The sequence below is a fragment of the Hypanus sabinus genome, chromosome 22, assembly GCF_030144855.1.
Source record: "Hypanus sabinus isolate sHypSab1 chromosome 22, sHypSab1.hap1, whole genome shotgun sequence".
In the NCBI taxonomy this organism is placed as follows: domain Eukaryota; kingdom Metazoa; phylum Chordata; class Chondrichthyes; order Myliobatiformes; family Dasyatidae; genus Hypanus; species Hypanus sabinus.
This window is the reverse complement of record NC_082727.1, coordinates 34,944,214-35,016,302: the sequence shown is the minus strand read 5'-3', so window position 1 is coordinate 35,016,302 and position 72,089 is coordinate 34,944,214. Positions and strand designations below refer to the sequence as shown.

At 40.9% G+C, this 72,089-nt stretch overlaps 1 protein-coding gene across 3 annotated transcripts; it reads left to right on the top strand.

Annotated features, from left to right (window-relative positions):
• Positions 1-21,143: 21,143 nt before the first annotated feature.
• On the top strand, positions 21,144-71,745 carry atad1b (ATPase family AAA domain containing 1b). 3 transcript variants are annotated; one of them, XM_059947462.1, is made up of 10 exons: positions 21,144-21,269; positions 29,844-30,022; positions 32,736-32,834; positions 39,361-39,481; positions 48,247-48,447; positions 57,492-57,598; positions 58,412-58,501; positions 63,901-63,951; positions 65,379-65,515; positions 70,443-71,745. In XM_059947462.1, the coding sequence occupies exons 2-10, from the start codon at positions 29,849-29,851 to the stop codon at positions 70,558-70,560; spliced, it is 1,098 nt and encodes a 365-aa protein (XP_059803445.1). In that variant the 5' UTR covers positions 21,144-21,269; positions 29,844-29,848; the 3' UTR covers positions 70,561-71,745. The 3 variants fall into 3 exon arrangements, with proteins under 3 accessions (XP_059803445.1, XP_059803443.1, XP_059803444.1); XM_059947460.1 differs by having other exon boundaries at positions 21,207-21,344; XM_059947461.1 differs by lacking the exon at positions 21,144-21,269 and adding an exon at positions 21,321-21,457.
• The last annotated feature ends 344 nt before the right edge of the window (positions 71,746-72,089 follow it).

Below are 72,089 nucleotides of genomic sequence, written 5' to 3'. Positions count from 1 at the left end.
TTTATACAGCTGCAACTTGTATACTCAGTGCTAAAACCATGAAGCGGAATAGCTCATACACCTTCTTTACCATCCTAACCATTTGTGTTGCCACTTTCAAGAAGCTGTTCTTCAGAAACCGGCATTCCAAGATCCCTCTGTTACATCAGTGCTCGACTGTCCTGCTAGTAGATGAAGTATTTGTTCATAAATTCAGTTTTGGATTATTGCTGTGGTTGAGGAGAGTATATGATTGTCATATCATCCTGTAAAATGTTGAATCATCCACTGGATTACAAGATCTCAAAGCTTAACTAAGGCTGAAATGAGCTGCGTAATTGAACCATCCGAAAGTAGTTCTCAGGATTGTTGGATCCATTTTTTGAGATGGCTGGGCCAGAGGAGGTTTTCATTGCTAATGAGGAGACAGAGAAAGAACCTGGATACACAAGATGCTGAAATGTGGATCATATGAGACACTGGAGAAACTCAGCAGGTCAGGCAGCATCTGCAAGGGAAAATGGACAGTCGATGTTTTGAATTGCAACCCTTCATCTGGACTGAAAGGTAGAGGGGAGGTGGCCTGTATAGGAAGACAGAGGAAAGAGGTGGAAGCAAGAGCTGGCAGATGATAGAAAGATCCAGATGAGGAAATGATCAGTAGAAGAGGGAGAGAAGAGAGTGGAATTGTGCCAGAAGCTGGGAGGTGATCAGTAGAAGAGCTGAATTGATGAAATATGATGAGAGAGGAAGATGGAACATGAAGATTAAAATCACTGGCCTCTGGGAGATCCTGGTGGCCATGGTAGATAGAGTGAAGAAACAACCTGTTCTGATTGAAGGATAAATCAAACATTCTATCAGAGTGGAAATTTCAAGACACTTGAAGGAGTTTGGTAGAAGATATGACAACTTTGTTTAAAAATAAACATGTCTATTAGAGATTAAGGCTGAATTAACTTCGGGTGGGATGTGTAGAAGAAATTGGTATGGAAGAATTGCAGTAATGTATCATTTTTTTTCAGTGCTTGTGGAGTCATTTTCCATTGTTACCCAAGTCTGCTTGATCTTTGGAAGACATGATTTTTCTCATTTTGGGGCAGACATGTTGGTTCAGCAGAATTGCAATAAATAAAATTCAATCTTCCTCCAGTTGCTTAAAATATAACAAGATACTCAATAGGTAAGGCTTCATTTCCAGAGAGAGAAATTACACAGAGAATAGTCGGAGTATGTGAAGTTGTGCCAGGAGTTATCATGGAGTTAGATTTAGTTGTATCATTTTAAAGGGAGCTGGTAAAATAACAGGAAAGAATTTTGCAAGAGGATGCAGATGAGTGAGAATAGCTGCATTGCTTTTAGGTGGAGTCAATATGGACATAGTTCCAAGCAGCAATCATTCTACAAATCAAGTTTTTATGATGCCCAGTGATTAGAAATGTCCTGACGAAGGGTCTCGGTCCAAAACATAGACAGCACTTCTCCCTATAGATGCCTGGCCTGCTGCGTTCCACCAGCATTTTGTGTGTGTTATTAGAAATGTTAACTATGTTTCTATCTCCATGCATGTTTCTTGACCTGTGCATTTTTATTGCTAAAATGTATCCAAATCAGAGAAGAGAAAATAAGGCTTATCAATTGGAAATTTAGTCAAAGCCCAGAGCTGATACTGTAATATCAGCACCAATCATATGAAACAGAATAATTCATACACATTATGTAATTGCTGTATTTTGAATGATATTCTACTTGCTGTATTTACAATAAACTAGAAATAAACAAAAATGGATATTATTCAGATTCAGTGTATTGTCATTTAGAAACCACAAATGCAATGCAGTTAAAAAATGAGACAACGTTCCCCCAGAATGATACCACAAAAGCATATGACAAAACAGACTACACCAGAAAATCCACGTAACATTTGGCAATCCCCAATGCAGAGCCCAGAGAGGCTGCTGCGTATTAATATCGCACTACCGTCTAGCACGTTCCCCGGAAGGGAGCTCCAAATACACCAAACAAAAACAAGACCAAAAACTAAAGCTACAAGACCTGCACAAAACCACATAATTACAGCATATAGTTACAACAGTGCAAACAACAGCATAATTGATTTAAAAAAGACAGACTATGGGCACAGTAAAAATAGTCCAAGATGTTAAGGGACTGTATGTTCAAAAGAAATCACCACAGTTTCCACAAGTACCCAGGGACCCGACAGACTCGCCATCCCACGCCGGCGACAGAAAGGAGTGCCCCCACTATGGACTTCCATGGCGCCGCCCGACCCAGCCTCACATTCGCAGCACACAATGGAAGCTCCGTCGAAACCAGCCTCGCAGACGCAGCACCTGAAAGCGACCTGAGTCCGTCGAACCTCTGAGCCGACGACCATCCCCTCCGGCACAGCTTCTCCGAGCACCATCCTCTGCCGAGCGTATTAACACGACCCCGAGGACTGGGGGCCTGTTCTTCCCAGTAGAGTCTCGGACCTCCCAGCAGCAGCAGCAACGAAGAAGGTCTTCCTGGAATTTCCCCGTGCTTCCACGTCCGTTTCCAATCGATTATAATTGCACATGGCACCCACTTCACAAATAACAGATAATCAGTTCCAGAGGGGCTGCTGCAAGCTGCGTCGTGCCTTTATTGACTTATTTATTGTTATTATTTGTATTATTATTATAATAATGATAATAATAACAACTTTATTGACGGTTATAGCAATGGAGAAATTATTTAAATCTGTGAGATACATTTCATGCTGCTAAGGCATACTTATCAAAATTTCCACGTGATTGTATATTATGAACCTGTGGTTGAATGGAGGGAAGAATGCCTAAGCCTTATGCTTAAATTTAATGTTTATTTTTAATATGAGTGAGTTCGGAGGAATACAGAATTCAGCAACATTGCCTTTAATGATTCCGTAAATCCTGATTATTGATGTTAGATGCTTGCTTCCTCCCTAGACATCTCTCATTTGACTATCCTTTCAGATTGGGGTCATATAGAGCAGTTCTTAATGTCCCCTTTGTATTGGGTACATTATCACCAAAGATGGTGGAACGGGATCATAATCTATCATTTTATCTCATTAATTAATAACTTGAAATTTGCATGGAAATTATTAAACAAGATGTTGTGATCTATTTCAAGCTTGCAATAATTAAGAAATTTGCTAGTGACATTAATGAGACAGATTTATCCATGGTGGTTATTTAAGCGCCTTGTTAAAAATTGAGAAATTGGTCAAGTGGTTTCAGTTGTGTGCAGATAAAAGTCCATGGTTGAATCTGACTATCATCTGATGTCTCCCATCACTGAAAAAAAGAATTGTACATGTGTGTTATGATCTTATGATTGAACGATAAGCCATCATTTCCTGGACTGCGACCTGCTTCTTAGGTCTTTTCAGAGAAGTTTGATTGATCCCATTGATTTGTTCAATATGACAATGAATTTTAGAAGACTACCCTTCACATTTTGAATTGTCAAGGCTATCACTGACATCTCATTTCATAAATGGATGCTTCTGATACGCTTTATAGGTACTCAGGTATGGATCCAGGATGTTCTAGGTGTGAAGCAGACACCATCTCCTTGGCCCCCCTACACTCACCTCTGGAGTATCTGGACAGTAAAGATATCTATGTTATTGTTTATTGACTACAGCTCTGCCTTCAATACTATTACTTCAAATACTTCAAAACTAAGACTCAACATCTCACTTTGCAACAGAATCCTTGACTTCCTGACCAACAGACTACAGCAACACCTTTGTCATCATTATTCTCAAAAATGGCAACAGTACCTGCTGCATCCTAAACACCCTACTCTAATCCCTGATGAAGGGTCTCAGCCCGAAACATCGACTGTTTACGCTTTTCTATAGATGCTGCCTGGCCTGCTGAGTTCCAACAGCATTTTGTGTGTGTTACTCTGATTCTTAAACAGTTACGACTGCATAGCCAGATTCTACTATAACTCCGTTTGCAGATAATACCACTGTAGTAGACTGTATCTCAAATAATAATGAGTCAGAATGCAGTAAGAAGATAGAGAGCCTAGCATCATGGTGTCATGGCAACAAGTTTTACTGTCAGCAAAACAAAAAAGCTGGTCATTGACTTTGGGAAGGGACAGTGCACATGCTCAGCAATGGTGCTGAGTTTGGAAGGGTTGAGAGTTTTAAGTTCTTATCAGTGAACACCACCAACAACCTGTCTTAGGCCAATCACACTGATGCCAAGGCCAAGAAGACTCAGCAGGACCTCTATTTCTTCAGTAGGCTAAAGAAATTTGGCATGACCCCTTTTAACTTCATCAATGGACCACAGAAAATGTCCTCTCTGAATGCATCACCGCTTGGTATGGCAACTGAATTCTGCCCATGACCACAAGAAACTGGAGAGTTGTGTAACCAGCTCCACACAACACAACATCCCCTCCACGGACTCTGTCTACACTTCTCACTGCCTCAGTAAAACAGCCAGCATGATCAAATATGCCACCCACCCGAGACATTCTTTCTTCTCTTCCCTCCCAATGGGCAGAAGATATAAAAGCCTAAAAGCATGTACCGCCAACCTCAAATACAACTTCTATCCCATTGCTGTAATAATATTGAATGGTCCCCAGCTTGAAAAGATGAACTCTTGCTGTGACCTTGCACCTTACCAGCCATCTGCAGTGTACTTCTTGGTACTGTAACACTTTATTTTGAACTCTTTTATTGTTTTACCTTGTTTACTTCAATGCACTGATCTGTATCAATGGTATGAAAATTAAGTTTTTCACTGTACTTCAATGTATATGTCAATAATAAACCAATTTACCCATTAACAAGTCTTTTACAACTTTTTAATTCATCTCGATGTTTCTGTTCATTGAATTCTTGTTACTGCTGTTCAACTCAGCTGAAAATACATTCACAAATTCACATTTTACTTAAACTCTGCACTATATTATTGGCTGAATGGTTAATACTGGGATCCCAAATGGTTTGACACACATGCACCTAACTGCAATTAATCTTCTCACAGAATGTGGAAGAAACACCATCACATTTTGACACATTTTAATGTTATTGTTTCAAATGCACTCCATTGTGTTAAAATAGTCTTGAAACAAATATGAATACCTGTGAGAGAATGTATGAGAAACAAATACCATTTTTTATCTAAATAGAAAAAAACAGAGCATTTTACATACTGCATTAACAAATGTTTCAACTGTTTAAACAAAAGAGGCTAACATGTTTGTTTTGTAAATGTTTAAATCAAACTGCATTTCTCGATAGTCGTCAGAATCATGAAATCCACTGACACCACCAACTGAAAACTTTGTTGGTTTAGTTTTATTTTCTGCCTTTTATTCAAGAACCAGAAAAAGAACATGAAACAGACAAAAATGTTTTTGTACCTTCTGGCATAACATTAAATAGTGTTTTCAGCAGAACATGCCCACCTCCTGCTTTAACTTGCATGAAAGATCCTGGAGAATGTCAGTTACCAATTATCTGAAACTTCTGTCAATGTTTGGGAAGGAAAACTTCTGCAAAGATTCCGAGTGACTTGTTTATGCAAAATAAAAACAAATACTATGCAGCAAGGTCATAGTCACCTGTAAAGGAACGCACATTATGTTTTGTGTATATGTCTGTTCTCAACACAGAAAAAAGGACAGATATACAGGTCTGTTTCACAGTTGAGGAGGGAAGAAACAAAGGAGATAAAGGAATAAGATTTTCCAGTCAATTACAGGAGATTAATTTAGGATGTTTACAACATATATATTACCCAAAAGAGAAGGAACCAATTAAATGTTAAAAATTGAGATGAAAATCTATAATGGAAACAGTTGCATGCCAATAGCTTTGATGGTGAAGAACACCAGAAATACAAAAAGATGAGGAAGTAAATCTAAATTTAAATGTTAAAAGTAGGAAATGCAACATATTCCTATATAGAAGCACATGCTAACATTCTAGATTGATTTCCCCAGTGATCGGTAAATAAATGTAGATTTACTTCAGTATTATTTTAAAACATTAACCATATTTTGAGAGTTCTGTGTTATTTAAAAACATTTAAACCATAATTTATAGGTATGAACACCAGTTAAAGTAACTTGCTGCATTTGTTCCATTTGTTAATGTATTTATCTAAGGTGGGTTCAGTCGATAGCATTGCTCTCTTGTTTGAAATTTTCAGGATAAGATATCAACAAATAACGAAAGTGATTAAAATAAAGACCAACGAATGGATTCAAATTATCCTTATGAATTTGCCTTACAATGATTTGCAAGGTTAATGATACAGTAGAGAAGGCTAGGTTGGGAATATAGAAATTAAATTTAAATGAGATGTGGGCTAAAGCATGAGACCATATCCAAATCAGATGGAGTGAATATTGCTGGCTGTGGCTACAGACAGAAATTAGTGACAAACTCGCACTGGTCCTCTCCTCAAAGTCCAGGAGTTACAGAATGTTGGAGCCCATCACATCGGTCAATATACTCTATCCCTGATCTCAATGTGAAGCTTTTCTGGGGTTTCTCAGCACTGTGGTATGAACTGCCTTTCTTATCCCATGCCAGGACAAGCCCAGCAAAAGATTGGACATTCTATCTATTTCACTGAGGAATTCCTGGCCTGTGGCAGACATTTTTATTACATTTTTCAACTTTAATAGCTTTAAAATAATTCTAAATGTTAAAGCTATTCCAAAAACTATCCAAAACCCTAAGGTTTGAAATAATCCAAAGCTCTGAATGCCAATTAAGATGTTCTGGGCCTAATCACCATTGATTCTGGTGCAAAGGGCCAGGTGCAATAGGCACCATGCACTTGGCTTGGATGGGCAGAATAGTAACATGTCCTGATGCTTCAGGCTCCCACATCGCTTCAGTGGGTGAAATTTAAATTACTTAAGGAAAGTTGTTTTAAAATTGTGCACTTTTCTCCGTTTCTCTTCTGTTTCTAATTCATTGTTCATCATAATCAAGAAGAGGTATTGTTATTGTGCAAGGTTAGGTAGATAATGATGTGTTGTCCTTTCCTGTCTTTTAGTCTTGATTTTTTAAACTTGCTTTGATCATTGTTACATTAGATGTGAGTGTCTGTTATACATGCTTCAAATATCTTTAACATTATTGCAGAAATACGTTTAACAGAAGATGAACAATTAAATGAATGACAGGAATACTCTGCATTTTTTTCAACAATGAAAATCTTACCATTCTTACATAATTTTCAAGAATTGCAAAAAGCAGGGGACTGTGGCATATTGGAAGACCTGCTGAGACAGAAGCACAGTTGATCAACTGATTCAGAGTAGATGGAGTGGGCGGGGAGGAGAATTGAAATTACATGTCACAATCTCCATGTTAAAAAAACATGCTTATATTTTCCTTTGTATGTTATATTTTCTGTTGTACGTGTATATCGTGTTTTCTACTACTATAGTGGGAGCTATTAGAGAATAGGGATGATCGTTTTACCCTTTCTAAAACCCACTATCAGTTTTTTGTTCTTACTGATATTGGGTTGTTGCTGTGACACCACTCAACTAGCTGGTCTATCTTACTACCATATGTGCTTCGTCAACATCAGAGGTTCTGCCAACAATGGTTGTAACATCAGACTTATAGATGGCATTTGTACTATGCCTAGCCACACAGTCACGGGTGTAGAGAGAGTAGAGCAGTGGGTTAAGCACACATCCATGAGGCGCACCAGTGTTAACTGTCTGCAAGGTGGAATTGTTATTTCCAATCCACACAGATCCTACACCTCGGACTTCAACTACTGCACAGAGTCTTGCCATCTTCAGAAGTTTTCTGATGACTCTGCCATAGTTGGATGCATCAGTGAGGGAGATGAGGCAGAGTACAGGGCTACGGTGGGAAACTTTGTCACATGGTGTGAGCAGAATCATCTGCAGCTTAATGTGAAAAAGACTAAGGAGCTGGTGGTGGACCTGAGGAGGGCTAAGGCACCAGTAACTCCTGTTTCCATCCAAGGGGTTAGTGTGGACATGGTGGAGGATTACAAATATCTGGGGATACGAATTGATGATAAACTGGACTGGTCAAAGAACACTGAGGCTGTCTACAAGAAGGGTCAAAGCTGTCTCTACTTCCTGAGGAGAGTGAGATCCTTTAACATCTTCTGGACGATGCTGAGGATGTTCTACGAGTCTGTGGTGGCCAGTGCTATCATGTTTGCTGTTGTGTGCTGGGGCAGCAGGCTGAGGGTAGCAGACACCAACAGAATCAACAAACTCATTCGTAAGGCCAGTGATGTTGTGGGGGTAGAACTGGACTCTCTGATGGTGGTGTCTGAAAAGAGGATGCTGTCCAAGTTGTATGCCATCTTGGACAATGACTCCCATCCACTCCATAATGTACTGGTTAGGCACAGGAGTACATTCAGCCAGAGACTCATTCCACTGAGATGCAATACTGAGCGTCATAGGAAGTCATTCCTGCCTGTGGCCATCAAACTTTACAACTCCTCCCTCAGAGCGTCAGACACTCTGAGCTAATAGGCTGGTCCTGGACTTATTTCCACTTGGCATAATTAACTTACTATTTAATTATTATGGTTTTATTTTGCAATATTTCTACTCTATTCTTGGTCGGTGCGACTAACAAAACCCAATTTCCCTCGGGATCAGTAAAGAATGTCTGTCTATCTTTCTGTCTGTTGTGGTCTTCTGATGAGGAAGTCAAGGATTCAGCTGCAGAAGGAGTTACAGAGGCCCAGGTTCTGGAGATTTTTGATCAGAACTATTGGGATGATGATGTCAAACACTGAGCGGTAGTCAATAAACAGCATCCTGCCATTGGTATTTATATTGTCCTAGTGATTCAAGGGGCATAGAGAGCAAATGATAAAGTAGTGGTGGGTTGGGCTAGTGAATGGCCTTACTGCTTGGTAAAAGTAACTATTTTTCAGTCTGGTGGTCTTGGCATGGATGTTACATAGCTTCCTCCCTGATGGGAGTGGGACAAACAGTACATGAGCAGGGTGGGTGAGATCCTTCATGATATTACTGGCCCTTTTCCAGCCCCTTGCTGTATATGTGCCCTTGATGGTAGGAAAGCAAGTGCCAGAGATGCATTGGGCAGTCTTCACTACCCCTTGTAGGGCCCTCTTATCTGCTGCACTGTAGTTTCCACACTATGCAGCAAGTTAAGATGCTCTCTACTGCGCATCTGTAGGATGAAGTGAGAATAGATGTGCATAATCTAGCTCTCTTCAGCCTTCTCAGAAAGTAGAGGCATTAATAAGCTTTTCTGATTGTGTGGAATGTGGTGTGAATTCTCCTAAAGTGGAAAACTGTCTCTTTTGTCTTGCTGACATTGAGGAAGAAGTTCTCTGTAGGTCATCTCATCATAGTTGGTGATGAGCCCTACGATTGTCATGCTATCAGCAAATTTGACAATGTGATCACTCAGGTGTTTGACCATACAGTCATGTATGAGCAGTGTTTACAGCAATGGGGGCACAAGTGTTGAGGATGATGTGGCAGGAAGAGCATTTGTGCATCCTGACTATCTGAGGTCTGTTGGTTAGGAAGTCCAACACCCAGTTGCTCAGTGGTGTATTTAAAGTGAGGAGTGGGAGTTTGTTCACAAAGTCTGTGGGGCAATAGCATTGAATGCCAAACTAAAATCCCAAAACAGCATTCTGATTTAAATGTCCTTGCATTCCATAAACGTCCTTGCCATACAGTTGAATTAGTACATTAAACACAGATGTTTTGTTATTTTTAAAGTCAAGGACTCGAGTTGCTCCTCTTTTTACTTTAAAAATATCTATGACTTATTTTAATATATTAACAAGGTAAAACATCCTAATGCACATAACAGAATTTTAATCAATCAAAACTTATTCTGTCAGGTCTGCTAAAATTATTATTGCCGATGTTTGAATGAGCAAGGTGGGAATATTCATAGAGAGACCAAAGCTGGGAAAACATTTCTTCTTAGAGTGTCGTTGGGTTGAAGGAGGTTATAAAAATGGAAATGCATGAGATCATGAATGAATTCTTAATTTACAGGTACAGAAAATTTAAATAAATTGCAGAACTGGTGTGATGGAAAATATGATCTTTTCCTGTTTAATTTTATGATCTTCTAATTTCTATATTTCAATTATATCACCTTCAAGACTTCCAGAGAATATAACCCATTCATTCAAAATTTCAGAAAAATCCTGTCATGCCAAAATTCAATGAGGCAAGTCTTTACTGCAGCCTTTTTAGAGAAGGCACAGCAAGCACTTTGGAAATCAAATGCTAAATTGTATTGAAAGCAATTTAGAGGAAGGAAGTCTTGCAGCAACACAAGTTTTGGTGAAACCACACAGCTGTGTGCTCAACTTTTATTTCCAAATTTAAGGCTTTATTTCTCTTACAAGGCTGTAGCAAAGTACAAATTTTCAAAATGCAACAGTTATCTTTTGTGAAGGCTTTGAGGGAATGGACTGTGTTCTTTGAAAAGAACTCTTTAAAAACTCTTAAAAGAACTCTTAAAAAACTCTTAAAAGAACTCTTTAAATATATCGATCAGAGAATATAAAATTAAAGAGGAGCATGTCACCCAGCCCTGCCATTCAACAACTCATTGCCTTACTTACCTGTACCTCAGCTTCATTTCCCCATCTTCTTATTTCCTTAATATCCCAAAATCCGTTAATAGTTTGAATTAATTGAGTGACTATGCCTTCATAGCCTGGAGGGCATAAAATTTCAAACATTCCCCACCCAAGTGAAGAAATAGCTACTCCTCATTCTGAAACTGTGACCCCTGATTCTAGATTCCTTAGACAAAGGAAACATCTACCCTAGGCTCACTTTACTGAGCCCTGTAATTTTCAATGAGATCATCTTTAATCCTAAATTCTAAATGATATAGGCCCTGTCTATTTAATCTCTTCGTGTGATAATCCAACACCCCAGGAACAAAACCAGTGAAGGTTTGATGCATTTTCTCTAATGGCAGGAATACTCTGGGTAAGAAGATCAAAGCAGTGTATAATCTCTCAAGTATGGCCTCATCAACTTTATACAGTATACTGCAGTAAATTATCTTTATACCTGTACATAAATCACCTTATCATTAAGGCCAACATACCATTTACCTGCTTAATTGTTACTGTACTAATAGTGACTTGTGTAAAAAGACACTAAAGTCCCTTTGAACATCAACATTTCCCAATCTGTCAGTATTTAAAATAATATTCTGCTTATCTGTTTAATATAAACTGGTTGATCTCACATAGTTCCATCTACCATTTATGTTGTTTTATATCTCCATGATAAAGCTCCTTTACATTTTCATCTCTGCTCATAATCTCACCAAATTTTGTTTAATCAGGAAAGTCAGTAATATGAAAGGGATTAAGGAAATAGGTCTTGATTACTTTTTTCCCTGGTAGGAGAATAGCACTGTTACAATAAGGATCAATGCTACCTTGAAGAAGAACATCCCCATCTTCTTTTCAATGGGTATGTTGCAGCCTGTAGGACTCAATAGTGAATTCTGCAATTTTAGATAATTTATCCTTTCTTCTGTAGTGAGAAAGGGCCATTTTTGCCTGTCATCTTTTTATTACTATATCTCTTTTGTATAATCAATACAGATTATAACAGTTAGATAAACCTATTGTTTTCTAACCTATCCCATTATTTCATCCTATCAGACAAATTCCTTTTTTCCATCCATCACCCACCCCTTCTACATTATTTACACTAATTCATTTCGCTCTTTCTCAGCTCCACTGAGGGGTCTTGGACATGAAACTTTAACTGAGGAGATTTGGTGTGTCACCAGACTCTCACAAATTTCTACCAATATAGTGTGGAGAGCATTCTAACATTGCATTTCTGTCTGGTATGGAAAAAGCTCCAGGAAGTTGGAAACTCAGCCAGCTCCATCTTGGGCACTAGCTTCCCCAACGTCGAAGACACCAAAAGGCAATGCCTCAAAAAGATGGCATCCATCATTACGGACCTGTCACCCAGGCCATGCTCTTGTCTCATTGCTGCCATCAAGGAGGTGGTACAGGGACCTGAAGACACCCACTCAATGTTTCAGGAACAGCTTCTTTTCCTCTCCCGTCAGATTTCTGAATGAATAATGAACCATTCACACTACTTCACTTTTTTTTTGCTCTCTTTTTCCACTATTTTTAATTTCTATATATATTTCTCATTGTAATTAATGTTTTTATTATTATATATGCAATGTACTGCTGCCACAAAATACCAAATTTCTCTCCATATGCCAGTGATATGAAATGTGATTGTGTACTTTTTCCACAAATGTTCTCTGACTTAGACTTTTTAAAGCATATTTTCTGTTTTTATTTCAGATTTCTAGCATCTACATTTTTTTGTAATTTTCTCTCATGATCTTCTCATTGTGAACTTGAGAAAGTATTGGGAGGCATTTCCATGGGAAGGTTTTATGTGTGGTTCTATTGTGAACATAAAATGTGTGCAACACGTAAAATTGGAAATTTTTAACAGGCTAAAACATTTGCCTTGCAAAAAACAAACTTAGCCAAAATTACTAAACACTCTGGAGGAAAAACATTGTCTGAAATATTGAAATATGATTACAAAATTTTAAAACAATATATAAACCTAACACTTTAAATGCTTTAATTTAACAAATTATAGGATGTCTAAAGACGAAAGAGTCAAAATGTTAAAATGTGCACAGGTAAGGAGGTATCAACATATATGATATTTCAAAGCTAAAACTATACAGAGTTGATCTATGGTGCCTGTCTGTTGTCAGCAGAATGTATCAATAAAATATTATTACCTTCTGTGTTTGAAAAAGATAGGGACAGAATAATTTAGAATTCTTAGAAATCATTTTTTCAGCCATGGTGGAAGTTCTTTTTCTACATCTTTTTAAATCTATTTCTCATGACAAGAGTTTCTTACCTGTTTGGCAAAAATGCTGATCTACTGTAACTTCCCCTGCCAAGGATTTGGAATTGTTACATTTTATTTTCCTTCTGTATACCTCCTTAGAATTTTCATGACATTAAATTGCCCTACTTAAATTCTAGAAATAAATCTGTTGAAATCAGTGTATATGTAGAAATATGTTTAAGATTGTGAGAATTCAGATGCAAAAATCAATAATGCAAAGGCAATTGCAATATTTTGTTTATTCATTTTAGTGATGTTGACAACATAAGAAACAGCAGCAACAGTAGATCTGTCGACACCAGCACTCGATGAAATCATGGCCTCAAAACTATGGGGACAGGTTCACTAAATATTTCAGCACCTTATACTACGATGACTTTCACCTCCCTACGCCATGATGACTTTAGACGATTCAGACTCAGTGATGGAATATCTATTTACCAGATAGGATGATGCACAAAATCGGAAAGGAATCCGCAAATGGAAGCACACTTGCTGCCCATGTACTTGATGGGCAAGGTTGCAGATTTTTGAGGTAGTAATGGAATAACTAAAGTTTTTTTTTAAAAAATGCAGAACATTTTGTAGATAGTATACACAGGTGTGCTGATGGGAGGCAGGAAATTAATGTTTAAGGTACATGGGTCAATCAAGTGGTGCTTTGTCCCAGATAATGTTGGGTCACTTGAGTATTGTTAAAGCTTTACTCAAGAAGACAAGTGGAGAGTGTTCCATCATGCTGCTAATATGTGCTTTGATGGGTGGTTGATGGTGGAAAGGCTTTGCATTTGTCAGGAAATGAATCACTCTCCACAGAATCGAACTTGGGTGGCTAGACCATTCAAGCTTTTTGAAAAAGGTGACCAACCATCCCCAATCACACATAGTACCCCACAGCATATTAACAGTTCGGACCAGCTGATGATAACATAATTGGATTTTTAAGGGTGGTAATTAGATTCTCATTAGATCTGATCATTGCTTGTCATTTTGTGGTGTGACTGTTCCTTCACATTTACCAGCCCACGCCTGCAAGCAGGCATAGATCATAAACACAAGAGATTCTGCAGATGCAGCAAAGCTGGAGTAACACACACAAAATGCTAGAGGAGCTCAGCAGGTCAGGCAGGATCCTTGGAGAGGAATAAACGGTCGACGGTTCAAGCTGAGACCCTTTATCAGGAATTCATTTGCTGAAGGTTTGTGAATGGAAATGATCATCATGCAGTCAAATTGTAGATGTTCCAATCAGGTGGAAATGAAAAGATATTTGAAATGCATCAAGATGAAAGCTGACCACATGAAAAAAATTCTTACATTATTAGAATCCAGTGTTAGGTTTCCTTCAGGGACAACTTGAATATTACTGAAAATAAAGGTTAAAGATGCTTAGTTCTACACAGAGTTCATTTGGTCACATTCAAATGGTCTGCAAACTTTGCCTTCTAATTCAGGTTCCCTGGAAATCCAACAATATCACCCATTACACATCATTTCTCCAAAGAGTAGTTACAAGCTTTATAACTAATATCTGTATTTAAATGAGTATTTTGCAACAGACAGACTTATCTGATCGTAAACTCAGATCCTTTTCCTCTTTTGTACTTGTGCATGGATTGATCTTTCTGGATGATATGCAAATAAAAGTTTTTCACTGTATCGCAATACAGGTAACAATAACAAACCAATTACCAAATTACTTCTGACGATGTTAAAAGAATGATACAACTATAAATTGCTGCTTAATTTTATAGGAAAGCAAGGATAAGACCATATTAAGTTACTTCCTTTCTTGTGGTTTGGCAGTAAGTGAAATAAGTAGAAAGAGAAATATCAGATTGTTAAGAATTTGAGACCAGAAGATGTTTGGAAAGCAGAGCAGCTAATATATATTGAGAAGATAAATCATATTTTGCTAAGGCCCTACATTAAAACCAAATGCAGAGGTTCTGTTGCACTGATTATTTCACATACCTTTAAACTTTGTGGTTCCAAGTGGAAGATTGTTCATATTTTCAGAAAACCATTAACTTGGATAATTGTTCAACTGCTTTTAATTTGGAATGCAGCATTGAGTAGGAACCAAAGTGATAGTCAGTTTTATTTTCTTGAGTATTAGATTAATTGAAAATTTTTGTAGTTTAACTGTAAAAGTGCTCAGTTCACAAATCAACTTTTGTACATCTACTCCCAGATTCAGTAACAACCTAGATACTATACATTGAAAGCATTGTAAATTTTAAATATCTTGCTTTTCCAGAAGATTGTTAGTTTGACTCTAAAATACCACTCAATAAGCTAAGATCAACATTTTAATGTTGAACCACCCAGAAAACACTTTACACCTTCCGTGATTGCTTTCACCAATGCTGAAAACTAGAGACAATAGACAGTAGGTGCAGGAGTAGGCCATTCGGCCCTTCTAGCCAGCACTGCCATTCACTGTGATCATGGCTGATCATACACAATCAGTACCCCGTTCCTGCCCTCTCCCCATATCCCTTGACCCCACTATCTACAAGAGCTCTATCTAACTCTCTCTTGAATGCATCCAGAGACTTGGCCTCCACTGCCTTCTGGGGCACAGCATTCCACATATCCACCACTCTCTGGGTGAAAAAGTTTTTCTGCATCTCTGTTCTAAATGGCCTAACCCTTATTCTTAAACTGTGGCTTCTAGTTCTGGACTCACCTATCAGCGGGAACATGCTTCCTGCCTCCAGTGTGTCCAATCCCTTAATAATCTTATGTTTCAATCAGACCCCCTCTCTTCCTTCTAAATTCCAGTGTATACAAGCCCAGTCGCTCCAATCTGTCAACATATGACAGTCCCGCCATTCCGGGAATTAACCTTGTGAACCTGCGCTGCACTCCCTCAATAGCAAGAATGTCCTTCCTCAAATTTTGAGACCAAAACTGCACACAATACTCCAGGTGGGGTCTCACCAGGGCCTTGTACAGCTGCAGAAGGACCTCTTTACTCCTATTCTCAATTCCTCTTGTTATAAAAGCCAGCATGACATTAGCTTTCTTTACTGCCTGCTGTACCTGCATGCTTGCTTTCATTGACTGATGTACAAGAACACCTCGATCTCGTTGTACTTCCTCTTTTCCTAACTTGATCCCATTTACATAGTAATCTGCCTTCCCGTTCTTACCACCAAAGTGGATAACCTCACATTTATCCACATTAAACTGCATCTTCCACACATCTGCCCACTCACCCAACCTGTCCAAGTCACCCTGCATTCTCATAACATCCTCCTGACATTTCACACTGCCACCCAGCTTTGCGTCATCAGCAAATTTGCTATGTTACCTTTAATCCCTTCATCTAAATCATTAATGTATATTGTAAACAGCTGCGGTCCCAGCACCGAACCTTGCGGTACCCCACTGGTCGCAGCCTGCTATTCCGAAAGGGACCCTTTAATCGCTACTCTTTGTTTCCTGTCAGCCAACCAATTTTCAATCCATGTCAGTATTCTGCCCCCCATACCATGTGCTCTAATTTTGCCCACTCATCTCCTATGTGGGACTTTATCAAAAGCTTTCTGGAAGTCCAGAAAGTTATGTTTTCATTTTTTTGTGCAAGTTGTTTCAACTTTTGAAAAGATTCAAGGTGTTTTCTCTCTCAGCTCCACTTGGGAGATCCTTGCATAGTAATAATCCATTATTCCAAATATTCCATTAAACTTTTATTGGACATTATTCTCCCTCATTGAAGTTAGGTGGCAGCTACTATTGAATAGGAGGTACGGAAGCCCGAAGTCCCACACCACCGGGTTCAAGAACAGCAACTTACCTTTACTATTCAGTTCTCAAACAAACCAGCAAAACCTAAATTAGTACATTTCAGTGACACTATGGCACTTTGACCATATTGCAGAAAAATAGACTTTTTGTTCTAATTTTACTTTCATGTAAAAATTCTGTATAACTTATGCTTAATTTGTTCTTTTTGTGAATGCAGCTCACATGATGTATCTTCCTGTGATGTGGCTGCAGGTATGTTTTCCAGTGTATACATACCAAGATAGAGTGAAAAGCATTTCTTTGCATGCCTTTCACACCTTGCTATACTTGCATACAGTGAGGTAGTGAAAATCAAAACATAGTTGCTATAGCTACAGAAAAACTGCAGTGTAGCTAAAGTAGATTGGGAGATCAGGAGTTCATCCTTTAGTATAAGAGCGGTCCATTCATGAGTCTATAATATAGATGCTGTCCTTGAGTCAAGTAGTATGTGCCTTTGAGCTTTTGTATCGCCAACCTGACTGGAGAGGGGAAAACAGAGACTGGGAAAAGCTCTTGATTATACTCACTGCTTTCCTGAGGCAGCAGGAAGTGCGGTTAGGACCAGTGTTGCAACAAAAGGCATGTGCCAAAAAATAATTTCAAAGACCTTCCAAGAAGTGTCAGGGCCAAAGCAGAATGAGTCATTTTTTTCACAATTTAGTAACATGGTATAGTCATTCAGACAGACATACTTTATTGATCCCGAGGGAAATTGGGTTTTGTTACAGTTGCACCAACAATAGTGTAGAAATATAGCAATATAAAACCATAAATAATTAAATAATAATAAGCTAATTATGCCAAGTGGAAATAAGTCCAGGATCAGCCTATTGGCTCAGGGTGTCTGACACTCCGAGGGTGGAGTTGTAAAGTTTGATGGCCACAGGCAGGAATGATTTCCTATGATGCTCAGTGTTGCATCTCGGTGGAATGAGTCTCTGGCTGAAAGTACTCCTGTGCCTAACCAGTACATTATGGAGTGGATGGGAGGCATTGTCCAAGATGGCATACAAATTGGACAGCATCCTCTTTTCAGACACCACCGTCAGAGAGTCCAGTTCCACCCCCACAACATCACTGGCCTTATGAATTAGTTTGTTGATTATGTTGGTGTCTGCTACCCTCAGCCTGCTGCCCCAGCACACAACAGCAAACATGATAGCACTGGCCACCACAGACTCATAGAACATCCTCAGCATCGCTGGCAGATGTTAAAAGACCTCAGTCTCCTCAGGAAATAGAGACAGCTCTGACCCTTCTTGTAGACAGCCTCAGTGTTCTTTGACCAGTCCAGTTTATTGTCAATTCGTATCCCCAGATATTTGGAATCCTCCACCATGTCCACATTCAAGACTCAAGACTGTCATTCTTCAGAACACAAGTGTAAAGGAGAATGTTACTCAGGATTCAATACAACATAAAAACACACATAATAATTATAAAAAAGCACAAAAACAAATAAAATTAAACATAAATACATACAATCAGCTTATATACATTGACTGACGGTATGTACATGAAGTGATGTTAGGTACAGGTAAATCTGTACATAAGGAGACACTGACATGAAATGATAAAATAGTGTTTGGGGGGTGGGTTAGTGCATGGAGGTGTAGATCAGCCTTATTGCTCAGGGAAAGTAACCGTTTTTGAGGCTGGTGGTCCTGGCATGGATACTTCATAGCCTCCTCCCTGATGGAACTGGGACAATCAGTCCCTGAGTAGGGAGGGTGGGATCCTTCACGATTTTTTGGCATCTTTCTGCACATATGCCCTTGATAGTAGGTAGGTGGTGTCTGTGATACGTCGGGCAGTTTTGACCACCCTTTACACAGCCCTCTTGTCCGCCATAGCGCAGTTTCCGTACCACAGTGACACAGCACGTTAGGATGATCTCAACTACACATCTGTAGAAAATCATGGGTCCAGCTCGAATCAGCCTTTTCTGAAAGTAGAGGCATTGGTGAGCTTTCTTGACTGTGAGGTATGTGTTCTTGGATCGTGAGAGGTTGTGTGACATGTGCTCTCCCATGTGTTTGAAAATGCTTGCAATGCTGTGCTGCTTATGTGAAGAGGATGTGAGTGGTGTGAGTTTTCATGAAGTTGATAACCATCTCCTTTGTAGAGGTTACTGGCTTAGCAACTAGGGTTCTGACTGTTAGATTCAATCTCCCTATGGTAGCTGGGAAGTTTACACTCAAGTAATTAATTCTGGAGTAAACTAGCCTAAATATGAAGTTTCCAGATTGTTGTAAAAATCCAACATTAATATTCTTCTGGGATGAACTGTTATTCAGTCTCGCCTTTATGTGACTTCAAACCATCAGCATGGTTAACTTTATCTGCATCCTTTGTTTGGGGACTATTAGGGATGAAAAAAACCAAAGATGTTCACATCTCATAAATCAGTAACAGAAGAAATACAACACATAGTACTACATTCTCACAACCAGTTGTTGAAACAATGTCACACACAAAATACTGGTAGAACACAGCAGGCTAGGCAGCATCTATAGGGAGAAGCGATGTCCCTATAGATGCTGCCTAGCCTGCTGTGTTCTACCAGCATTTTGTATGTGATGTTGTTTGAATTTCCAGCATCTGCAGATTTCCTTGTGTTTGCTGTTGAAACAATGTCATACTTTAAACCATTTTAATAAAGGATTTTGGATATTTTAGGATACCCTTTAAATTAAAGAGGGTTCACGCACATTGAAAATTCCCTTACAAACATCTGCTACAGCCATTGACAGAGAAGTGTCTAAAATTTAGATTTTGCAGTCAACAATAAAATATCAATTCTCTCTGCTGACCTCAAAGTAGTGCTCTCAGACAAAAGGAGAATTCCATGTTTATGGAAATTTAGTAGCTGTCACATGTCATTACTACAGGATCGCAGGCATTATAACCAATATTGATGTCTCTCAAGTGAGTAAGCAGACTATGACATAAGATTTCCAAGGAGGAAATGAAGTACACCTTTATGTAAACACTTTAAATATTTTACAAATCAGAAATAATAAAACATACATGAGATGAAAAGAGCTAAAATATCAAACCTATCAAAACATTTAATTTAATTCAATTGAAATAGTTGTCAGAGGATTACCACTGATTACCACAATATTTATTTTTAGGGCCAGAGAATATAAAAGGGGCAATTATGTATGAGTTCATTATTTAAAGCTGGCTCACACTTCATACATCAAAGTTTAATAAGCACAGAGTGTTTTCCAGTGAGCAAAAATCACAACTAGCTTTTTTTGTACCATTATTGATTTTCATTGCTGCACTGCACAGAATTGAAAAAAAAAACAGCAGCGCGCACACACACACAAAGTGCGTGAGGAACTCAGCAAGCCGGGCAGCATCTGTGGAGGGGAATAAACAGTATTGCTCAAGAATTCTGTAGAATCTCTTCTGTTTTAAGAACTGAAAATCAAAGAGATTTGTGGAGGGATAGGGAGTCATTGACAGTAACTTCCACATTTCGATGTTTGCATGTCTGTATTTCAAAAACTGCTATCAGTTTCATTATGTAAAGACGGTAAAAAGTAGCCGTTTCAGTATAATTAGAATTGGACAATCAGCCAGTAAATTAATAACCTAGATCTTGGCAATACCTTTCACGATCACTAGGGGCTGGAAAATAAAAATCTTTAGGCATTAAAGCCATGGTATGTTTGTGGTGAAAAAAATCACACGTGTAAACATAACGTAAACGTAACGTTATGTAAAGTGAATGGAGGATTTATTTTGTGCATTTACAAGCTTTTTTTTTACATAAAGTACATTTTTGTACGATAAGTGTAAAACAACAGAATCTGCCGTCTGCCTTCCTGGTGTCAAAGTTTCGGATATTAGCCAATATTGAACACCTGCTAACCTGAACATAAAGAGAAAGAATATTCTTTTTGAAAATACTTACAAATGAATTGAATAGGTTTTATTTTCGAGAAATTATACATATTAAAAGGAAAAGATGATTCGTGCAATAATTATGCATTCTCTCCTTTACAGGGTCACTGTTCAGCTTCATACGTCACACAATTCCCTTCAAAATTGTTCTTCAATATTGACAGGATGAAATTCAACTGGTGATTTCTAAGTTTAGACCATAAATTCTACTTTTGTGAAGTCATGCTGAGCAATAAAAGTAAGATTTCAAAAGACTTTTACCAGAAATATTTGACTTTCCCCTTCCTGAACTTCTCTTAAGATCCCTTAAGAAAACCCAACAGGATTGTTCCATTGGTACATTTCTACCATTGCCACATCTCGGTTTGCACCATAGTCAACACTAATACCTGTATTTGTATGAATTTCATGTGCATTAATTTCCCTAAGAAAGTATTTCTATGGAGTAAAGAACGTTTGTTACACATACCTAGAAAGGGTAGAAACCAGAAGATCTTGACCTGCGAACAGACCGCGGAACCACGGAGACGCTCGGTGTTGCTCGGACGGCGTGTGGAGGCGGACACGGAAGCTGGTCGGACAGCCATGCGCATTGCCCCTCGCCGCAGGCCCCGGTGAGTGTCTCCAGCATTGTGTCCTCTGCCGGGCGGGTTGAGCGCCCTTGGCCGCCCAGCACACAGTCAGGTTGGGTGAGTACTTGTCCGAGTGAGCCGGCTGATATCGGCGTGGCCATTTCTTCCCAGTCGGACCGGACCGGGCGATTAGGCTGCAGGAAGTCCCAGCTTCAGCTGATTTAACCTTGGTGGGTGGAAAACAAGGCCGCCGAGTTTGAATTCGGTTTATATTATTTCTTGGTGCCACTGTATCCAAGCAGGGACGGGTCGCGGTTTGTCCAGAAGTATGTGAAACCCAGAAGGGCAGTTAGATGAAAATGACCCTGAAAGTTCATTCAAAACCTTTGATGCTTTTGAGTACTTGCGGTGACCCTCGCGCGTGCATTTTCAAGGGTTAACATTGTACTGAAAAAATGGTAATTGTTTCTCAAACATGACGCTCCTCGTTCAGCAGGTTTGTGTTACTGCATTTTCCCGGTGACGTAATATCTATCTATAAAACCACGGGGATACGTTTTCTAAGCTGGACTAAAACAGTTTCGGTATTCTGTTTGGTGTTAGATTGACTGCCGCAGAATCGACTAGAGTACGTAATCGTTTTTATATTAATGTTTAATTTGGTTCTATAGCAGCCAATACAAAAGAATAATTGAAAGCTAAAAAACTGCAGATGTTGGAAATTGAAACTGAAACGTAACAACATACAGGAAGTACTTAAGCATAATGTGTGGAAGGACTCCATCTATTTTATTTCCTCCATTTATATGGTGTCAGCTCTGACAACATCACCTTCCATTCTTCCTGTGTGTCTTGGTTTATTCTCAGCTGTGTTTACTCTTGTTCGCTGCTCTCTATTCAAGGAAGAATTTCCCCTATCCTTCCATCCCCCAAGTGAATAGAACATCTTCTGTAATTTCCGATGTCTGCTATGTGATGTTACTTATGATAGCACAAACCCCTCTTCCCAGAGATTAGTCTAGTTAATCTTCCTCTAATGCTAGTATATCCTTTCTTTAGGAAACTAAAACACTGCACAATGCTTAATTTACCAGGACAATTTACAATTGTAACAATACTTCCTCACTTCTGACAATTAAGATTCCTCTATTCTTCCATCTTCTCATGCACGGAGATGCAGCCACCTGCCTTTTGGCCTTCTCACCTCCCCCGTTTTGAACTCTAAACACTCTTTTCAGCTGAAGCAATGGTTTACTTGTTATATGTCCAATTTAGCAGATGTTCTTAATTAACCAGGATTGCATTCCTGGGAAATATTCCCTTTAGCAAAAATTTGCAAATTGTAAAGCTGTAACCCATTAGTTTCTAAGATAAAAACTCTGGTTACATTCCAGAGCTCCAGAATTTAGATCAAAAAGAGCTAAACCCTTAAAATACATTAATGCAAGTAGCTAAAAGCATAAAGAATCATTCGTCATAAACTAACATAAAACATTCTGAGTGTGTCTTTTCAGATTACTCAACCACTGAATCCCTGCATGTGTTTACATGGTCTTCACTGAAGATTTATGGAAATAGTTCTTACTGTGTGAGAATCTAGAACTAGAGGTTACTCTTTAAAAGCAAGGTGTCTTCCATTTAAGTCAGAATGAAGTGTGACTTCTGATCTTGGGGTTCTGAATCTCTGGAATGAAAGCAAAATAATCTTCCAGGTTGATCCTTGATTAGCAAGGGAGGAAAGGTTATTCTGTGGAGTTTACCTCAATCCTAATTCACATGAAGGTGAAAGTAATTGCTTTGATGCAGATGTTGTAGCCGGCCGGAGGTGCTGTGGCATCTACACCGGACCTGAGGCAAGAAGTCATGGGTTCGAATCTGGCTGGCTCCTTGCACACTTTTTATCTGTGCTGGGTTGTGCTTTAATCTAGCAACTTGGCCTCATAAAAAAAAATAGACAAATGTTAATAAAAATGGCAAGGTTGCCACCCAATGTGCCACAAAGTATGGAAAGGAACAACAGTTCAGGGTTGGTAGGAGGCAAAGCTTTTGCTGCAGTTGGCCATGAATCTGAATTTGATAGAGTTTATGACATTGATGTCAAGTCTTCGTCTAGTTTCTTGTTCTTACAGTGTGATAAACAAGATTTAAAGGTTTCAATTGGTACTTGGACAGCTTTCTTCTTTTTCTCCTAAAAAAGCTTCTTATAGCAAAAAGTGACATTTTCTATCATTTCAGGTCATATCTATTGTTGTGTAGCCTTTGAAGTTGTTGTCTTTGAAAACAGCAATTGCTTTCCTGGTGGAGGAGATAAAGGTTCCAAAACCCTTTTGGTAGTCATGGTCTCCTGCTACTGGCTTCTTGTTTCTCTTCACATTTTTCTGTTCACCGTGAGATTTTGCAACTCTTCCATGCCTTCCTCCTCTACTTAGATAAACTCCACCTCATTTGCCAACTTAACAATGTCTTTGCAGATTTTTTTAGGCTCAGAATCCCATAAGCTTGTATGTGCATTCTAGCTATAATTTCTTCCATATGCAGTATATTGTTAGCTGGGTTTCCAGATCCCAAGAGGCAGTGATATTTTCTGTGGCCATATTGATAGTATATCTGTTTCAGATTTATGAATGGTGGGATTGTCCATCCTGGTCCAACCACGAGGATACTATGGCAAGCGGTTGTTAGATTCTCGATTAGTCTGGCACGAAGCAATCCAGGGAGAAGGCAGGAGATTGGGGGTTGAGAGGTAATATGGTTCAGCCTTAACAAAATGGCAGAACAGACTCGATGGGCCAAATGGCCAAATTCTGCTCCTATATCTTGTGGTCTTAATGCCCCTACTTCCTCGGGAAGCTAAAGAAAATCGGCATGTCCTCGTTGACCCTCATTGATTTTTATTGACACGTGATAGAAGGCATCCTATCCGGAGACTTCATAGCTTGGTATGCCCAATACGACAAGAACCCTTGGTACATTTGACATTAATATATCATTTTACCAACTGACAGCATAAAGCCTTACAGCGCTATTGATAGGGGTTTGATTCCTACCACTGTCCATAAGAACTTTGTCTCTTCCCCTGTGACCGTGTGGGGTTTCTCTGGGTGATCTGGTTTCCTCCCACATTCCAAAGATATACTGGTTAAGATTGGTAAGTTGTGGGCAATGTTATGTTGGTGCCAGAAATGTGGGGACTCTTGCAGGTTGCTCCAGCACATGCTCAGTCTGGGTTAGTCACTGATGCAGACAGCACATTACACTGTATGTTTCAATGTACATGTGAAGACTAAAGTTAAACTTAAATTTTGATCTTTAATCAATTTTGCTTTTTCTCAGATCATCATCAAACTCGTACCATTGATTCAGGACTTCCAGCAGCATCTTAACCCTTTTTCCATTCTCTCCATAATAATAATTCTGCTGTTTGTTGCCCTCTTGAATAACATTTTGGCACTAACTTTTACTTTGTGTTGTTAAAGATTGCTTGTACAGTCAACACTGCAATATTAAGAAAAGTATGGTACTAACACTTCAAATTTGTGATAATTTCTTAAAGGAAATACATCATCCAGAACAAAAGGATGCCAGGGTAGCATAGTGGTAAGCTATTACAGTTCGGGCGTTCTGAGTCCAATACCAGTGCCATTCTGTAAGGAGTCTGTATGACCTTCCTGTGGAATGCGTGTGTTTTCCCTGGGTGCTCCAGTTAACTCCCACGGTCCAAAGATGTACTGGGCAGGTTAATTGGTCATTGTAAATTGTTCCATATTAGGTTGGGGTTAATGGGGTTTGGGGTTTGTTGGGGCAGCATTACTCAAAGGATCGGAAGGGCCTACACTGCGTCACATTGCTAAATAAATAAATAAATATTTTTTTGGGAAAGCGCTGTGCAGGATGCACGGTATAAATTATGATGGACCCTGATACCAGTAAAGCGCTGTGACATTAGTGATCTTGATGAGGGCAAAATGGTGTGAGAGAAAATGTGTCTATCTTGGATGGAAGTTGGCACTCCGTTGTAGCAAAAATAAAGCCCTGTAGGTCAAGGGTGTGTAACCTTAGAGGTAAAATTTGAAATGCAAAAGCTTTAAATTAATGAATACATGGATACAGCTTTTAGTCCTCCTGTATATTGGGAAAAACGAGAACACAGAATGAATAATTGCTTGCAGAATATATGTATTTGTGTGTAAGTGTGATTCTGAATTCTCAAAACTTGAATTTTGTATCGCAGTTCTACCCTGAACTCTGTCTTCATCTTCCAATACTGTTACTTTACTCAAGATGAGCCCAGTGAACACAGCTCCTTGACTTTTAGTTAGATCTATTACAATCTTCTGGGCTTGACAATTATTTCACTAACCAGCTATTCCAGTCTTGTCTGACAGTTCTGCATTCAGTTTTCTTTCTGATACACAGGCACCATCTCAAGTTCAGGTCAAGATGACCCCTGTGTACAATGCTCCTTCAGTTAACATCTTCTGAATGGATCATGGAACCATATTTCACTTTTTATTGTCATTAATCTTTGTTTATCATCTTGGATGTGATTCTGGAACTCTTGGCGCCTGTGATTTGTTGTTTGGAGATGGTTCAGGTGTTCTAGGGCTCTGCAGTCTCTGAGAGGATTCCAGGACGTAAAGTGCATAAACCTCTTGATGGGAAGACTGCGGGACAGCATGTGAGCCAGTGTTCGACTCTATTTCATTAATTAAGGCTTCCATTGTTCACCGAGTAAAGCAACAAGGGAGATGGAAACATCAAAGTGAATGCAGAAGTTTGGAAATCCTTTGGGTGCTTCAGCACTCTGCAGTCTTCGAGAAGATTCTGGGTGACAGAGGCAGCGTATGCGAGCCTCATAGTGGTCAGGCTTCAGGATAGGGCACAAGCCGATGTTTGACCTATTTCACTGATTAAAGTGTTGAGAGAGATTGAAGCATCGAGGCAAGTGCGGAGGGGGAGCACCGGCTGCCTGCCTTCTGATTGCTCTGCTACAGAGAAAGGAGAGTCTGCTGCTGTGCCAGAGAGTATTGTCCAGGTTTTCTTTGTTTTCGATGTGGACTTGGACTACAGATATTTTTCAGCCTTATAGTTTTTTTATATTCGGTGTTTTTCACTCGATCTTTCTTATTTTTTTGCGCAGGGTTGGTGATGTGCCGGTTCTGTTTTCTTTGTTTTATTTGTGGGGTGGGGAGATTTGGGGGTTGATGTACCTGTTCCAGTTTTGTTCATTTTTTTTTTTGTTTTGGGGGGGGGGGGTGTTGTTGATCGTGCTGTCTTTTCTTTCTTGGTTTCTTGGCTATCTGGAGAAGAAGAATTTCAGAGTTGTATGCTTTGATAATAAATGAACCATTGAACCTTCTGTAATTACACTCTCCCCCCCCCCCAACACCTTTTGGTGTTCACCGCTCTTCAGCCTCTTTCAGTCAATGTTAGCCATTGCTTTTCTCTTTGAATCACGTTTGCCCTCCTCCTTTTCACAGACATTTTCTATTGTTTTCTTTGCCCCTTTTACTTTTCATTATAGTATAAATCTTTCTCTCCAAGTTGTTTGCTTTTTGGATATAAAAGTTATAGATCCAAAATGTGAACTCTGTTCCTGTCTTCACAGATGCTGCATGACTTACTTTGTATTTTCAACTTTTCCTGTTTTTTAATGAAAGTGTAATCCCTTAATTTCTAGTAGACCATCTACAAAGTGAGATAGACCAGATGTAGGGAAAACAATTGGTCTGCCCTTTCTATCCTTTGTAAATTTAGCAGACGAGATCACGTCAAATTAGGTGAGGGTAGCCAGCGGTCCTTCTACCCCGGTGTGATATGCCTGTCCTAGCATGCAAAGGCAGTTCCAGGGGACTGGGCGGAGAAGACCAACAGCAAGATCCAACGGCCAGAGGGTAGTTCTGCAACGCTTTGTGGAAAGTGAAGGCCATGACAAGGCACAGAAAAGGTCACTGCAACCAAGGAAGACCTCCAGTGCAATAGCTTCTCCACTTTAAAAACTCTCTCCTGCACAGGTCCTTTTGTGCAGTGCAATTGTCATCATTGGATAACACACTCACACTCACACTCACACTCACACTCACACTCACACTCACACTCACACTCACACTCACACTCACACTCACACTCACACACACACACACACACACACACACACACACACACACACACACTCCCCCCACTCACAAAATCCTCATTTCTCTTTTTGTCGCAATATGAGGACATATTTCTGCCAACTCTTTTTAGTTACATGGAAACAAAATTTTCAATTTTGTTTCATAAGTAGTTCTTAGTTGCCACCAGCTTACAAGAAATGGATGCAGGATTAATTTATAGGGTCCATCAATTGAATAATGTGCAATTATTGAAAGAAAATTATCTCTCAGTATCTGTACATTTGATTCAGTACCTCAGGTGCCTCCTGATCTTAAACTTGGTCGCAGTGCTTTGCAATCTTGAGCTTAAACTTATTCAGACAGACAGACATACTTTATTGATCCCGAGGGAAATTGGGTAATTCGAATTTTGAGTATCAGGCCTTTGAGGTATTAAAAAAAGCTATCTGAAATATTTGTGACTATTTGCATAAAGAAATCTCTATTTGTCCCAGTCCTTAGTCCATAACATCTTCTCTTTCTAGTCTCTCGATCACAAAAGAAGTAATCTCAGTCAGCTATTTTTTAAAGGGGATCTATTACTTTGAAATTCCATGAAATATAGCCTATTCTCCTTTTTCTTTAAGACATCCAGGAATCAATCTGGTGAACTTATGTTCCATTGTCTTTAATGTGCATATTCATTTTTGAAAACTGAGACTATAAGCAGAACACTTGAAGTCTTGCCAAGCCCTATATAATCTGAACAAACTTTTTCTTGTAATCAAATCTCTTGCAATAAAGACTGACATACCAATTCTTTTCAAATATTTGTTGACCCTGTTGATTGGGTTGCTGCATCCCACAGACCACCAGATATGTCCCTGCACCGAAAGTTGTTGGTTTCTCTATCTTTGGAATGCATGTGGCACTCCTGCACGTTATGCCCAAAGTTTTGAACATTTTAAAGATTTTTTTTATATATAAAAAAATACAAAAATGGTGGAGTAAGGAATAGCAAATAAGGTATTGAAAGGTTATTGGGGGACAAAAATAAGCTGAAAAGTTGAGTGTGGTGGTGACTGAATTTAATCCAGACATGTGAGGTAATGGATCTTGGGACAGATACTAGCAGGACATGGCAAGGACCTCAGAAGTGTTGATGTATCGAGGGATCTGAGGGTGCAAGTTGATTACATGTTGAATATGGTAATACAGGTGTATTGGATAATAAACAAGGCATTCAGCAAACTTGCCTTCATAGGCTAAGGCATTGAGTATCAGTTGTGATAACACATTGCAGCTGTATAAAACTTTGACTGGGATGGACATGGATTATTGTGCTCTTGTTACCACACTACAGCTAGGACATGGTAGCATTGGAAAAAATATAGAAGAGAGTCACCAGAATGTCCCTGTTATGGAGGGTTTTACTTCTAAGGAGAGATTGAAGAAACTGGGTTTATTTCCACTGGAATCCTGAAAGCTGGGCCGTAACCTTGCAAATGTTTATAAGATTATGGGCCACAGGTAAGGTAGGTAGTGTTCTTCCTTGGGTACAGGAGTCTAAAAGGTTTAAGGTGAGGGAGATTTAAATTAAAGGAGACCAGGGCAAGATTTTCACATGGAGTGTGTTGCTTATGTGCATGAGCTACCAGAGGAAGTGATAGAGGCAGTTCGAATTACAATGTTTAAACACATTTGAACAGGTGAGAATGTGGAGAGGGTGAGGGGTACGTGTAGTGGGGGGATGAAGGGTAAGTGTAGCAAAGTATGTGTACAGGACTGGGGACAGAGTATGTGATTGGGGAAGTGTAGGAGGACAGGGTCAGGTAACTAAATTAGAGAAACAGACAGATATGGCAACCACAAAGAAAGGGAACCTTGCTTACTGCAAGACAATGTGTCTAGCGAAGTATCTGAGCTATATACCTATTTCAAGTGTTTTGCTTGCGTCTGTACCTATTCCAAGTATTTTGCTTGGGTCTATACTTATTTCGAGTATTTAGCGTGCTTAGCTATGCAATAGCTGATCAGTCGATGAATTTGAATCGGTAACCATATTCGTGAATGTAGTGCCCTGCTTTTGGGTATAAGTATGACCACTGTAAACCGACAGATTCAGAGTTGGCTACCGTACGCCAAGGTGCGTGTGGCTGCAAACTCTCCACTGAATAAAAACCGTTTCAGAGGTTAATTTATGTCTCTGATGTTTTTTCCTCAACTGAGCAGGTTAACACAGGTACACAATAATATTACCTTTTTATTCATCTTTTTCCACGATTTAATTTTGTAACTTATTAATTTGTATGTATTGCAGCCACATGTGTTAGTGATAATAAACCACATTGTGAGAAGAGAGGTTCAGCCATAATGTGAGCAGATCAAACTTGTGTGGACGGGGATCATGGTTGGCACAGATGAGTGGGGTGAAGAGCCAGTTTCGATGACTCTAGTAGCTGGAAAATAGACTCTTCTCCTTGTACATTTTCTTAACCCCTCTCTGTCATTTGTCTTGCAGCAAAAATGGTCTTGAAAGAAATCCCAACTGAATCTTTGGCCCGTCCTTTATCACGGAATGAAATAGTTGGTTTAATTTTTCGCCTAACAATATTTGGTGCAGTAACCTACTACACTATCAAATGGATGGTAGATGCGATTGATCCTACGAGGAAACAGAAAGTGGAAGCACAGAAACAGGTTGGTTTATGTTTTATTAATGTATGATACACAGACCAAGCTAAGCATCAGCATAGATGAGGTAGGCCAAAAGAATCCTTTAATGTGCTGTGAGATTCTACAAAATTGGTCTTACTCAAATGTTATAGCCTTTTACTCATTTTTACAGTATGAAGGGTGTGTTTTTGTCAGCTATGAGATATTTAAAATTTTAATGTACTATAGTGGGATGAATTGAATCCTCATCAGTTGAAATATTTGTGCCATTTGTAAATTGCCCTTGATGTGTAAAGGCAGACAATAGACAATAGGTGCAGGAGTAGGCTGTTCGGCCCTTCGAGCTAGCACCGCCATTCACTGTGATCATGGCTGATCATCCACAGTCAGTACCCCGTTCCTGCCCTCTCCCCATATCCTTCGACTCCACCATCTTTAAGAGCTCTATCTAACTCTTTCTTGAAAGCATCCGGAGAATTGGCCTCCCCTGCCTTTTGAGGCAGAGCATTCCACAGATCCACAGCTCTGTGGTGGATCTCTGTAGCAGTGGTGAATGTGTTTTGTACATTAAAATCAGCAGCACAAATGAGAGAATTTGCATGACGGCCGTTTAATGACTAGAAATTGGCTTGATAAATTGGTTGAGAAATATAGGTGAAGCTAAAATCACAGTGTCACAGGTATTTGTCCCACACAGGATATTTTCAAATACAAATAATCTTAAAATCTTATTGGTAGAAATTTAAAACAAATTCTCTTGAGGATTTAAGGTATGGAAAGGCTTGTAGAGAACTACTGGGCAAAAGATTGGAGATAAGACCAGGATTTTAAATTGCTAAGAAGGGATTACTATCAGAATGCAATTTGTTTATTATATTTAATATGATTAATTTCAAAGTAGATATCAAGAATACTAATTCTTACACAATTTTTCAAAAATAAGATGGATCACAACAGTCAATCGATTACATAAATATTGTGTTTAACAGCCATCAATATCATTCACACAGGTGAATTTTGTTCTTGGGTACCAGGCTTACAGTCTTTTCCAGGCAGAAGCATTTTGATTTTCTGTAAAAAGAATCGTCATTTATCCTAAATTTATGCTTCGTAACTCTGAACTACCTTATCACATTTAAAGTATAATTTTAGGATTTTACATATTCTACGTTGGTACAGATTTCCTTTTGAGATATGCCCCTTCATAGTTTAAAGTATTGCATATCATTGTTGTGCTTAGTTTTAGTTTTCAGTATGCTGCTGCTGAGACCAAACTGGAGCATTGTGGCTTCAGCCTAACTTGGAGGTTTGAATTCAGTAAATTTGCTGAATGGTTTGACTAAATTTGTTTTATGACCCATCAGAGATTTCAAAATATAAAATTCAATGCTTAATATTTTGTTGTAGTGTTTATAGGCAGCTGGCATTGTCAGAAATTTACGGTGTGCTAGTCTGGACCTTAGTTAACTAATAGAAATACTTGATTCCCTCTCTAAGAGCCATTTAAAACATGCTTTGTTTAATTATTTGGTAACTAATAACTCCTTACTTGGGTATGTGGTTAACATATTTTATATACACAGTTGCATTTCTATATACTTTTTTCTGGAGGAGGTTGTAGGCAATTGGTTCATCTTTCATTTAAAGAAATACATTTTAAGACTTTAAAAGAAATACTATGAGACTGAGGTCTGTCAGGTGCTAATCTTATCAAACATTTAAAAAAATATTATCCTTAATTACTGCCACAGATTGAGTCCATAACAGCTCACCAGTAACATTGAAGCACAAATAAGTATTGGTTTTAGAAGGGATGCTATGAAAGTTGGAATACTTTGTAACTTAGCACATTGGAACAGTATACAATGCCATGGCCTTCAATGCATACATGTTATTGAACAGACCAATGTATATTTAATGAGGCAGGCTTGTTCAGATAAATGCACCTCCGTTCATTTTATTGGCCCTGAGAATGCTGATGCTGTTCACATTACATCATTGTTCTGGTCTTTGTGTGCCTGCAAATTGCAGGACAGAAACATGGAATATGCTGCAGGTCAGATGATGTGCAAGGATCCATTTGATCTGTAATACCTCTGGGTTTAGTACTGAGGGCTGATCGACCACCAGGATATGTGCAACAGCCTTGCTTATTTGAATGGGTGGATGACATTAAAACAAAGTGAAACTAAGGATCTTGTTTTATTTTAAGATTAATAGTTTTAAGTTACATTACAAAATTGTAATAAAAAATCAATTAAATGTATTTCAGCCATTTCTAAATGCCAGGCGTGTTTAGAGGCATTGGAAAATACCCTCTAGCAATGCAAACCAGTGGGTGGGCCTCAGTTTGTGCCAAGTAAGGCCAAATCACTGCTTGTGAACTGTTCTTCCGTGTAGAGAGTGCACAGCAGCAACGTGCTGGGAAATTAGGGCAATGCAACAAGTGTTTTATGGGATCCCGTGGAAGATGAATGCAAGGCATTGGACTGTTTTTTAAAAAATATAAGTAAATATTTTAATTAAGTAAATATTTGTTATAATTCTTAATTTGCTTTTATTTATTGAGTGCCTAATAAGCACTTTTGAATTTTGAAATTAAAGCATTTTCTTTTGAATTGAAAATTCAGTTTTTATTTAATTATAGTTGAAATGTGAGAAGAAATACTCAGGTGCATTTGTGGCACTGTTGTTACCTCCCTCTTACAATTTAGATTAATTTTAATTGATTTCTCAGGCAGAGAGACTAATGAAGCAAATTGGTGTAAAAAATGTCAAGCTTTCAGAATATGAGATGAGTATTGCAGCCCACCTTGTTGACCCCCTGAGTATGCAGGTAAGGCATTTTTCAATTGCATCCTATCATCTTTTGTTCAGAGATGGTAATTGTTATATCAGCTGTGGACTTCTAATATAGGCAACCTGTCTATTTATTGTAAGTTGACAGTTAAACATTATTATTGTCTTCATTAGAGGATCAGGCCATCGTTTGCTTCATCAGGCCTGGTCAGCAGTGTGAGGACTTAGCACCTCTGCTGTATTCAAAGGAGAGTAATGATCCTTTACCCGTAACGGAGCTTGCCCTTAGAAATAGATGTTTTTTAATACCTTTTGATATTCTCGTAACTTGGATATTACATTTCATTTAACCAAATGGGTAATCTAAGACTATATGCTTCTAATAGAATCTTGGAACTAACCAATATAAGGTGCAAAAAAGCCACCTGAGATAATTAATCTCCATTAAATTCTTTTATCAATGCACATGGAAAGGGATAGTCACCTCTGAACAATTTATTTTGAGCTAGAATCTCACCCTTTTGGGACATGTGTGCGTGTGCGTGTGTGTGTGTTCTTTCTTTCTTTCTCTTCCTCTCTCCCACTAAAAATGGTCGTAATGTTCTTTTAACTGCTTGGTTGGTTCAAGCGCAAACACGAGGAAATCTGAAGATGTTGGAAATTCAAACAACACACAAAAAATGCTGTTGGAACGCAGCAGGCCAGGCAGCATCTATAGGAAGAAGTAGAGTCAACGTTGCGGACCGAGAACCTTTGTCAGGACTAACTGAAAGAAAAGACAGTACGAGATTTGAAAGAAGGAGGGGGAGGGAGAAATCCAAAATGATAGGAGAAGACAGGAGGGGGTGGGGTGAAGCTAAGAGCTGGAAAGGTGATTGGCGAAAGGGATACACAGCTGGAGAACGGAAAGGATCATGGGACGGGAGGCCTAGGGAGAAAGAACGGGGGAGGGGAGCACCAGAAGGAGATGGAGAACAGGCAAGGAGTGATTGTGAGAGGGACAGAGAGAGGAAAAAAGGGGGGGGAATAAATAAATAAGGGATGGGGTAAGAAGAGGAGGAGGGGCATTAACGGAAGTTAGAGAAATCAATGTTCATGCCATCAGGTTGGAGGCTACCCAGACAGAATATAAAGTGGTGTTCCTCCAACCTGAGTGTGGCTTCATCTTGACAGTAGAGGAGGCCATGGATAGACATATCAGAATGGGAATGGGACGTGGAATTAAAATGTGTGGCCACTGGGAGATCCTGCTTTCTCTAGCGGACAGAGTCTCCCTCCTACTTTTAAATCTCTTGCTATCTTTTCTTTCAGTTAGTCCTGACAAAGGGTCTTGGCCCGAAACATCGACAGTGCTTCTTCCTATAGATGCTGCCTGGCCTGCTGCGTTCCACCAGCATTTTGTGTGTGTTGTTTGGTTGGTTGATGTTTTTGTATGACTGAAAATCAACTGGAGTTCTTTGAAAGAATTACATGTGCTGAAGGTAATGAGGAATCTAGATATGGTTGGAGTTTTCGAAGTCATTTGATAAGGGGTAGCATCAAAGATTATTGCAGTAAATGAAAGCCTATTGTGCAAGATGCTGGCACTCAGCATTTTACAGCTTATATGAATGAATTTGATGAAGGGACTGAAGATGCTTCAGGTCTATTGTAAGTGTAAATCTTTGCCACTAACGTGTTCACACTGGCATGGATAATTCCACACAAATTGACATTGGAAATGAAAAAGAAAATACTAGCAAATTAATTTTTAAAAATACCAGGGGTTACTTAAGCTAGGAATATGTTTCAAATTATTGTACTTGCTGTCTTAAGTATAATCAGAGCCAGTTAGAGCCTGTCATCAGTAAGTATTTTAACATTTTAAAATATCAGATGTGCAGAATTCTGTATGCTGTATTAAGATATTCAGCACAGAAACAGGCCTGCCCTTTGGCCCAGTTCACACAAGGCAACAGTTTTGCTCAGCAAGTTAGTCCTGTCTGCCTACATTTGGCCCACAGCCCTCTAAACCTTTCCTATTTATGTACCTAGCTCGATAACTCAACCTCTGCTTCTGGTAGTTCATTCCAAATAAGCTCCACCCTTTGCACGAAGAAGCTACCATTGATGGCTTCTTTGATTTTAGTAGCCCTTCCCTGGGGGGCGGGTCTATATGCTTTTACACTTTCTACGCCCATCATGATCTAGGTATACATCAAAAAGGTCACTCCTTAATCTTTCAGGTTCCAGGGAATTTTGCCCTGGTCTGCACAACCCATCCTTGTAAATCAGGCCCCCAAGTCAAGGCAACATCCTGGTAAATCGTTTTCTGTACTCTATCTCTAGGTTAATATCTTTTATATATCAGAGTGACCAAAGCTACACAATAATCCAGAAGACCATAATACCATAAGATATAGGAGCAGAATTAGGCCATTCAGCCCATCAAGTCTGCTCCACCATTCCATCATGATTGATTTATTATCCCTCTCAGCCCCATTCCCTTGTTTTCTCCTCTTAACTGTTGATGCTCTTACTAATCAAGAACCTATCAAGCACTGCTTTAAATATACCCAATGATTTGGCCTCCATGGCTTTCTGTGGCAATCACTTCCACAGATCCACCACTCTGGCTAAGGAAATTCCTCCTTATCTCTTGTAAAGGAACATACTTCTGTTCCATGTGGAGTCTTTCCAAGATCTTATACAACTGCAGCATAACTTCCCAACTCCCATACTCAGGCCTTGAGTGAGGAAGGCCAGTGTACCAAGCACCTTCATCACATGTCTACTCATGATGCCACTTGTAATGAACTATGCATTTACAGTTCTAGTGCTCTCTGTTCCACAACACCCTCCATTCACTGCATGAGTTGTACCTTGGTCTGATCTCTCAAGAAGCAGTATTTATCGGATTAAAAGCCATTTGCCATTCCTCAGTGCTGGTCGCAATCCCTCTGTAAATTGTTTTTATATAACCTTTCATACCATTTATAAAGCCATTTTTAATATTATCTGCAAACTTAGTAACCATGCCAGTTGTCATATTGTCAGTATGTGACATTGAGGTGATCTAATCTAGTCTCCCTGATCCCAGTCACTAATTCTCCAATTGCAGAAATTTTTTTTTCTTTCAACTTTTGAATAAAGGTTTTTAAATTCACCTTTGATGGAAAAGATGCACAACAAAACCGCCTGGCCTGCTACGTTCCACCAGCATTTTGTGTGTGTTGCTTGAATTTCCAGCATCTCAGCATCTGCAGATTTTCTCTTGTTTGCTCATTTATAGTTGCTAAACTGATATTTAAATTGTTTTTTTTTCTATCTAGTAAATTAATAATGAATCATTACATCAAGTTTCAGTGCTTTCTCTCATTTTGATTCCTAGATTTGATTACCAGTTAAAGAAACTTGGAAATCTATAATCAAGGAAATTCTGAAATCAAGTTCTGAGCAGGGATAGATAATTTGAATTACTAAGCAGTTTCCAATTTACCTGTACTTGGCATTTTACTGGGAACCATTAGGGGGCAGTAATGAAGCTGCAAGCCAGGATGCTGAAAGCCTTGGAACTATGTTTTCTACAATCTTCACTCAACTCACAAGATGCATGTTAAGTTGCCTTTGGTAAACAGCACAGCTATGATTAATAAAATGAGAATGTATGCCATGCAATGGTTCATTTTCAAATATGATGACCTCCACCAAATTTTTTAAAATATTGATAAATGATAACCTTTAACATTCCATTGCAATTCTGCATTAGAAATTGCATTAAATTATGTCATTGTTGTTTATTTGGTGCTAATAGCTTATCATACTGACTCCAGTTCATCAGCGTAAGAAGCAGCATTTTGGTCCTGCCACCTTCATTTCTACCCATTTCTGGTGCTATTAGATAGATTCTTTATTGATCCTAAAGGAAATTACAGTGTCACCGTAGCATTACAAGTGCACAAATATACAAATATTAGAAAAAAAGTAAGAATAAAAATTAAGTTACTGAAACAGTTTAACTGGAGGGGTTCATCACTTCCCTGGCTATAGGTTGACTCATAATAGAGCCTAATGGCCTCAGGTAGCGCTCTTTGGAGCAGTGCAGTTGTCCTAATCTATTACTAAAAGTGCTCCTCTGTTCAGCCAAGGTGGCATGCAGAGGTTGAGAAACATTGTCCAGAATTGCCAGCATTTTCCTTAGGGCCATTTGTTCTACCACAACCTTTAGTGTGTCAAGTTTGACTCCTATAACAGAGCCAGCCTTTCTAATTAGGTTTGTTGAGCCTGTTGGCATCACCTGTGTTAATGCCATTGTTCCAACACACCACCGCATATAAGATTGTACTGGCCACAGCAAACTGGTAGAACATGTGAAGGAGAAGTCTGCATACTCAAAGGACCTCAGTCTCCTCAAGAAGTAGGGGTGACTCCGGCCCTTGTACACAGCCTCTGTGTTAGTGTTCCACTTAGGTCTGTCATCCAGGTGCACCCTCAGGTACTTGTAGGTCCTCACCTCATCCACATTCTCACCATTAATAGTAACAGGGAGCAGTGCAGGTTTAGTCTTCCTAAAGTCCATCATCATCTTCTTTGTCTTACTGATGTTGAGCTGCAGATGATTCAGCTTGCACCATTTGACAAAACCTCCACCAGGGCCCTGTATTCATCCTTCCATCCTCCCTTTATACAACCACTATTGATGAGTCATCAGAGAATTTCTGCAGAGGACATGACTCACTGTTGTATCTAAAGTCCAAGGTATACAGGGAAAACAGGAAGAGAGCTAATACAGTCGCCTGTGGGGCCCCAATTTTGCTTATAGCCATGTCTGGCACAGCTCTGAAGCCACACAAATGGTGATTATAAAGCCATTAAAATCCAAATGTGATATTGCAAAGAAGTAATGGCTACTACTAAACTTTTTGAAGTTACATGTGAAATACTGAGGAGATTGTTAACTGATAATATTTAACAGTTCAAGCATTCAACTACAATTAGCTTTTGAATTGACAGTGCATGTTCTGTTTTACTGGGTAATTTTTAACATTACAATAAAATTTATCATTGTAAGTAAATAACATAAAACTGGTGTTGAAATTTACCCACATCTTTTCTAAACTACATTGTAAATTATTTCATTAAAACTGCTGCAATGTATAGCATTCCTGATTATTGTTGCTAGAGACGTAGAGCATGACAGCACAGAAATGCCCTTCAGCTCATCTAGACCTTGCCAAACTGTTTGGCTTAATCCCATTGACCTGCACCTGGACCATAGCCCTCCATATCCCTCCTATTCATTTACCTATCCAAACTTCTCCAAAATGTTTCAGTCGAGCCTGTATCCACCACTTCTCTGGCAGCTTGTTTCATCCTCACACCACCCTCTGAGTAAAGAAGTTTTCCCTCATGTTCCTCTTAAGTATTTCATCTTTCACCCTTAACATATGACCTCTAGTTTTAGTCTCACCCAACCTGAGTGGAAAAAGTCTGTTCCCTATACCTTGTCTATACCCCTCATAATTTTATATACCTCTATCAAATTTACCCTTATCCTTCTATGCCCCAGAGAATAAAGTCCTAATCTATTCAACCTTTCCCTATAATTCAGGCTCTTGAGTCCCAACAACATCCTTCTAAATGTATTCCTGCAGGTAACTGCACATAATACTGTGAATTTGACCTCACCCACATCTTGTACTACTTCAACAACACCCAACTCCAGTAGTGATTTATGAAGGCTAATGTCCTGAAAGTTCTCTTAAGGAAAGATCCCTTTGTTCTGCCTCACTCCTTAGTACCTTACCATTCACTGTGTAAGAAGGAAACACAGCAGACACCACCTAATCTGTCCTCCCAAAGTGCAACACCTGTCACTTGCCTGAATTAAAACTTAACTGTCATTTTCCCAGTTGATCCAGATTTTTCTGCAACCTTTGATACCTTTCCTCACTGTCCACTATGCCCCAGTCTTGGTGTCCTCTGCAAATTTGCTGATCCAGCTTACCACATTATCGATTCGGATTGTTGATATAGATAACAAACAACAACAGACCCAGCACTGACTGACTCCTGCGGCATACCACTAGCCATAGGCCTCCAGTCAAAGAGGCAACCATCTATAGTCTCTCTGGCTTCTCCTGTTAAGCCAGCATTGAATCTAATTTACTACTTCATCCTGAATGCCAAGGGACTGAATCTTTTGGACCAGCCTCCCATGTCCATCTGGACTTTGTCTACATAGACTTCAGTGGACAATGCCCACTGCCTTTCCTTCATAAATTTAGCTGTTAACTTTGAAAAATTCTAATATTGTTTAGACATGACCTTTCTCTCACAAAGCAATGTTAACTATCCCTAATCAGTTCCTGTTTACAAATACTTCTGTATTCTGTCTCTTAGAATATCTTCCAATAATTTACCCACTTCTGTCATCAGGATCACTGGCCTATAATTTCCCACCTTTTCTTAGGGCCTTTCTTAAACAACATTAGATATCCTGTAGTCCTCTGGCTCTAGTGGATGACTAATTTATACAACGATTATCACCATTGATAACTTTTGTGTTTCTGTACTTTCAACAGGTTACATGGGATGATGTTGCTGGTTTGGATGATGTGATTGCAGAGCTCAAAGACACTGTGATATTACCAATTCAAAAAAGACATTTATTTGAAGGTTCCAGGCTGTTGCAACCTCCAAAAGGTATGCAGTGGAGGGGTGGGTATATGTAGGTGTGCGGGTGTATTATGGGCTCGTATACAAACTTGGCTCGTATACAAACTTGGCTTGTTAGCTAGCTCTAATAACAGCCACAAGAGAAAGCCACCTTTCATAAACAGTATACAGTATGTTGAGGGTCAGTATGATTTGGAGTTCAACCAAACAGAAATGCCATGATGTTCCGATTAAAGGGGCCTGATTTGAGCAAATGCTGCCCAACACAATTATAGGTCGGCAAGGATTAACAGATCGTACACCCATAAAATTGTAAAGATAGTATATTTACTAATTTCAGCTTTACCAAACAGTTGTTATCAGGAATAAAAGGACATTTAGACCAGTCTAAATATGCATATAACCATTGGAGCTCATCTCTTCCAAAGCTGGGTAATTGGGAGTGTGTTTCTAACACAGGCACTGGACCCAGAGTCTGCGTGAAAATACCTGCCACATTTTCAGACTCCCATCGAAGACCATCTCAAGCAAATTGGCTCTCTCTCAGCAGTATTGCCCTTCCTCCTTAGAGCCATTCATCTACACAAAGCACTTCATGCAATGGGGATTTTCCTTCCAGTGGTACTCTCCAACATCTTCCTTTCTTTCCTGCTCTGAAGCCTCCACCGAAGGACTCCAAAATCGGACTTCTGTCCACCACAAAACTCTCTCTGCCCTGCTGTCTCTAGAACTTTCTCCACATCCCACCATTCTGATGGGCTGACACAACATTCCTAAATTGAACAGCAGGGCTTCTTGTCTTTAGTCGAAACCAAAACATTCTACCAGCAGCACACATTGTTTTTGCAGAAAACTAACTACAGTAGTATATTCATGCAATTAGGACAGTTGAGTTGTATTTTGTATAAGTAATCAATTGGCAAGCATGGGTTATAACGTGCACTTAACTTGAATATGATCGCAATGATTCTGATGATCTAGAGGATTGGGGTTATGGAATTGTTTAGTAAGTTACAAACTTAAAAACTCCAGGTTAGAATGAGAATTCTATTGGCAGAATTTAAACTGGACTGCAAGGAGGCAGAGGAATTAAGCAACAATAAAAAGAGGACGAAACTGGCGAAAATGCAAAAGAATCGGAGTATAGCAAGGATGAGGAATTGAAGGAAGTATTTGGCAGGAAAATTGGCATTTGAGGATTTGATGAGTTTGAAATCTGATAATTCCCAAGTATCTGATGATCTGCATCCCAATGTTTTGAAAGACTGATAACATTAGTGAGCACTCTGATTATCACTTCCATATTTCTATGGATTCTAGTATTGTTCCTCTGGTATCAAAGGCAAATGTGGCCCTGCTATGTGAGAAAGAAAGGAGTTAACTTTGCTTAATAGCAGTGATGGTGAAACTGCTGGATTCAGTGACGGATGTAATAACAGAACCCCTTCAAAAGAATAATAGGATTGAGCAATCAGCATGGATTTATGAAGGAAAATTACGGTTGTCTGATCTGCTGGAATTCTTTGAGGAAGTGATGAGTAGATGAGGGGGAGCCATGTGCTTTTTGAATATTTACAACACCTGGAACAACAAATTAGTGTATGGATTGGGAATTGGTTATTGGGTATAAAGCAAAGAATGGCAGATTCTTTCTCGTTTGTGGGGAATGGCCAATGGAACATCACTGGGATTGGGGACTTAAAATGATGAGAGATTGATTTGTACTAATGTTCAAAGAGACACAGGTGTGCTTTATACAAGTAATTTAGGTTGAGTCTCTTTATTTGTTCAACAGTCAAGACATGCCACAGAATATTTTCATATACAATTCAACACTGACTTGTGAGGTGTGTTAGAATAAAGAATGTAAAGGTGGTCTCACATGCTGGGTTTTAAGGAGGTTGTTGGTAACACAGGTAAATAGATGTTGGGGAGGGAACCCACAAGCTCAGAGTCATAGAACATTACAGCACAGAAACAGGCCTATTGGCCTAGCTAGTACATGCCAAAAACAATTAATCTGTCTAGTCTCATCAATCTGCGTAGCCTTCCCATCCATGTAACTATCCAAATTTCTCTTAAAAGTTGAAATCCACCACTTGCGCTGGCTGCTTGTTCCACACTCTCACCACCCTCTGAGTGAAGTATCTACGTCATGTTTCCCTTAAACATTCACTTTTCACCCTAAACCCATGACATTCAGTTGTAGTCCCAGTGAAAAATCCTGGTTTTTTAAGCACCTCACCTTATTTAAACCCTTCATAATTTTGTATATCAAATCTCTCCGCATTCTCCTATGCTCTAGGGAATAAAGCCATAACTGATCCAACCTTTCAGTGTTTCTCGGGTCTTGACAAAATCCTTGTAAATTTTTTTTTTCTTCACTCTTTCATTCTTATTTATATCTTTCTTGTAGGTGGCGAAATCTGCACACAATACTCCAAATTAGGCCTCGCCAAAGCCTTATGTAATTTCAACATAACATCCCATCTTCGGTATTCAATATATTGATTTATGAAGGTCCATGTGCCAACGCTTTCTTTGTAACCCTATCTACCTGTGATGCCACTTTCAAAGAATTATAGATTTTTCTTCCTAGATTTTTTTTTTCCAATCGCACTCCTCAGTGTCCTGCTGCTCACCGTGTAAGACTTTCACTGTTTGGTCCTCCCAAATTGCAACAACTCTCATCCACCATTTTTCCAGCTGGTTCAGATCCCGCTGTAAGCTTTTCTTCGCAGTTCACTACTGCTCTCAATCTTGGTGTCATCTGCAAATTTGTTGATCCAGTTTACCACATTATCATCAAGATCATTGATATAAATGACAATCAAGAAAGGATCTAGCACCATTCTCTGCAGCACACCACTATTCACAGGCCTTCAGTCAGAGAGGCAACCTCTGCTACCACGCTCTGGTTTCTCCTGCAAAGCCAACGACTAATCCATTTTACTACCTCATCTTGAATGCTGAGCAACCAAACGTTCTTGACCAACCTCTCATGCAGACTTTGTCAAAGGCCTTGCTGAAGTCCAACTAGAGAACATCTGCTGCTTTACCTTCATCAACTTTCTTGGTAACTTCCTCAAAAAACTCTTATTACATTGATTAAATGTAACCTAGCATGCACAAAACCATGTTGACTATCCCTAATCAGTCTCTCTATTCAAATCCAGCCCCTTAGAATACCTTCCAATAACTTTCCCCCTACTGATGTCAGGCTCACTGGCCCATGATTTCCTGTTTTGTTCTTAGAACCTTTCTTAAATAATGGAACAACATTAGCTATCCTCCAGCCCTACAGCACCTTGCTGAGAATAATTTAAATATCTCTACTGGGGTACCTGCAACGTCTGCACTAACCTCCCACGGAGTCTGAGGCAACACCTTGCCAGGTCCTAAGGATCCTAATTTGCCCCAAGACAGCAAACACTGCCTCCTCTGTAATGACCTTGCTGCTGCTGTGCCTTACTTCTGTGGATTCTCTGTCCGTCTTCTGAGTAAGTACAGACACAAAAATTCCATTTAAGATCTCCCCCATCTCTTTTGGCTCCCAGACATGTATTACTAGCCTGATCTTCCAGAGGACCGATTTTGTTCCTTGCTATCCTTTTGCTCTTAATATATCTGTAGAAGCCCTTAGAATTATCCTTCACCTTGTCTGCTAGGCAACTTCATGTGTTCTTTTAGCCCTCCTGATTTTCTTCTTAAGTGTTCTCTTACATTTCTTATACTCAAGTACCTCATTTGTTCCTGTCTGCTATCCACCACCTTTTTTTTTATTAATCAGGGTCCCAATATCTATCAAAAATCAAAGTTCCTTAAACCTGTTATCATTGCATTTTATTATGGCAGGAACATAAAAATTTGGTACTTACCAAGTACATCTTGGCCAGAAAACAACCTGTCCCAAACCACACTTGAAAGATTCTTCCTGATGCCATCAAAATTGCCCTTTCTCCAATTTAGAGTCTCAGCCTGAGGACAAGTATAAAGTGGAATTGCTATAAATTTAGCAAAGTGCTGGCAACAGGTGTACAGCAAGATCCCTCGGATGGCTGTGTGTGCAGTGATAGTCCTTCGGATTGGAAGAAGACACGCTGTTGTGCAGTTGATCTGTGGACACAGAGGTGGCTCTGCAGTCCCAGTCTGGAAGCGCAGAGTCCAGCACAATGGGGGCACTGGAACTCCGTTGTTGTAATAATTGTGGCTGCTGTTCTGTGACGCCGCTCACAGTTTTCCATCAGTTTTTGGTGGCACCTCTCTTCAAAACTGGTGAAGGCTTCATAGCACAGGGCTTGCCAGCGGGTTCTGTCAGCAGCCACAGCTTCTAGTTCCCTTGGCTGAATGTCACAGGAGTGTAGGGTTTCCTTCACAGCGTCTTCACAGTGCTTGCATGGACAATCTTGAGTTCTCTTTCCAGTCTCCGGTTCACCACAGAGCAGCTGGCGAGGCATACGGTGGTCGTCCATTCTGATGACATGTCCCACCCACCAATTCTGGGCTCTGATGATCAGGGACTCAATGCTGGTGGACTCCGTGTGATCCAAGACTTCCAGGTTGGAGACACGGTCCTGTCAACGAATGCCAAGGATGGAGCGGAGGGCACGCATGTGAAATGTCTCCAGTTGTTGTCAGTACAGAGCCCAGGTCTCACATCCATAGGAGAGAAGGGATGACCACAGCTCTGTAGACTTCCAGCTTTGTGGAGATGCAGATGTTGTGTTGATTGAGCACCCTGGTATGCAGCCTACCCAGAGCTTGGCTGGCCTTGCTGATCCTGGAGTCAATTTCTTTGTCTAAAGACCCATCACTACAGGTGATGCTTCTGAAGTATTTGATGCTGTTTACATTTTTCAGCTGGGTGTTGTCAACAGTGATTTTTGGTTCTATGGGGTTGGTGTTTGGCACGGGCTGGTGAAATACTTCAGTCTTGTTCAGGCTGATAGTCAGGCCAAAGAGCATAGCAGCGTCTGAAAATTTGTTCAGCATCAACTGTAGATCACTGTCTTTGTGCACCAGGAGCGCACAGTCATCAGCAAAGAGGGTTTCTTGAATGACTGTATGGAGGCACTTCGTCCGTGCGTTCAAGCGGCGAAGAGCAAACAGAACCGTCCAATCGGTACCTGATGTCCAGTCCCTCCTTCAGACCTTGGACAGCACGTGACACGCAAGTGAAGAACAGATTGAACAGGACTGGGGCTAATACACAGCCCTGCTTCACCCCACTGGAAACAACAAATGCAGCTGACGTATCACCACTGCAAAAGACCTGTCCTGTCATTCCGTCGTGGAGCAGTGGAATCATCTTCACAAATTTCCTGGGGCATCCGTAATGTCTCAGGATGATCCAGAGAGCCTCCCTGTTTACAGTGTCAAATGCCTTTGGCAGGTCAATGAAGACAGAGAAAGGCTTGTTCTGCTCGACGCTCTTCTCCTGGACCTGCCTCACAGCAAATATCATGTCTACTGTACTCCGTTCTGGCCGAAAGCCACACTGCCCCTCCGGGAGGTTCCTTTCCGAGACAGTGACAGATCTGTTCAGGAGAATGCGGGCAAAAATCTTGCCTGCGATGGACAGCAGTGAGATACCCCTGTAGTTTCCTCAGTCTGATTTGCTTCCCTTGTTTTTGTAGAGAACCACGATGAGGGCATCACGGAAGTCGTCAGGCATCTCCTCTGTGATCCAGATGTCTTCCAGGATATCTTGAAACACCTGTAAGCCGCTTGGGCCAAATGCTTTGTACATCTCGGCAGGAATGCCATCCTGCCATGTTGCTTTATTTGAGTTCATCTGCAAGATCGCTTTCTTGATCTCAGTAGAAGGTGCCAGGTCTGGGTCATCCAGGCCTTGGCTGCTGAGGGATCTGCTGTAAGAGTCAGGAGCAACTGTGGACGGCCTATTGAGTAGGTTGGAAAAGTGTTCAGCCCAGCGGTTTTTCAGTCCTTCCCGGTCTTTGATCAGGCTCGACCCGTCAGATGGCGGCAAGGGGGAGCATCCTGATTTAGAAGGACCATAAACTGACTTTACGGCGCTGAAGAACTCTCTGGTGGCATGCATGTCTGCTTAGCGTTTCACCTGCTCAGACTTCCTCTGCCATCACTCGTCCAGCATTTCTCGCAGTTCCGCCTGCACTTTGGACTGCAGGTGTTTAAACTTGTCTTTCTTTGAGACATGACGGGTCATTCTGCCAGTCTACATAGGCTTTGTTCTTGGCCTGAAAGGATGCTGAAATGGTCTCGTGGTTTCCATCAAACCAGTCTTGATGCACTCGGGTTTTCAGCCCGAGTACAGTTGTTGCAGTCTGCGTGATGATATCTTTGAACTGCGTCAACTTTTTAGAACAGGTTCCCACAAGTGGTGAATTGCTGGAGAGTTTTTCGTTAAGTACATCTTGAAAACGTTGGACTTGACCTGGATCTTGCAGCCTGCCAATATTGAACGACACTCTGACAGTCGTTGGTTGCTTATGATGCAAAGGGACTATGTGCAGGTAGAGGACCGACTGAACCAGCCTGTGATCTGTCCAGCACTCAGCACCTCGCATGGCCTGGGTGATGATGACGTCTTGAAGATCACGCTGGCATACTGTGACATAGTCGAGGAGGTGCCAGTGTTTGAACCTGGGATGCATCCAGGTTGTTTTGTACTTGTTTGTAAGTGTGAACATCGTGTTAGTGGTGCACAGGTTGTGCTTGGCACACTTGCTCATAAGTAGCAGCCTGTTGCCTTTTAGTTTTCCCACCCCGTGTCTCCCAAGGACTCATCCCCAGTTGTCACTGTCTGTCCCCACCCTAGCGTTGAAGTCACCCAAGATGACGAGTTTGTCGCTGACAGGAATTGTCCAAATAGTCTGGTCCAGGTCCTTGTAGAAACTTTCCTTGTCTTCGCCTGGACTCACGAGGGTTGGTGCATAGACACTGACAATGGTGATATACAGGCACTTGCTGAGAGGAGAGCGGAACTTCATGATACGTTCATTTGTTCCCGTGGGTAGAGTAGGGATGTTCTTCAGCAGAGCAGTTTTGATTGCAAAACCTACTCCGTGAATCTTCTTGTCAGTCTGTGGTTTCCTTTTCCAAAAGAACGTATATCCACTCACTGCTTCCTGTAATGAACCCTCGTCTGTAAGCCTGGTCTCACTGAGTGCAGCTATGTCAATGCGATAACGGCGAAGTTCAGCCACTATGAGTGCTGTTCGTCTTTCAGGCCTTGCCACCTTGTCTCTATCGAGCAAAGTGTGGACATTCCAGGCTCCAAAGATGCGTTTTCTTTGATTTGTTTTTCTTGAGGCATGTCGACCGCTAAGAAGATGATCTGCCAGCCACGGTTAGCTAGCCAGATGTTGTGGGGCAGGCAATGTTTAGGTTGCCTTTTCTAACCCCTACCCTCATGCGAGGGTGGGCAGTGCTGTCATAAAAAGGGCTGCCCAAAGTCACTTGGATGCTGCCGGACGTCTCTGCTGCCCTGGGTACAGAGATGAATGACCTTTGGTCCAGAGGCGGCCTACGAGCTGTTTTGTGACTACAACTGCCAGTGGTCATCTCCACCTGTTGCTTCACCACTCCCCCATCACCACAGGGCTTGACGAGTTGAGTTTGGACTGAGATGAATTGCACCACAGAAACCTGTGTGTGGTGGAGTTTTAAGTGGAACAGCCATTGCACAGGGGCAATCGCACTCTCTCAGCAGAAGAAACCTTGATCCAGTGGCACAGACAACCGTTACGGCTGGAGACCTCTCTTGCTGCGGTGGATGACCAGGGCACCTAAGTGTCTTGTGCTCCAGGCGCTCCACGACGCCTGCTGGCCTGCCTTCTTGACTGTTGGACCATTAATCGGTCTCCTCCACTCAATCTGCCAAGGCGTGCCAATCTTCACACGCTGGGACAGACAGATCCCCTACCTCACCGAGGGTTGAAGACTCGTCGGCTACCCTCACCTGGTTTGGCCCATCTGCCGAGATGGTTTACCGGCATGTGACTGCTGCATGTGTTACATTTACCTGGAGCCGCAGGTGGGAGCTGAGCAACAGGTGGGGACCAAAGGTGGACAGGGTGCATGGGGGTGTCTGGGGGGGGGGGGGGGGTAGCACCTCTGGTGGATAACTGTGTAATAGTTAATCAAATCATCTATCTTGGAGCTTTGAGGGACAAGTATTGGCCTGGACACTGATAATTCTTGCTTTTCAGAACATTACAAGGTATTATATGCCACCTGAGAGAGCAGGTGGAGCCATGATTTACTGTCATCTAAGTGAACATAACATCCAGCAGACCAGTGTTCCCATTCTACTTCACTGAAATGTGAGGTTGTTTCTTGTGCTTAAGAGCCTGACATAAGAATTAACATATGGCCTTTTGACCCACTAGTTAGTGGACTATGAAATGAGCCTGAGCTGCTCTTGCTGAGACTCATTAATCTAATATGGTATGCTAGTAGAGCTTTACAGGGTCTTCCCAGTGATGACAAAGCAGTAGTATGGGGTTGAGAGGGATAATACATAAATCAGCCATGATTGAATTGTGGAGCATGCAGGATGGGCCAGAGAGCCTCTTTCTGCTCGCGTGTCTCAGGGTCTTATGGTCTAACGTCATAAAGTAATCAATCCAGCATGGTTTTCGAGGCAGAATTTTATATACGTACCGAAGCTGAAGTGGTAGTCCTCTTGTAGATACACACTCCTCATTTCCTGCCTTTGGAATTAACTTCAGTGGTTCAAAAAGTATTCCATTTGATATGATGGAATCCTCAATTAACTTCCAGGAATGCTTTTTTTTGTTTCACTTTAGGTGTACTTCTGTATGGGCCTCCAGGCTGTGGAAAAACTCTCATTGCCAAGGCTACTGCTAAAGAAGCTGGATGTCGATTCATTAACCTACAACCATCCACCTTGACTGATAAATGGTATGGAGAATCCCAAAAACTGGCTGCAGCTGTATTTTCATTGGCTGTAAAGCTGCAACCTTCGATCATCTTTATTGATGAAATTGGTAAGTTGGTGTTGTCAGCATCTTGTTCGAGTCACAGTATAAATTTACTATTGCAGATACATATTTGCAAGTGTAAAGTGATGTGGGCGGAATCAACACTGAAGTATCAATCATTTGCTATGTGATATTCTTTCTATTATTCTGTCACCCACGCAACTCATACATTTCATTCTGCTGGCTGTCTGATTCCGCTCTGTTAATAAGAGCAGTTGTCCAGAAAGTCAGTTCTACAAACATTAGAGCTCAGCCTCTTCTTTGTAGTTGCGATGAATTAGTATTGGTAATTTTATCCTATATTTTGCTTCATGAAAGATAAAGAACTAAATGTGAATAATAATGACATTAGCTGAATAATGGTGCCAAAATATTGGAACTGTAACATGCTCTTCAGATGCTGATAGACAGCTTTAGTAATATCCATTTGATGTTCTTGGCATTGATGAAGGACCCTATTCCAACCAATTGAACATATCTGCAATTCACATGTCAACTGACCTGTTATTCTGCAGTGTGTGGGATGTTAGATAAGTACTTGAGAGAAATAAAATAGGTTCTGGGATGTTGAGAGGTTGGCAAGAGATTTGCTTGGAGCAAAAATACTGATACAGGTCTGTCAGGCCAAAAGGACTCTTCCTGTTAATACAATTTCATTGTTCTTCCATATACCAGTGATCACATGCAGAATTCATTAATGCCTACCCAAAGCTTTGAGATGTGGAATAAAATTCATTTTCATGGAATTTATGTGGGGAAGAAAAGTAAATAAATACAAGATTTTTAAATTTTTTTACTTTTGTTTTGTGACCTTGAAGCTAATGATATGTCTTCATGTAACACAAGATTGTGATATGGACTGTTCACTAGGAAAGCAGACGCATCTCAGAATATGAGGGATGCCTGTAGTATACTTCCCCTGGTTACAAATAACCTGACTTATGGAAATCTGACTTCACACAAATTCTCCCATACATTTTAAAACATTTTAAAGCTAGTAATAGTGGTAATAAGATATTTCATGGTATTCATTTAAGACAGTATATATTTTATTTGATTAATTATGGGTAGTGTTAGGATGGTTATTGGGTGAAATGAAAGAATTACAGCAAGTGTATCTACAACAGTATGGTATGCATTATTATAGAAAACAGATTGACATACAGATAATTCTCAAAACCCTAATATAATCCAGAGATTGCCTGGATTCAGTGTCTCAACTCTCTTAACAGTAATGATTCTAACAGGGTGCCTTTTTAGCCCAAAAATTTAGCATTAGGAATTTTGTAGATTCTTCTCCCAGGTTGGATCCACACAGTTCTGGTGTAATCTGCTTGCAACCTTTTACATAACATTGATTGCATGTCCATGCTCATTAATGTTCTGTAGCGATGTACTGCACACAGCGCTGAAATAACGACACGCAGTCGGTAAGTCGTTTCGAGACTAGTTTATTCAAACTTCGCGGCGCTGGCATTTAATCCCTAGCGCCTGCCCTCTCCGGGCGGAAAGAGGTGCATTACCAAAGTCTCCCCCCGCGTGCTGGCTATTTGTGAGCCAGTTCGCCTGCGCAGAAAGTGGGTTGCCACATAACCCCCCCCCAGAACCGGCAATACACCCCTCAATGTCCAGAGTCTGGATCAGCTTCTGTTTGGGAGGCCTGCCTCTGCGCCGCAGTGCCTGAACCTCGACTGGCTGCACCAAGTCCACGTGGGCTGGTTTGAGTTGGTCCACCATGAAAACCTCCTCTTCCCCCCAATGTCCAGAACGTACGTGGACCCGTTGTTGTTGATCACCTTGAACGGCTCCTCGTACGGCTGCTGTAGCGGTGCCCGGTGTCCGCCCCTTCATACAAGCACAAATTTACAGTTCTGCAGGTCTTTGGGTACATGTGTCGGGGTCTGTCTGTGCTGTGAAGTTGGTTCGGGGGCCAGGTTGCCGAGCCTTTCGCGTAGCCTGTCCAGGACTGCTGCAGGTTCTTCCTCTTGCCCCCTTGGGGCTGGTATGAACTCTCCTGGGACGGCCAGGGGCGCGCCATACACCAACTCAGCTGACGAGGTATGCAGATCCTCTTTGGGCGCTGTGCGAATTCCAAGCAGGACCCAGGGAAGCTCGTCCAACCAGTTAGGTCCTCTCAGGCGGGCCATGAGAGCCGACTTCAAGTGACAGTGGAAGCATTCCACCGGTCCGTTCGACTGTGGGTGGTAGGCAGTTGAGTGGTTTTGCTGTGTTCCCAATAGGCTGGCCACAGCCGACCACAGGCTGGAGGTGAACTGGGCGCCTCTGTCGGAGGTAATGTGGGCCGGTACCCCGAAGCGTGCTACCCAGGTTGCAACCAGTGCTCGGGCGCAGGAATCAGCAGATGTGTCGGTGAGTGGGACTGCCTCTGGCCACCTCGTGAACTGGTCCACCATAGTTAGGAGGTACCGCGCTCCTGGGGACACTGGTAGTGGGCCCACGATATCCACATGAATGTGGTCAAACCTCCAGTGGGTGGGTTCGAACTGCTGCGGCGGGGCTTTAGTGTGCCGCTGCACCTTGGCTGTTCGGCACTGAGCACACGTTCTGGCCCATTCACTGACCTGCTTGAGGAGTCCATGCCACGTGAACTTGCTGGAGACCAGCCAGACGGTTGTCCTGATAGATGGATGCACCAAACAGTGTATAGAGTCGAAAACTCGCCGCCTCCAGGCTGCCGGGACGATGGAGCGAGGTTGGCCGGTAGCAACGTCGCACAGGAGGGTCCTCTCACCTGGGCCTATGAGAAAGTCCTGCAGCTACAAACCCGAGACTGTGGTCCTATAGCTGAGCATCTCGTCGTCTGCCTGCTGCGCCTCCGCCAGTGCTGCATAGTCCACCCCCAGGGACAGGGCCTGGACAGCTGGTCTGGAGAGTGCGTCCGCCACGACGTTGTCCTTCCCCAAGACATGCTGGATGTCCACCATGTACTTGGAGATGTAGTACAGATGTCGCTGCTGGCAAGCCGACCAGGGATTGGACACCTTCGTGAACGCGAAGCTCAACGGTTTGTGGTCCGTGAATGCGGTGAACGGCCTGCCTTCTAAGAAGTACCTGAAATGCCAGATTGCCAGATACAGTGCCAACAGCTCCAGGTCGAAAGCATGTACTTGAGTTCGGGTGGTTGTAGGTGTTTGCTAAAGTACGCCAGGGGTTGCCAGCACCTCTCGATGAGCTGCTCCAGCACCCCATTGACTGCTGTGTCGGATGCATCCACTGTGAGGGCGGTCGGAACGTCTGTTCTGGGGTGCACCAGCATCGCGGCATCTGCCAAGGCTTCCTTGGCTCTAACAAAAGCGGCCGCAGCCTCCTCGTCCCAAGTAATGTCCTTCCTTGCCTTTACCCAACGTCAGGGTGTGCAAAGGGCGCATGATACGGGCTGCTGAAGGGGAGGAAATGGTGGTAGAAGTTCACCATACCAACGAACTCCTGCAGGCCTTTGACCGTGTTGGGCCGGGCAAAGTGGCGGATCGCGTCTACCTTGGCGGGCAGTGGTGTTGCCCCATCTTTGGTAATCCTGTGGCCCAGGAAGTCGATGGTATCGAGACCGAATTGGCATTGATTGTGAGGCTGAAATCACTCAGGCGGGAGTAGAGCTGGTGGAGGTGGGACAGATGCTCCTGACGACAGCTGCTGCTATAAGGATGTCGTCCAAATAGATGAATGCAAAGTCCAGGTCGCGTCCCACCGCATCTATTAGCCGCTGGAATGTCTCTGTGGCGTTCTTCAGGCCGAATGGCATTCGGAGGAACTCAAACAGGCCGAACGGGATGATGAGTGCTGTTTTGGGTATGTCTTCAGGGTGCACCGGGATTTGATGGTATCCCCGGATGAGGTCTACTTTGGAAAAGATTCCTGCCCCATGCTGGTTTGCTGCAAAGTCCTGTATGTGTGGCACGGGGTAGTGATCTGGAGTTGTAGCCTTGTTCAGTCTGCGGTAGTCGCCGCATGGTCTCCAACCCCTGGCTGCTTTGGGCACCATGTGCAGGGGGGAGGCCCATGGGCTATCGGACCTCCGTACGATCCCCAATTCCTCCATCCTCTTGAACTCCTCCTTCACCAGGCAGAGCTTTTCCGGGGGGAGCCTTTGTGCGTGGGCGTGGAGGGGTGGTCCCTGGGTTGGGATGTGGTGCTGTACCCCGTGTCTGGGCATGGCTGCCGCGAACTGCGGTGCCAGAATCGATGGAAAGTCCGCCGGGATTCTGATGAATTTGTTGTCCGACAGCGTGATGGAGTCCAGGTGTGGGGTCGGCAACTTGGCTTCACCCAGGAAGAACGTCTGGAAAGTCTCGGCATGTACCAGTCTTTTCCCTTGCAAGTCGACCAGCAGGCTGTGAGCTCGCAAGAAGTCCACCCCCAGGAGTGGTTGGGCCACGGCGGCCAGTGTGAAGTCCCACGTGAACCACTGGCGCCGAACTGCAACTGCACTGTGCGGGTGCCGTAGGTCCATATCGTGCTGCCGTTTGCGGCCCTCAGGGTGAGTCCTGGCTTCCTCTTGCAGGTGTCATACCCCGTCGGGGGCAAGACGCTGATCTCCACTCCGGTGTCGACCAAGAAGCGGCGTCCTGACTGTTTGTCCCAGACGTACAAGAGGCTGTCCTAGTGGCCAGCCACCATAGTCATTAGCGGTAGCTGGCCCTTGCAGGGCGGGCGACAACGGCGGGCTTTTGTGCCCCACCGCTGGTGGTAGAAACACCACTGTTCACTGGCCTCCTCACTCCTGCCTCTGTGTTGTGTTCACCCCCCCCCCGCCAGGCCTGGTCTGGTCAGCTGTTGGGCGCGTGGCCTGGTAATCTGACCACCGGACGCCACGCTCTCCCTCTTGGCTTTCCACAGCACGTCTGCCCGGGCCACCACCTTCCGGGGGTCGCTGAAATCTGCGTTGGCCAGCAGCAGATGTATGTCCCCGGGCAGTTGCTCTAGGAACGCTTGCTCAAACATGAGGCAGGGCTTGTGTCCGTCAGCCAGGGCCAGCATCTCGTTCATCAATGCTGACGGCAGTCTGTCTCCCAAACCGTCCAGCTGAAGCAGGCGGACACCCCGCTCACGCCGTGAGAGGCCAAAGGTCTCAATGAGCAGCACTTTGAATACTTCACGTTTTCCTTCTTCCGGGGTCGACTGTATGAAATCCGCAACCTGGGTGGCCGTCTCCTGGTCAAGGGCGCTCATCACGTGATAGTAACATGTGGAATCAGAAGATATCTGCCGAATCTGGAACTGGGCTTCTGTTTGGCTAAACCACACGCGTGGTCGCAGCGTCCAGAAAGTCAGCAGTTTTAGCGAAACTGCGTGAACAGATGAAGAGTTGGTCATCTTTGGTCCAAATCCCGTTTGGACCGTCAGGGTCACCAATGTAGCAATGTGCTATACACAATGCTGAAATAACGACATGCAGTCGGTAAGTCGTTTTGAGACTAGTTTATTCAAACTTCGCGGCGCTGGCATTTAAACCCTAGCGCCCGCCCTCTCCGGGCAGAAATGACATCAGAGGTGCATTACCAAAGTCTCCCCCCGCGTGCTGGCTATTTGTGAACCGGTTCGCCTGCGCAGAAAGTGGGTCGCCACAGTTCAATGCTTTTCATTATTTCCTTTATCAGACTAGAGCTGGGGCTCCCAATCTTCTTTATGCCATGGTCCCTGGAGTTCGGTTTTTCAAACTTTGAAATGTTTGATGTTGTTGCATTTCTCTTGATTGCAATATTTCTGAGTTTTTTTTTAATTGGTATTAATTTTGGTTGTTGCTGTCACATATACTGAGGTACAATGAAAGGTTTTGTGTGCCATCCACACAGATCTTGGCAAACGTAATTATATTGGGATAGTAAAAAAAGGAAGGCACAATATAGAATTGCATTTACGAAGACAGTACAGTGCAAGTCGACAGTGCAAGTGTCAAGATGAAGTAGATTAGGAAGTTAAGGGTTCATCTGCTAGCACATGAGAGCTCTAGTGGGATGGAAACTATTTTATATCTGCCTCTTGAGGGAGAGGAAAAGAGGGCATCATTAGGGTGGGAGTGGTTTTGTCGAGGCTGCAGGAAGTGTAGATGGAGTCACTGAAGCGTAAGTTGTTTAGGTGTTAGACTGGGGTATGTTCACAACTCTACAAATCCTTGTAGTCTTGGGCTGCCATACCAAACATCTAGATAGAATGTTTCCTTTAAAAATTGGTAAGATCCATGGAGGATTGCTGTATTTGCTAGCCTTCGGAAAAATAGAGATGTTGATGTGCACTCTTGGCTCTAGTGTTAGTGTTATTTACACCAAGAGACATAAAGGCTTTCAGCCATTCCACCTCAGCACCACTAATATAGACACGACTGTTTCATGAAGACAGTGGCCTGCTCCTTTGTTTTGCAGACATTGAAGCAGATAAATAGGTTCACATTTTCAGATTCAAATGCTGCTGACCATCTCCACAGTAAATTATTCATTGACTTTTTGTTTTCTTGGCTGTTGACTTTTAGCCTATATTCCAAAATTCCTGTTACCTATTTATCTTCTCAACTATTCAAAACATACTGATTGTTGACAAGACACCAATTTGGGAGATTTCCATTTAGATTAACAAATAATTTTGAATTAATTCTTTCCAGAAGCTATTTTTCTAGCCCAGCACTTGATCTACATCTTATTCCAATTATACACTTAAGATAATTTGTCTCTATTCCATAAAGCTCCGTAGTATTTAGGGTGTGTTCAGCCCAGAAGGCTGTACTTCATCAAATGCTATTTTTGTCATTGGTGAAGGTCATACTGCGCTTTTTCCATTTGCATTCAAATTATTTGCAAAACAGAGATGTCTGTTTCTCTTTCCTTTTGTAGGAAGGGTTTTGTTCAATGGATTCTGTATCAGGGATCACATTCAGACACATATTAATTAAATGACTCAACTCTATTCACCGACTTGTATTCCCTTGGTATTGCAACAAAAGCAAACTGCAAAAGGTCATGTGTAGTTCTCTATTATTATGTAAGACTATGTGTATTTAGCTTCCCAATTTTGCGTCATTAATGTGGTTTACACCATTTCAGGACAGATGTTATTGTTTCAATTTGAATTTTAGCTGAATACTTTTGTCTTGTGTTTACAACTGCAGTGGTAGGGTGTGGAAGCAAAAATAATTATCATTAAACAAAAGATTGTGATGTCTTTGAATGCTTAGCGTGTACAGGCTCAAAAATAACTCATAATTAATAAATATTGCTTGCTGAAGAACTTGCCTCATGCCAACGACTTCCTCTTTGTTCATTGCATACATATTATTACAGTGCCAGAAACATTTTAAAATGTGATAAATCTATGAGATCATTGTTTCTTGAAGCCTGAAAGTTAAATACAGCTGGACAGCCAACATCAAGGTGCATGAAAACATGTCATTTTTGAAAATGTTCTATTTGGTCCATGTCCAAATACTTGGGAAAATTCAGCCCGGCTCTGGGTTTTGATGTAGCACTGGCCTCTTTGCTTCATTTTCAGTTGCATGCTAGAAATGTTCCCACGCTCCCAAATTGACGTAAGCAACCTATAGTCCCATTTTGCCCAGACTGCCTGACCTGTGCTGCCCTTTGATTTCCTGTGTATTTTTGTTAATCATGTCAAAGACCAGCAAATGAAACTGCAGATAGAACTACAAAACGGGAAACATGATTCATTATCTACTTGATGAATGCAATTATTTTCTTAATATAATAATTATGGCAAATCTAAAATCCAAGGCCACTGGATTTTGCATTTGAAACTTATGAATTTGTTTAATCTTGAAAACGAGATTATTTAGAGAAATGATTTTCAAACAAGCATTGTCATGTTCACATACTGAATATTTCCATCACCTATCTTCCACTTTTAATTCTGATAAGCAATGCCATTTATTCTCTTGCTACTGAAACAAATTATTTAACTACATTAATCCCCTTATTTGCCTTTATCCTGTTGCCCTTTCCTGTTGTTTACTTGTATTATTTTTATAGTAAATATGATTTTCAATTGTGTATACTGGTGCTTACCTTTGCTAGCTTCAAACATATCTTTTATTTCAAAGGTACATTTAATGTCAGAGAAATGTATACATGTACATCCTGAAATTCTTTTTCTTCACAAACATCCACAAAAATGGAGAAGAGCCCCAAAGAACAAATGACAATTAAATGTTAGAACATCAAAGTCCCCCCGTTCCCCCCCACACATAAACAGCAGCAGAGCAACGATCTCCCCCCCCCCCACCAGCAAAAAAGCATCGATGTCCCCCACCGAGCACACAAGCGTGCAGCAAAGCATCAATGAAGACTCAGACTTGCAGTACCCCAAAGACTATTGATTCACCAGGTAATTCAACATACCACAGGCGCTCTCTCTCTCCCTCTAATAAGGGAAAAAGAGCTGTCCCGATTTCCTAGCGAGAGGGGAGAAGAACTCGGGTCTCTGGGCACACAGCCAACAGCCAGCAGCCAGCTTGCTGCTTTCAGTCTTGTGTCTCCCACATCACAACAATTTCCTGGAGCACCACCGACCTCGAGTCCGCCCACCTCCAGAGCCATGAAATCCCAGAACACTGAAGGCACAGTAGTCTTCGAGGTTGCATTCTTGATATATCAAAGAGTGGCCAGTCATGCGATCCCACAAGCGGGTCCCATTCCTGCAAAGAACCGAAGTCAGTATGTAACTCCAGGTCAGGGGCTTCAAAAGAATCCTGAAAGGGAAAAACAGATATTAAAGATAGAAATAGTGCAGACTTACTTTAACCTGCAGAGGAGAAAAAAATAACCTTATTGCTGAATTATGAAAAGCAGCGAATGCTTTCAAAAATATTTCATATTTTCGTTCTTTGGTCATGTATTGCCAAGTTTTGTACTGTTCACTTTTGACTTTTAACATGTAGTTAGAATTTTTGGTATTTCTTTAAAAAAAATCACTTTTCATCTCTCTTCATTTTTGTCTGCAATAATCATGTGAATGTTTCAATTGTATTATTCTCAATTTCAAGATTTTTATGCTTAATTTTTATAACAATTTCTTATTTTCCTGCTTAGATTCTTTTCTGCGCAATCGGTCCAGCTCTGATCATGAAGCTACAGCAATGATGAAAGCTCAGTTCATGAGCCTCTGGGATGGTCTTGATACAGACTCTAATTGTCAGGTGACTAAATTATTTGATTTTAATGTTACTAGCCCACGTCTGTTTATTATCTCATTGCTTGTTCCGCTCAATCATAGAAGATGTGCTAAATCTTGCACTGTCCTCCTGTTTCATCAGTCCTATGCCCAACTTCATCCCCCAGAGGTTTAAAATGAAGCTCATCATGCTCTTTTAAAGGCATCCTGTAGACTTCTTCCACATTCTTAATGAGTCCACCAGTAGTTCCATTATTGATTAGGTTCAAAAACCACAGGAATCTCACCTCATTGCTCTATTCTCTAACTTGACCAAATTGTTAAACAAAGATAACCTGTGAGTATTTTTGGCCATCCTCCTTGTTTCTTCTTCGAAGCATTCACTATGCACACTAAGTCTCCTTGAGACACAGTTATGTTGAGGGTATGTGACAGTGTAGTGCTTGATTATAAATAATTTGATGACATGTAATTAGGTAGAAATGTATTTTTGCAAACATTCACTACTTGATGTAACTTAGCAATAAAATACTGTTTTCTCTCCTTGTGAGAGTTTACATATTTCTCCTTGATTTGAAAGTATAATGACCCAAGTTTCTGTAATCTTTTGAATAATTTATTAGTATTCATGCTTTTGTTGTGTTATTCTACTGAAGCATCACCTTCCACATTGAGAATAATTCTATATGAACTTCTTTTCCACAATTTAGATTTGATCTGAGATATAACTAAAGATTTGTCAGTAGCTCAATTTTTTTTCACATCTCAAATGTGCTGCTGGTCCAAGGTTATCACTGCTTTTAATAAAATTGACGATGCATTGATGTCCTGTGTCTAGGTAATCGTGATGGGTGCCACTAATAGACCACAAGATCTAGACTCTGCTATTTTGCGAAGGATGCCGACAAGATTTCATATAAATCAGCCTGTAAGTATTGATGTGGGTGTAATTCTGAGAGGTTACTGTTGTTTAATAGTTGTGATTATGACCACATAGTTGAGATGAATGTTTCAGTATGAATTTTTTGAAGTGGTAAGAGAGTGTTAAACTTGCTTGGTTAATCTTAGAAGTGAAGAATCTGTGAAAGGAAACTTCTCAGAAAAGTGTAGTTTTTTATTGTGTCAAACTGTATGAGCTTGCTTTGTTTTCTCCTCGTGTATTATTCCAATCATCTGGATCTAAAGAGTGTCCTAACAAATTGCATTATTTTAAAATTTTGCCTTTTAAATGTCACGAATCTTTGATGGAAAGGATACATGCATCGAGATAGTTACATTAGATAATGAATTTGAGATCTGACCCAAAGTTGTTTGCTAGGATTAAATTTACAGGCTTTTCGACTCAGACCCAAAGTCCTTGTTCAAGTTTTAAAGCGGCAGCATTGCGTGTATCCCTGCCACCCCTCACCTCACCTTCTTACTCTTGACTCCTCACTGTTTTTTTTTCCCTCCAGTTCTAATGAAAGGTCTCGGCCCAGAACATCAACTGTACTCTTCTCCAAAGATGTTACCTGGTCTGCTGAGCTCCTCCAGCATTTTGTGTGTGTTGCTTGGATTTTCAGCATCTGCAGATTTTCTCGTTTGGCATTGCTTATATCGTTAGCAAAAGATGTGCCTTATTGTTTTTCTTTACTATTAGGACAGGTATCTGGTTAGGAAAGGTATAGAGATATACAGTGTCTTAAAAAAATTATTCAGCTCTCACAACTTTTCACATTTTACTGCCTCATTTTCTAAATTTAAAATATATTGAATAGGATTTTTAAGCTGATGTACAAAACACTGTGCATTATGTCAAATCAAAAGAAAATTTCCAGAATCTTCAAAATAATTTACTAAAATTTAAAAAACAAAATTGAGGCTGAAAAAGTTTTGATCCCCTTTGTAATTACTATGCCAACTTTCCTTGGGTGTAATACTATATTATCTTACTAACTCACCTGATTTGTTGATGTAGAAAATTGGAGGATCCCCTCGCTCTGTAAGGTCTAACAATATGGTAGATTTTCAACAGACCAAACCAAAATGAAGAGAGCAGAGCATTCAAGGCAAGTCAGGTAAATGAGAAACACAAATTTGGAGAAGAGAACAAGACCAACTCAAGGGCACTGAACGTACATTGGAGCTTAGTGCAGTCCATTGTGGAAAATATATGAAACCACAGCCACACTGCCTAGGTCAGGGCATCCCTCTAAACATAGTTACTGGAGAAGAATGGCACTTGTAAGAGAAGCTACTATGATGCCAACAGTCACTCTGGGTGAGCTGCAGAAATCAGTGGCTGCAACTGGAGATGAAGTTCATGGCTCCACATCTCTAAGGCCTTGCACAAAATGGGTATTTATGGAAGAGTGGCTTTAAAAAAAAGTGTATTTTGCTCGTTAAAGGCTTAGCAAAGCATCATTTAGAAGATGCTGTAAAGATGTGGAAGAGAGTCTTGTGGTTGGATGAAACTAAACTGGAACTTTTTGGTCACAACACCAAGTGTTACATGTAGTATAGATGTAATACTGTGCATCAGCCTTGTAACACAGTCCCTACCGTAAAGTATGGTGGCAGTGGCATCATGCTGTAGAGATGCTTTCCAGCAGCAGGGACTGGAAATCTGGTCAGGATTGATGGGGAAATTCAATGCTGCTAAATGCAGAGAGATCCTGGATTTTAAAAGATACGTGCTGGCCGCTACCAGAAAGCTTAAACCGGGGGGAAGTTCACCTTTCAGCAGGGCAATGACCCAAAGCAAAGACTGCCAGAACAACCATGGAGTGGTTTCAAATTACGAAAATTGACGCCCTTGTGTGGTCCAGTCAGAGTTCTGATTTTAATTCAATCTAACACCTCTGGCAAGATTGCTGTCCACTGCCGCTTCCCAACTAACCTGGAGGAATAGGCAAATCCAGCTCCATCACACTGTGCAAAGCTAATCGAGACTTGTCCAAAAAGATTACTGCTGTAATAACTGTGAGAGGTGGTTTAACTAAGTATTGAGCAAAGGGGAATGTATACTTTTCAACTGCTGATATTTCAGTTTTTGAATTTTTAGTTTTTCAAACTTCAGTTTTCCCTTTTTTGGGGGTCTTTTGTGAAAAAAAGGAGCATGTGATCCACAAATAAAAATTCTCAGTTAAATTTTGTCAAAATCCATAGTTGTAATACTCATGTATGTGAACGAAGAGTTGGGGGCTGAATACTTTTATAAGGTACTTTATTGGCTGAGCAAGACAAAGGGGATTAGATTAGGTTGGCACTTTGACGTTCATGGATAAGAGTTGTGTTGAAGTTCCTGGTTCCAATCTGTATAACTCCGACTCTTGACATGAGTCTGCGGGATTGATGACTGGCTACATTGGAAAGTGCATTGAGGACATTACTGGGATTAAATACTACACTGCCAGGGCAAACCAGGAACCAGGGATTGGGATGCTTCCTTCAGATCGGGGGACAGGACAACTCTAAAGTCAGCAAGAGCCATGCTCTCACATCAGGAAGGCAAGGTGTGAGTACGCACAGAAAATCCTTTATGATGCCAGGGACACAAGCCACGTGATAAGGTATACAATTCATAACCAATTACAAGTCCGCCCTGCATGTCAACGACAGCCTTTGCCTCCCTTGATAGGCTGAATGCTCCTTGTACATGATTTGATCAATTGAATGATATGACATCAAGGAAAGCACCTTCTCTTCCTGAGGAACAAGCACAGTCTGGGCGCAGCCAAATTGAGGGGAACCCTAGCCAGGGTAAACCCATGCAAATTTGCAGAACCAGGCCACATCCCTGGTCAGGTGTTGAGGGATGGTGCGGCCCAGCTAACAGAGGCCTTAATGGACATCTTTAATATCTCTCTGAAACAGTTCACTTTTCCTGCAGGGTTCAAGGAAGCCACCATCATTCTAGTACCCAAGAGAGCTACAATAACTGGTCTAAATGATTGTTTACCACCCAGTGCCACTGGGTGGTAAAAAATCGTGAGGAAGAAAAAATCTGCAGGTGCTGGAAGTCCAAGCAACACACACACACAACAATCATGAAGTGCTTTGAGTGACTGGTAATGTGTCATATAAAATCCCACCTTTCAGCTACATTGGATACTTTACAGTTCACCTATCTTTCAAATGGGTCCACTTATGATGCCATTGCCTCAGCCCTCCACTCTGTCCTGTCCCACCTAAAAAAACAATGCCTCATGAGTCAGGGTGTTAATTGACTTCAGCTTGGCATTTAACACCATCATCCCTCAGAGGCTGGTCAGTAAACTGGCCTTGTTGGGATTTAACACCTCTCTCTGTAACTGGATTTTGGACTTCTTGATAGAAAGACCTCAGTCAGTCCAAGTTGGCAGCAGTGATGAGTCAGCATGTAGATAGGCTTGTCAAATGGTGTGAGAACAACAACCTGAGTCTCAATGTGGACAAGACAAAAGAGATGATTCTGGACTTAAGGAAGGCACAGGTCGATCACTCTCCATTGTATCTCAATGGCTCTGTGGTGGAGAGAGTGAAGAGCAGAATGTTCCTTGGAGTGTACATAACAGATGATCTAACCTGGACCCACAACAGCTCCTCACTAGTCAAGAAGGTACAGCAGCATCTACGCTTTCTGAGGAGATTGAGGTGTGCAAGGCTCTCCTTTCCCATTCTTATCAGATTTCTATATGAGCACCATCAAGAGTGTCCTGTCCGGCTGCACCATTGTGTGGTATGGAAGCTGCAAGGCATTGGATCACAAGACCCTATGGAGGATAGTAAATTCGCTGAGAGGATCATTGTGTTGCCCTCTTCCCCACCCCTCCCCCTTCCCCATTTGTGACATTTACTGGGAATGTTGCAGGAAAAGGGAGCAAAGCATTGTTGAGGACTCATTACCCATCCCACAATCTCTTTAACCCACTACCGTCAGAAAGGAGAAACAGAAGCATCAGGACTAGGACTGCCAGATTGGGTAGCACCTTCTTCCCTCAGGCCGTGAGACTAATGAATACCTTGCCACTACTTTAATATTTTGGTGTATGTACTGCATATGATATAATGTGGGTGTGCCGGTCTGGAGGAACGTTGTTTCATTTGGTTGTATATATGTACAATCAGATGACAATAAGTTTGAACTTGAACTCTATGAATCTAATACATTGTAAATGTTCGAATTGGTGTGGATCAATGAAATAATTCTGATGTAAATTTGGTTTCCTATGCCACATGCTTGGTTTGCAAGGACATATGTTATTATATATGTAGTTTCTCCTTAAAAATTATCATGCAACAGCTTTTAGAAATCTTACATAAGCATAATTTTTTTTTAAAAAGCTGTAGTCTTATGTTAATAATTTAAATGCTGAAACTCAATTGGATATGTTTGTGTCAATTATTGTAAAGATTGAATGTGTCACCTAGGTAAGGCACATAAACAAACAGAAAAAGCAATTTTGCTTGAAAGCTTCAGGATTCTTAATAAAAGTCTGCACTAAATTCAACAATCTCCCATGTCCCGTTACAACAAAGGAAAATTATATCAAAGCACATTGTTTGCATTTTTATCACTTATCGAACGATAAGGACTGATAGCAGATTATGTTAAGGTTAGTGAGGGACTCACAGAAGATGTGGTTAAACCAGTAATGTGAAAGCTATGTAGTGTAGCGATAATATGAACTTTATAACATTTAAATTAAGAAAACGACAAGATACAGTAGTGCAGAACACAAAATGATAGAGGAAGTCAGCAGGTCATGCAGCATCTATGGAGGGGAATTAAGCAGTCAATGTTTCAGGCCAAGATCTTTCATCAAAAAATAACTAATGTAAATAGGGCATAGGATGTTGACTAGGTGTGGTGAAAGATGGCATGGAACTGCAAAAGGTCATTAGGCTGTACTGAAGAATAAAAACTATTAAGTGATGGTAAAGTAAAACATCACTCTGTGAACTAGGCATTGTTGAGAAATCAGCATCAATTGATTTTAATTGCTCAAGTACCATTAACCATGTTTCTCAAGAGTCTGGTCACATGTATGCAAGGATAACAGGTTTCCTTCCTTCCGTGATTTTCAGAGCAGTTATGTTTTATTAATAACAGTCAATTTAAAATTCTTCATTTACTGAGGTGCAGTTGAAAATGGTATCTTTAGTTCATTGGATCTAGATCTCTAGATTTCTCGTCAATTACCGTAACCATTGTATTCCCAGTAGACTTATGCTTGAACTACGTGGTGGAATGCCCACATGATGGATTGAGTCAAGCAGCTACTTTGGTTTGCATGATTTCAGTATTTTAGTAGTACCTTCTGTCATATATTGATAAATACTCTAAATTTTATCTTTGTTTTACAGAATATCAAGCAACGAGAATTAATCCTGGCTTTAATTCTACTAAATGAAAAGGTACCTGACTTGTATGAAAAGAAATTACAATTGAATTCTGTTCTAATTTTATTTCTAATTTAGTGATACAGCCCTTCAAGCCATGATGCCCCAGCAACCCCATATTCCTGATTAACCCTAACCTAATCACAGGCAATTTACAATGACTGTTGAAACTGCCAATACATCTTTGGACTTGTGAGAGGAAAGCGGAGCATCCGGGGAAAACCCACACATTCTACAGTGAGGACGTAGAGACTCCTCACAGAACGGTGCTGGAATTCAACTCTGAAATGCCCCAAGCTGTAATAGCATCGAGCTAATCACTATACTACCCTGGTGTCCAAATGTTGGATTGCCAAATCTTTACCAAATTTGGCTTGAGATTTTGTTTCTGAGATAATGTATCAGATTAGATATAATAATCAGTATCTTCACACTACTCACAAATTTGCTATTTTCATAGATGTTGCGGGTTTTTCCTTTTAAAACTAAAAACAAATAAGGTTTCTGTTTTTTTTAAAGTGGGGCCGGTATTTGACATAAGTGCAAACTCAATACAAAACAAAGCTTTGCTGTTGTATATTTTATTAACATGGATGCCTGTTTCTGATGCTGGTAAATGGTAATTCATGATGTCATTGAATACCAGGCATCGGTATGAACATTGCTGTTTCTCGCTGATCTGTTTCCACACTGTGCTGGGTTCTGGGAGCTCAGAACTGAGCCTTACTAAAAATAGGCTTATTTTTGTCCATTTGTTCAGCTAAAGTTGAGAATTCAATGTTGGGTAATGGACAGGAATGTAGAGTAACGTGGTCTGATTTTCCTCCGTTCCTTGTCAGGTTCTCTTCATGTAGTTCCCGTTATTATATCTTTAAAAACCATTCTCTAAATATTATGATGTATTCTAGCCTTGAAAGTGCATTGTTTCTTTAGTGGATCCATAATAGCACAAGACCACCATATTTCATCAATGCTTTACTTGTTTGGCATTCCTCAGTGATTTAATATACTGCAAATATATTATGGTCTTGTTCATCGTTGCCAGTTTTTTTTTTAATGTTGCGAACTTGGTTTAGATTGCTTGCACACTTGACCTTTGCAACACTTATGTTCATATAAAATCTACTGAGGTTTGGTTTGTGTATTAATCTTTATTTTGACTGTTGTTGGTTCCTTTCTTCTCCCTGTATGTGAAGAAGTTTCAAGCATCTACTTGGAATCTCTAACATGTTTGGTATGGGTTGTAAGGTTGCTTTGGGCTGGTAGCTTAGATGGATTTCTGCCGCACTTCATTATGACAACTTTGTCATATGAACTTTGTTCGTTATGACAACTTTGGGCTGCCTCTGACATACTAGTATTTTATTAACATATTATTATTATTATTAAGGCATTTTTTAGAATTTAAAGTGTCTTAAGTATATTCCTTTGTTTCTTAATAGGTGGACAATTACGTGAACTTAAGTGAAATTGCTAAGGAAACTCATGGCTTTTCAGGGAGTGATCTCAAAGAACTCTGTAGAGATGCAGCCATGTTCTGTGTCCGAGATTATGTAAATGGCTCTGAAGAGGAGGAAAGGTTTGTAAAAAAAAACTTAAAACCTGGATCTTCTTTCAGGTGCAGTTTTTGCACTGTGATGACTGATTGGATGTAGATTCGCAATCAAGTGGCAACAGAGATTGGATTTTAAAAGGTTTTGTTTATGGAGGTGGTTGTCAGCACTGTAGTCTTAAGTTATGAACAATATCACAAAGGTGTACAAGATGAGAAGAGGCATAGATTGAGAGGATAGCCAGACTTTTTCCCAGGGTAGAAATGGCTAACACAAGGGAGCATAATATTAAGTGATTGGAGGAAGGTATGGATGGTGGGGGGGGGGGGTACCAGAAGTATGTTTTTTTTACTGAGAGTGGTGGATGGGTGGAACACTGCCACGGTAGAGGTAGATGCAGATACAAAGGGGCATTTAAGACTCTCTTAGAACAGCACATTTATGATAGAAAAATGGATGGAAATGCTTGGATTGATATTAGTGAGGGCACAGTATTGTTGATTGAAGGGCCTGTGGTCTATGTTCTAATATCATGCTGCGTCTGCAACCACACTATTGAAACAGCAGGTTCTGCAGTGCAAATAAAACTGGTCTTTAAGATAGTGAATTAATCATATTTTTAAGTTTTTTTTGAATGCTTGACAGCTTATTTAATTTCTTGATAAGTATATTTCATAACTTGTCAGTTACCCAGGGACATTCTTGGGGTTTGAAACTGATTTTTCATTTTTTATTCTCTACTTTTTGCCTCTTTCCTTTGTTTGTATTTGTTTCTTTGTTTTCTGTTCTTTCTAATTGTCTTTGACCCTCTTCCCCTCCCGCCTCCCCCAATGAACTGGCCACTGAGTATGCGTTCATGGTGTTCTGCTGCTGTAGCACATCCACTTCAGGGTTCAACATGTGCATACAGAGATGCTCTTCTGCACACTGCATGATTATTTGCATTACTGTCCCCTTCCTGTCAGCTGGAACCAGTCTGGTTATTCTCCTTTGACCTCTTTCATTAACAAGGTTTTTGGCACACAGAACAGCTGCTCACTGGATGTTTATTGTTCTTCACACATTCTCTGTAAATTCTAGAGACTGGTGTGTGTGAAAATCCCAGAACAGCAGTTTCTGAGATACACAAACCACTTTGCACGGCACCAACAATCATTTCACAGTCAAAGTCACTCAGATCACATTTCTTCCCCACTCTGATGTTTGGTCTGAACAGCAACTGAACTTTTTGAACATGTCGGTGTGGTTTTTTGCATTGAGTTGCTGCCACATGAGTAGATAGTTGTATTAACAAGCAGGCTTACTGAACAAAGTTGTCAAAACCTTGTGAAATCCCTTGGTTTCCTTAACTGCTTAAGTCTAGGGAAGGTACTCTCCAGTCCCGTCAAAATCGTGAGATTGAGACTGCTTTCCCACCCCAAAGCCGGTTTGTGTGAATGTGTGTAACTTGCTACCCTGTAACAAATTAGTGCCACAAAGTAACAGATGGTATTCCACATACGATTCAAAGATATTTATGAATCTTAATTAAAGGGTTAGATAAAGAAAAACAAAAAGAAAAGGGCTCATTTTAATTAAAGCATCAAATGTGCACAGTTTGGAGCTCAAAGTTTCATCATATTCACCTTTCTTCGATCAATCTCGCCCCTGGCTTAGTCAAATCACAGTCTCCTCCAGGTTGAAACCTATGACCTCTTCTCTTCAGTGTCTTCTCTCTTCATCTTCCGCTGAACAAAAGCCCCAAGCCCAACTTTAGTGTCCCTCACCAGAGAAACCTCCTTCTGCTCTACCATCTTATTTGGATGGCACACATTTCTCCTCATCCCTTATCTTCATCAATAATCCAAACAGACTGAAAACAGAACAGACTGCTCTTACAGAACTAATAAATGAAATACATAAGGCATAACAGTAAAAAATGAAACAAGGTATTACACTCTCTCCCCATCGATAGTCATGTCCTCATGACTTTGAAATAATTTGTCAATCCATATTAATAACACCATTTTCAAAGGAATTTTATGATGTCAGAACCTCCAATCCATCTGTAAATAGTTGTGACATATCTCACTAGGAGGACAGTCATAGCATTCTGTTCCCCTGGCCAGCCTAACTGGGGGTCTTCTGACTCCTTGAGAACTCCTTACCCCATTATCTACTTCTTCAGTGTCAGACACTCCTTGGGATACATCTGGTCTACATGACAAGGCCTTCCCCGGTCTGTCACTCATGCCTTCCTGCAACTTGAACCTCTGCCTGCTGGCTGAGCTCAGCTTCAGCCCCGGTTACTTTAGAGCCCAGCCCCCCTTCATGGTCCAGCTACAAGCTTCCATGCCCACTGCTAGTCCCCCTGTTTCTCCTGCCTCAGCATGAGAAGGGTTGGGAATCTCTTCTTCAATTAGTGGGGTGTTGGCGAAAGGCAGCATATACCACACCCCCATTTCTTCATCCTCCAAGTCCGTGTCCCACTCAGGGTTTGGGAAAGGTTTAATCCTTCCTGCTGCTGGTCCTTCAGTCTCTTCACATCGCCGTGGAATCCTCTTACTAGGTGTAGGGAGCAGGTCAGCCTCTAGGTCAACACGCACCTCTTGACCCAGAGGCAGAAGGTAGTTCCAATGAAGAATCTTGACAGGCCCATTCCCATCCTCTGGTTTCACCTGGAAAACCGGTAGGTTTGGCATCTGACTCTCCACCACATGGGGCGTAGCCACCCAGTGGTCAGCCAAGTTATGCTTCCCAGGCAGCCCCAGATTCTTTGAGGACTCGGTTTCCCAGCACAAGTTGGGAGAACCTAACCTTTTGATCATACCTCCTCTTATTTCCTTGATTCTGCTTGGTAGCTGCAACCCCGGCTAATTCATAAGCCTTTTTCAGCTCCCTTCTCATATCAGACACATATTTCAGATATGTCTTTGGTGGTAGATCTTCCTCACCAGTCCCAAAACAAAGGTCAACAGGCAACCTCGCCTCGTGTCCAAACATCAGATAATATGGCGAGTACCCAGTAGCTTCATTTTGTGTACAGTTGTGTCGTTGGCCCAGATGTTCAATAGGTTGACTCCTCTTGTTCTTTTTGCTGATCTCCAAGGTTCCAAACATGTATAGTAAGGTCCGATTAAACCTCTTGGGCTGGGAATCACCTTGCGGGGAATAAGGCGTAGTCCTCGACTTCTCGACTCCAAGCATGCTCAGTAGTTCATGTATGAGTCTACTCTCAATCTCGTTCGTGATCACTATGTGTCCACCTGGGGAGCCCATAGTAAATGAAATAATTCTCCCATAACACTTTCGCCACTGTGGACACCCTCTGGTAGGGAAGGCTTGCGCATATCTGGTGTATTCGTAATGACCAAGACATTCACCATGTTGCTCGCATCTGGCTCCGTTGGCAGGAAATCCATGCACACTAGGTCAAGTGGCCCTGCACTCTGCAAGGGGGACAATGGAGCTGCCCTCGCAAACAGCGTCTTCCTCCGTATACATTGAATGCACGACTTGCAGTACTCTTCAACCTCTGGCTTCACCCGGGGCCAGTAGAACTGATCTCTGACCAATCCATAGGTCTTGCCAACCCCCAAATGGCCAGAATCATCAAGAAGTTGCTTTAACACAATCCTCCAATACTTCTCAGACAGATCCAGCTGAGAACACCGAGGCCAGTCCAGAGGCAACGTGACCCAATATAGAATCTGGTTCCTCAACTCCAGTCTGGTCCATTCTCTCAGTAATTGAGACACCACAGCCTGTTCCGTCCTGTCTGCTTGGGCCTTTTTCAACCGCTGATCAAACGGTGCCAATGCCCAGGTCACCTCGTTGAGCAGCTGCCTCTTCCACAGGACTCCATGCTGGCAACTGGTTTGTTTTCAAAGCAGTCAGGTTGCAGTAAGCTTTTGGAATGGCACCATCAGAACCTCCCAAATGATCTACCGCTCGATCCTGCCCTCATCTTTCCTCTGCCTTCACCGTGATGGAAAGCTGGCACATGGCTTTCACTCCAGGGTCAGGGACACTCTCCCACTCTCCCTCCCTGTCCAGCCCATCATGCACGCATTGGGACAACGCGTCATCATCAATGCTCCTACTTCCTGGCTGGTACTTCAGGCTGAAATCATATGTGGTTGAGAATTGTAATTGTCATGGATGTGGAGGAGCTGATCCTTCCAATGCTGGTAGCAAGTAAAACTACAGCAACTTCACTTCCTCCCACTGATTTTGTTCCTCTTGTTCTGTCAGTAGCGCCTGCTTGCAAACACAATACAAGAGACATTCACAGACATCTAATATCCTTTTAGTGATTGACAGATCAAATAATTATTGTGCATTTCTTAAAAACAAATACAATAAAATTCCTTCATTTCTACTATTTTTATCAGGAGCACTGCATACGCAGGGCTCTTAGTATTATTAAGGATCTCACCAATCCATCTAGCATTCTTTTTGACATTCTGCCATCAGGCAGGAGACTACGATGCATCAAGTTAAGGTCAGTCAGAATGGGAAACAGCTTCTTCTCTCAAGCCATTAGGCCTCTGTACTCCCTGCAGCATCGCATTCAAAGTGTCACTGGTTAATCTGTTCTATACCTTAGAATATTTAATTTACGCACTTCAGTCTATTTATGCATGATTCATCTGTAGATTCTATCCTTACTTTCATAAGTCATTGTGTGTTATGTGTACTACTGTGCTTTATACTCTGGCTTGAATAAATGTTGTCTTCTAGTATACATGTATCTAGTTAAATAACAATAATCTTGACTTCACTTTACTTACTTACCTGTACTTATTTATACTGTTTCACATTTGTTTCCAAAATGGAACACAACATAACCAGGTAGACAACTCCATTTTGGCTTTCAAATGTGGCTGGTCTCATCCTATTATTTTACACATTTAGTCTGATAGATTCTGCAAAGCTCATTCAAATTTTTAAAAAAGTTATTTGTTTTAATAGTGCTAAGGAGAAGATTCGACCCATCAAGCAACAAGATCTTCAGAAGGCAATAGAAAAGTTGCGGAAGTCTAAAGAAGCTACTGTTTCAAATGGTTTGCTGCACGTCAGTGTAGACTGAGGATAACCTCAAGCTCAGTTGGAAGGTCAATCTGGGCTATATGGGCTTAATGACTTGCTGAATGACGGCTCCTCCTTGCTCACTGCAAGAGCTGCATTTGAAGAAAGAAGAGGGATTTTTTTCCCTCAAAAAATATTCCATTTCTGTGAATGTAACACCACCTATCAAATATGTAAACTGAACTCAGCAATTCCTCTGGTTCATCTTCAAAGAAAACTTTATACCAAATTTTTAGTGTAATTTTTATTCACTGGATTGTACCGATAGATACGATAGGATTTTCTGTAGTTGGTTCCATTTGTGAATATATTAGTAGCATTGTCCAAGATGTAAAATGAAAAGAGTACTGCTTGAATAGTCCAAATGCCAGAAAAAATTTTAGTGATCTTTAAGGCAGGTGAGACGACTGACTGGATCTCACTGCAACCTAGAGCTATTATTGATGATGAATTGGATTAATTGTGGAGTCCTAGAAATGGATTGAAATTTATGTGAAGAAGCTATTCAGAGCAGTTTTCGTTGACTTTTGGTTGAACATTAGTCATGATTGTTAAGTTAATTAAAGATAAAAGCAGCTTATGCTTTTTAAATGTATTTTTTATTTTATGGGTCAAGGTAAATAAATGTCTGAAGTCTATAATGTTTTATCTTTTTTATTTGCTTTGAAAAATGTAAGCTGTTAATTGTACAGACTGCTATCTTTGCTAATAATTTTGAACAATTCAATATATGCATTCAATTTTGGTTTCTTACCAAAAAATTCTGAACTTTATAAGATGTGTGGGTCAGTGCACAATAATTTTTATGAAGAATGGCTTAAAATTGGAAGCTTCATTTGAACAGAAAAATAACTGAAGCTTTTAAAACAAATTAATGAAAAATTGAGTTCATAATTTGGCTAATTGAATGAAGGCGATGTTCACAAGAACTTCTTTTAACATAAGGGTAGTTAATGGTCTGCCTATATCTTTTTAAGAAGTGTTTTATGTATAATGCATTTGGGGAATAAAAACCAAAAAGGTGGAGGTAAAACAGAGAAATAAATGCATTTACAGTAGATCCAATTGAGGACTTTATATCAATACAAGATTAATGTGATTACAATGTTTAATAAAATTGGCATCAGTACATTTACTAATCAATGTTAAATTAAAGTTTCATTTACAGATGTAGAACTTTCTCTGATTTCAGTGTTCATGTTTTTTGTTATCTCATGTTCACACATTCAATCATCCAGTTGTCTGCTTTAAAGCTTATATTTCAATCCTGAGGATTCTTTTAATAGCCTTGGTAATTGTGATATTTATTATATTGCTGGCCATTTCTAATCTGGCTCTTACATGTCCCTTCTGACTGTCTATTAGAGGAAATAACTAGTTCTGTGTATAAGTAGCTTAAAAGACTATTTAGAGATACACCACAAACAGGTCCTTCTGGCCCAACAACCTGCACTACCAGCAACCTACCTTTTTCACACCGGCCTAATTACAGAATCATTTACAATGACCATTTAACCTAATAACTGGTAC

What these genes read in the sequence shown, in the direction of transcription:
- atad1b (XM_059947462.1), top strand. Translation starts at nt 29,849, where the DNA reads ATGGTCTTGAAAGAAATCCCAACTGAATCTTTGGCCCGTCCTTTATCA. An exon ending in GCTGTTGCAACCTCCAAAAG is followed by an intron (nt 39,482 to 48,246) that starts GTATGCAGTGGA and finishes GTTTCACTTTAG; the next exon opens with GTGTACTTCTGTATGGGCCT. An exon ending in CATCTTTATTGATGAAATTG is followed by an intron (nt 48,448 to 57,491) that starts GTAAGTTGGTGT and finishes TTTCCTGCTTAG; the next exon opens with ATTCTTTTCTGCGCAATCGG.